Source organism: Telopea speciosissima, chromosome 8, assembly GCF_018873765.1.
Source record: "Telopea speciosissima isolate NSW1024214 ecotype Mountain lineage chromosome 8, Tspe_v1, whole genome shotgun sequence".
NCBI lineage: Eukaryota > Viridiplantae > Streptophyta > Magnoliopsida > Proteales > Proteaceae > Telopea > Telopea speciosissima.
In genome coordinates, this window is record NC_057923.1 from 64,810,549 (window position 1) to 64,882,211 (window position 71,663).

Sequence of the window (71,663 nt, forward strand, 5' to 3'; positions counted from 1 at the left end):
TCCTATGCCTAGACACAGGGCCATGTGAAATGACCACCAAACCCTCGAGAATTTATGCCTTTCTATGGGGGTGGCAGTCATTTGGCACAATCCTGTATCTAGACGTCGGGGCCGCGCGCTGTACACGACCAAGTAGGGTTCTTTTTCCCCATAAAATAGTTAGATATAAAAATAAAAGGGTAATTTACACATACCATCCCTGAGGTTTAACGAAAGTATAATTATACCCCCCAGTTTTGGATAATTCTGTGTACCCCCCTTGAGGTTTACAAATGTTAACACATACACCAATTCCGTCAGTTTATGACTAACAAAGTTAAAAATATGATGTAACTGAAAAATTGCCCTTGCCAATTGGGTTTCGTTTAGGATTTGAAATTGGGGGGAAATCCCAAATCCACTCCTTTGCGCACCTGCAACCCAAAATAATGTAACCCAAGTCCAAGTGCATACACAAGTGTAGCTCTTAAGGAGGTCAACCCATATCCGGGCCCAAGCCCATTTGATCCATTTGAACCAAGGCCAAGAGGGAATCAAGCACCAAGTGGCTATGCCACTTTTCATCCCAACAAGCTATTCTCACTTAAAAGTGGACTAAAGCTTATAGTGGAATCCTAGTCAAAGTCTTTTGGTCTTTTCCATATTGCACTTCATCCTATGAGCACTATCTTGGTCTTCTAAAAACTCTATCTTGGGTCTCCACAAAGGAAGTCTTGAAAAGCTCAACTTTAACACGAAGAATTACTTCAATTTATGAAAAATTACACAAAGACATGAAAATTATAATCTATGTGATGGCATATAATGGTGGTCAACACACTAAATAGTGGATTATCTTTGTATGAAAAGTCATTTTCTTTCTTAGCAAATTATGTAGTGGTTTAATCTCAACCCTTGAATCATATTGTTAATGGATGATCAAGATATTGTAGGAGTTTTTAAGGTTTAACTTTGTTTTGCCTATAAAATGTTTACCTATCTTGTTTGTAATAGCGAAGTTGAATTTTGATTAATGAAAATTATTGTTGCTCCCCTAAGTAGACACTTGAACTATGATGAGTTCTCCATAGAAACCAATAAGAGTTTCACTTCAATCAAGCTAAATTGAAGCTTTCCTTGTAGCCTTAAAGAGTTGCATCAATCAGTCTAGAAGTATTGATGCATCTACCTTCTTTGACAACCTAGAAGAGTTGATTCATTGGGGTTTTTATCCTTCTGCTCTCTCAATCTCTTTATTTCTTCAATTTTTACTATTTTATTATCATTCCAGATTCGTCCTATGTTGTACCCTCTAATTCACAAGCCATTATCACATTCTTCCATTTGGAATTTGTGAACACTTAAAGAACAAAAGTTTTTGCCCTTTCTATTATCTTGAATCTACAACCTGAATCACGCCAAACCGAGTTATATGTTAAAAGTTACATGTATTTTACTGAGATTGCACCAATCTGCTATCTACTCGTGTTCATTGACCTAGTTGAGTGTGGCACCCTATCTCTCTCCTAATTCAAGTTTCTAGCAGCCTATCAAGAGGTTCACCACAAGCAGAAAGTGTGTGCTTCCGAGTCTTCAACCCTGAAACTTGATAGAAGTGATTTAAGTGGCTGAAGTGGAGCATTTTCAAATTCAAAGTTTGAATTTGGAGAATATATAAGGAAAAGGGGATATGAATGTGGTAATAATTTTGATATCTTTTTTTGATGAAAGTGTAATCACACAAGCCACACACCAATCCCAAAAGATAATTTTGATTTCTTGGGAGATATGCATGTGGATTCAAATTTTGAATCCCATGTGGCTCGGACTGAAGCAGAAAGATTGCTATAATTTCTTGGAAAATAGCCTATTTTGGAGGAATTGGTTACTGATTTGGAGTTTTAATCTTATTAAGTAGTTTTAGTGGAGGATCTTCTTTTAAATAAGGATATTAAGCTAAGAAAAAAATAGGGAAATTTACACATACCACCCTTGAGGTTTGACGAAAGGATATTTTCACCCCCCCAGTTTTGGAAAATTTTGCGTACCCCCCTGAGGTTTGCAAACGGTAACAAATAAGCCCATTCCGTCAGTTCATGACTAACACTGTTAAAAATTAGACTTGAATTGATGGAATTGCCCTTCTCTAAGAAGAACCCAAAAAAAAAAGAGGTGAATGGACAAAATTACCCTTACAAAGGAAAAAAAGAAAAAAAAACTGCAACTCGGCCCATTCCGTCAGTTCATGACTAACACTGTTAAAAATTAGACTTGAATTGATGGAATTGCCCTTCTCTAAGAAGAACCCAAAAAAAAAAGAGGTGAATGGACAAAATTACCCTTACAAAGGAAAAAAAGAAAAAAAAACTGCAACTCATCTTCCCCAATCGAATTGGGGAAGATGAGTTGCAGGTTTCAAAACCATAAGGGTTTTTCTTTTGTTTCTGTAACTATGATTAAGAGAAATAAAGGACAAACCCCTTCGATTGAACCCATTTGCACTCTCTCCATTTGCAATCCTCCCTGCAAAACACTTCGATTGAACCCATTTCGGCAATCTCTCAACCGGAAACACATATTTCACCAGAGAATGCCGATCTACAGCAAAAATTGATGAAATCAAAACACCACGTTGATCCTCTTAAAACTGAATATGTTCAAGGAGCAACCACGATTTAGGGCTTTAAACAACCAGAGAAATTTTTCTCTTTTTCAAAACCAACAAAGTGTTCTGAATCAAAGAAGAGAACCCTTCTCAAATTGATAAAAACATCTGGAACCCTAAGTTTCTGATATCACTACTAGTCTTCAAGGTTTTTATTCACAAAACAACAAATAAATTTTAATAAATGAAATAAATAAGCAGTTGAAGACGTTACAACTTGCAAGAACATGGTTTGTAACTAAATGAGTGGAGCATTTGAAGACAGAAGAAGAGAGACCCAGAGAAGGAAACACGATCAAGAAGAAGGATCGGCCCTGGTTTGCGTTGTGCTTGCAACTTGCAAAAACATGTTTGTATTTCGGCTTTTCTTTGTATTAGAGAGGTTGTGACGAAGAAGAAAGAAAGAGTTGCAGAGGCGAAGGAAAAGGAAGGAAATGGTATGAGGAGATTTGATTTTTGTGTGTTTAGTTCATGAAGTGGAATATGCATTTGGGGCAGACCTAAAGTGATTACCACTGATTTCAATTTCAGAAATCTGTAGTCCAAAGACCACTTGATTTTTAGAGCTGTGGTGTTTTGGATCGTTCCAACAGACCTAGGCGACACCAAATCTGTAGATTTCAAGCTGTTTGAGACGGTTCCAGAGGCTGCAATTCGATTTCCCCTCATCTTCCCCAAACTTTTAGAGTTTGAAAAAGGGGAAGATGAGTTGGGCTTTCTTCTTGGGAATCATGAGGAGCATATCCTAGAATTTTCAACAGAAAACAGATTATTTTAGAGCACACTGAGGAATGGTTCTCAAACTTTGTGAAATACAAGTGCCTTTGTGCTCACACTTCGATGGAGAATGAGTAGATTCTTCAAACTTTTCTTTGGGAGTTCTTTTAAGGGTAATTGATGAATCAATGAGGTGCTGGGATGGTTGCAACTCATCTTCCCCAATCGATTTTGGGAAAGATGAGTTGCAGGTTTTGGTGTTTATTTTTTTATTTTTTGGTTTCTTCTTAGAAAGGCAATTTCGTCAGTTCAAGTTTAATTTTTAACAGTGTTAGTCATGAACTGACGGAATGGACTTATTTGTTACCGTTTGCAAATCTCAAGAGGGTACATAGAATTTTCCAAAACTGGGGGTGAAAATATCATTTCGTCAAACCTCAGGGGTGGTATGTGTAGATTTTCCAAAAAATAAAAAAGAAGAAGAGAAGAACCCTCCATCCACGGATGATGGACTCTGACTTGGGGCTTGGATTTCGAAGGGAAAGTGATATTATTTCACTTTGTACCCTCCCTTCGGAGCATGTGATGCATCTCTTGAAGTTGACAGTTCATATGTCGCTTCTTCGGAAGAGATTCTAGAATCTTTGTCCCGTGAAACTAGTGTGGATCAAGGCAAGGAATTTTCCTTCTTCCATATAACTTGGTGACGGTATTCCTCTTCTGTTTCACCATCGTTGGCGCAACTATTCTTGAAGTAGCTGATGTTTCATAGGGCTATAATGTTTTTACTGTGAGACAGAATCATCGTATTAGGTGTTTCTCATACTATCTGCGTGCTATCAGCATTTTGGAAAAGGTGATGTTTGTTTCCCATGGAATTGTTATTCGCCTATGTTATTAGATTTGTTTCTTTAGATGGTTATTTTGTTTGTTTTGATTAGGGTCTTTTGTTTCTTTTGATGGTTATTTGGTGTCTTTTTTTTAACAAAAAAAAAAAAAAAAGAGGCTTTCTTTTTTGTCAGTAACACCATCCCTAAATTATCTGCATGTATGTGTAGGTGAACGTACATCTCAGAGCCAGTCACATGTTTATTTTGTTTTCATAAATACCCCTCCTCCCCATTATAAATGGCAAAAATAGGACAGGTGGTTGCTTCTCACATGTATGTGCACCGACATGTATGTGCAGAGGAATCGAACTTATCAAATACGAAAACCTACGGTAGTATACCTAGACTACTCCCTCACCCTGCCGTATAGTGGGTAGCTTGATGTGGCATTGTGGCTAGCTATTATCCCTGGTGATTTTAGTCACAAGATGACGTGATGATTCTATCAATCTAGTTGATAAAGGACAGTGTGTGTTAAACGTGTACGTATCAACTTTAAAAGCCAAGCTCAATTAAGGGTGTCAATTTTGGGCTGAATTGGGAACCAAACTAAAACCGATCCACTAGGAACCAGAATTGACCCACCATAGCGTATTGGTCTGGTTATGAATCTATCAATAAGACGTTATTGGTCTGGTTCTAAATCTATCAATTAAGTTATTGGTCTTTCAATGGTTCAAGAACCGATAGATTAATTAGGAATCGTTGGAATTGAAACTGATAGAACCAAAACAAATTCACATCCTAACTCTATATATTATATAATTCTAAAGACTCAAGGTCACGAGAGCTAGGGGGTAGCTCTAAAACTGTCCTACCCCCATGAAATTAAAAATGACATCTATGTTGATACCCTTCATGTGATGCAGCAATTTTCATAATTCATTCATTCTAAACCGAAACCGATCGGCTAGATTTCTACATAATGCTAACAATGTTCATAATTCAGTCATTCCACCAATTTGTTTTCTCATATAATTCATTCACTGATGCCACCACATCACATGATCACAGTAACTAGGGAGCATATTACATGCTTTTATGTATGCATGCCTATGGTCGGTATACATATTGGTTATTGTTGCGTGTGAAAACCTCCGGTACTTGGTTCGCCCGCGGATGAGCCTGCAAAAACCAAGCAATGAGCACAAGAGGGCCGGTGTGGCTCCGGCCTAGGACTCTCCGATGCTCAAGTCAGGTCTCCAATGCAACAGCGTAACTGTTAGTCAAAAAGTGAGTTGAGCCATGGTGCTCCATACCTGGGTATTTATAGAGTGAGGAGGAGATGAGGCGGTTGGAAGAGTCCTAGTATGGTAGGAGTCCTTCTTTCGGAAGGTTCTCTCGCGGGGAGCGGAGTGGAGAGTTATTTCCGGGGTCGGACTCTTATTAAGGTAAGAGTCCATGTAGAATGCGATTCCATGTTGCACTGGGATCGTAGTTCGATCCTTATCCCGTGATTCTTGGGATGAGCCGAAGTGGCCCGGAGGTCCCCGGTGGGGTGTTACGGCAGCTTCAGTGGAGGAGGGCTCGGCCTCGAAGGTCGGCCCATGGGGTCGGCAAAGGAGATCGGCAAGGGAGGTCGGCCCGAGAGGTTGGTCTCGGCCGCAAGCTCGGCCAGGAGTCTATGGCTGACCTGTATGAGCTCGGCCCCAGCCACCGGCTAGCTCGCTTGAGTTTGGCTCTGTCAGGTGACTTATCGGAGATGGGGTCGGCCCGCTCTCCTGCTCGGCCCCAACTCGGTTCTCGGACTGAGGTCGGGTCGGCCATGTGGCAGCCTCTGATAGGAGGGGTGTTTTATGCCTCATCTGCTATATCGATTGATATGTATCGATGGTCATGATCAATACCGATATGACACCGATACAAATTGATTAATACCGATAGAACAATAAAACCAATATCAATTGATCAATATTTATTGAAATCAGTACGATATGAACCCACACAATCTATCCCTATTGATACCAATATCGGTATCAATGAGGACCGCCACAGGTGCTGTTATCGTGAACTAAAACCTTTGTCACAAGATTCACAACTCACAATCATGCAAGCAACTCAGAGTACCTCAAGAGTAAGGGTGGTGTCCCATTGATTAATCAAAGATACAAAAACAGGTTAAGAGTTGAAAGACATCAATGGTATTCTGACTACACGAGAGGGATGGGGATTGGGAGCTAGGGACCACACATTTAACCACTCGTGACTCGACAACAAACTATGCATAAAAAGAAAATAGAAAGTTGATCATAGATACTTAAAAAAGAAAAAACAATTAAAACAAGTGGATAGATAAATAAATCATAAATTGATAGAGAGAGCTCATAGCATATGTATATCCCCCCCCCCCCCCCCCAAACTTCTCGAAAATCTTTTTGTCCCTCCAACCTTTTTCTTCCAGGTTTTTTTTTTTAGAAGTTCTCTAAAAATTTTGCAACAGTACTTTTACAACTTTCTTAATCAATTTCAACATTCATTTTTCTGAAACTTAATTTGTATCTCAGATGGAGGGGAAAACAAAGAAGAGACTGAAATTCCTATGCTTCTATCACTTGGGAGTATAGGCTGTACATCTGTAATTTAACAAATTCTTTGCTACTGTTGTTTAATTACAAGTCAAAAATGCAAAGAGAGAGAGAGAGAGAGAGAGATAGGCATGGGTAGGTTAGATTCTAGCATCTGTTAGCTCTGGTGATCTCGAGTCTCTTCACAGTGGTCACGAACATCCTATAAGCACAGAAAAAGTATGGCAAATTTAATACTAGACAAAGCGTTTACATGCGATAACTGATAACCCAAATATATAAAACCAAGGAGGAGAAAAAAGAGCAGATAAATAGTCGTAAAATTAAATAAATTAGTAGGAACTGATTTTGAGGAGGAAGGAGGTGATCAAGCTAATTAGGGCTTACTCCCAAGGAACGTCCCCCACCATCATCCAATCTCCTTCCTTGTCTTCGTACGTTAATACATGATATTGATCTGACTCAGAATGGACTCTATCCCTATCAGGGTGGTCTGTACCTATTGAATTCCCCCAAAAGAAAAAGAAAAAGAAAAAGAAAAAGAAAAAGAGAAAGAGAGAGAGAGAGTTAATCATCATATATGTAGCTGAAATGGTAATTCAGATTAGTGACAGATCGAAACGGCACACTATATATAAGAAGATGAAACAAAAACTGCTAATAGGTTAAGGCCTCAAACCATTATTAATTAATTTATGGTGCAGTGATATGACTGATGAAATGAAATGCTACATGAAGAAGTCCACGGATATATACATGGGGGCGGGGGCAGTAGGCAGTCGTAGTACTAGAGAGCAGTTAATTATTAATTAGTAACTTACAGAGAATGCTGGTCTTGAACATGTGGGCAAGAGTGGTGATTAGGCCGTCATAACCATGGTGAGCAAAGAGGTCCAACTTCCGGCCAATTGGAACCCCTTCCATGTATACCTTCACGAAGAAGGAGGGTCGTCTTTCCCGATTCTTTCCTTTCTGATCTCCAAGTGTACTCCTCAGTAGCGGTTTCAGCGGTGGCCAATCTGATGCTTGCTCCCTAATTTTTGTTTTTGGGAAAAAAAAACAAAAAACAAAAAATAAAAAAGCAGAGAGATAAAATTCAAATTCAGAACAAAAGAATGCAACAGATGTCATCAAGTCCTGTTCTACAAACAAGGAAATTAAGAAGCTTAAAAATCTCAAATGGGCTGAAATCCAAATGAGGATTATTTATGCAATATTAAGAGGGAGCAATTAGTGGGGGGCATAATAAAATTGCAGGTATGCCGTGTGGATCAAAGTTGCAACATAAATATATTTTAGGAAGCTGGGTTTTGATTCTAATTATACCTCTCTTTTTTTCCCTAATCGGGGACACAGGAAAAACCAAAAGGAATCAAAATGGGCCTCGATTCTAAAGTTGAGAAAGGGAGGAAAGGAAGAAGGGGGGGGGGGGGAGGGGGGAAGTTAATATTTCTGATTTCTGAAAAAAAAGGTAATGAAGAGGCCGGAAGAAGGAGGACGTAATAAGGTTGAGTACGTTTTAGTTGAATGTACCTGGAATCAGAATTGGAGAAGGTACCGGGGAATAGAGAGGTGGATCTTGAAAGGGTGAGTCCAAGCCGAAGATCTGTGCTCAAGTCTCTGCTGGCAATACTACTCTTTGGTTGGTGGCAAAGAGAGGAAGACGATGCAGATGAGATAGTTGGGTGTTTGCTGCTGTCAATCGACGACGAAGAAGAATGGTTGGCCTTCCCCATCGTGCTGCAATCTCAATTCTCAAACGAGAGGGGAAAGAGAGAGAGAGAGTGAGTGAGAGCCGCCATCTTAACCTTAAATAGGGAATTACTGACTCAAAAGACAGAGACTCATCAGACAATATGAAAAAAACAGAGAGTGAGAGAATAGAACTGTGGAGGGGGCCGGGAGAGCCGAGAGGGAAGTCGACCTTCTTCAGCAATCAACTGAACAGACTCGTTGGGTCGTTGGTCTGAAAATTTTAAATTGTCGAGAGGGTGGCCGACATTTACACGTGCCATTATTGACCAGGGTATTTTTCATTTTTGTACATGGTGAAACTGTCATTTCTTTGCACGCCCGGCACCGTTCTCTTTTTTCCCAATCATTTATGAGGGGGTTGAACTGAATCAACCGGCTCAACTAACCATTGGTGTTTGGCTTTCCTTTTCTTTTCGTTTCCATCTTTTGGGTTTTTTATTTCCCCTCATTCTGTGTTGTTGTGTTTTCCACAGATTTGTTTGGGCGATCCATCAGAAATCAGGAAAAAATTTTGCTGTTACACTAGTAGCAGGCTACTAGGCTGGCAGCCAAGGAAATTAAATAATTTTCCTCTCCTTTGAGTTCATAAATACCCTCCTAAGTTTTAGTATTTATTAAAATACCCTTTAAGATCTTATTTCCTTGGCTGCCAGCTTTGTAGCAGCAAAATTTCATTCGAAATCAAAGATTAAGATATTGATATCGGTCTCTGACGATACAGATTCAGATTGATCGATATCAACATAGATCGGTCAAACTTATCTCTATTTTTTTTTTTTGACGATTTAATCCTTAATTCAATACTGATAATTGATCCAGGATTGACCACACATCGGTATTTGCTTCGATCGATACTGATACGATCTGGCCAATCCGATACTAATACTTTGATCCATGCCTGGAATATGATCTCTCTAAGGAGTAAGGAGTGGTTTATTTATAACCATATATCTCTGCGTAAGTTTAAATAACCAGAGTCACCAGGAATATGAACCCAGAAGAACCATCAGATGGATGAATCCTCCTATCTCTCTCTCTCCCTTTTTCTTTTGTGAGTGTATTGGATTAAAGACAAAATTTTGTTTGAAGTTTATGGTAGAAAATAGAAACTAAATGCAGGGCATCAAGGGAGAGATTGCCGGATTATTCACAAAGGCTTTAATGGTGTGTTTGTCTGTTTTTTTTTTAATCATGTGAAATAAATAAATAAATAGAAAAGTAGTACTAACAAACATAAATAGGTAGTTGGACCAGTCATTGACAGTTGGGAATTGGGATGCTTCTCTCTTTTTCTCAGAAAAGGCCGGACAGAGTGGCAGAACCACCTTTCATGTTTCAACTAAAATCAGAAAGCAGGGGAAGGGTGACAGGACAGGAGGGTGAGCGGTTAAGGTCCTAAGGACGACATGGGAGACAATCTGAATAAGAAAAAAGAAGTTAAATCCCATTCACACACGTAAACGAATGACTAATGACACCTCCTCATCGATCAGTTCCCTCTCTCTCACGTTTGGTTTGGAGTATTTCCTTTGGCCGGCAGAGAATAATCTACCTCTCTATGTATCATTCCTTGCTTAAATTCCAACCTTTTCCCTTGTTTTATTTACGCTTCACTAATTTTTCAAGTCTACCTACCTTCTTCATAACTCTCTCTCTCTCTCTTACCCAAATACACCAAACATGCAAATTTACATGTAATTCTGATTTTCTGAAAATTAACACTTCCAACTTCTCTTTCCGTTCATTCAACTCTCCTTGGAAAAGCAACCTCCAAATCAGACCAAACATCTACTTAATAACACTTTCTGGTTGCATGCATGGGTCCTCCTCCTCCTCTTTGTCGTCTTCTTCTTCTTTAGCCAATTAGCAGCCACTCGAATCCAATGCCGATAATCCGAACCAACACACCATACATTACAGACACGTGGGCCTATTTGGGCAACAGACGTACACCAGCAACCCGTGTCCTTTGATATCCTAATTAATTCATGCTTTGTAGGTATCTATCCATAATCCTATGCACCAATGCCACCCTCAGAACTTCAAATAGAAAAATAACAATAGGGAAAGAGAATGCTATCTGGGTGCATGCAAGATGCTGGTCCTACGCTTAGCACAAGTGCCCAGATTGATCACCATTCTCTTGAGAATTTGTGTCTTCCAATGGGTATGACAGTCATTCCATACCTCCAGTGTCTGGGCACAGGGCAGCGTACCACACGCTCACAGATAGCATTCTCTTTCCCCACTACTGCTACTACTAATCGATAATAATAACCTTACATTGATATAATACATACACGTACACGTACACGTACACTTTAAAATTCCCAAAGTCCCTTAAAGGATAATTAGTAGTAATTAATTACCATCTCGATCTATGTGTACTCTGTTCTCTGTACTGTGCACAAAAGAGTGGAAGAGAGATGATGTTCCCTTTGTCAGTTTCCATATCTCCTTGAGACACAACTAAAGCACCCAACACCTTCAAAATATAATGTCCCCAGGACCCATGTTCCCTAATTCCGCAATTGATTATGCCTCACGTGCATCCAAGGGTCTTTGTCTGAAATCTGATTCTCTCTCTCTCTCTCTCAATTACTAGTAAACACTAAACAGTTTCAACATTAAAAAAAACAAAAAAAAGTTAAAACACATGGATTTTGTTTAAATTACAGACTTTCACAATTAAAGTGGACTATTCCTAGTCATTGATGTTCGAGATCATTAATGGGTGAGAATCCGCATTAGCTAAGTGTACGTAATATTAGATCTTAATTGATAAGCTAGCTACCGCATATCTCTTTGTAGTTGTAGGAATGTTGAAATGTTCAATGTATGGATTTATCGTGATGCGTGGGACCCCATATTTATAGCATGGCATTATTAAGAGTAGCCTTGGGTGGTTATGGCGAGATTAAATTAAATCAAACATTGCATGAATTAAAAATCCAATATTTATTTTAATTAGTAGATTAAGAATAGCTAGGCTAGCGATAACAAATAGATTTGACAGAGCTGGCTAGGAGGAGCACTAATGAAATTGATTAGGGAATTGTTGTTGTTTATGTTAGTTTTGGTTGTTGAGGAGGGGAGGAATATTGAGGACTGAGCGAAGCGAGGAGACAAGATATGGAGATGTATGGATTGGGGAGGGGAGGCCTTGTTTGAACTTAATTGGGACTTAGAAAAGTCATGTCTTAGGAGGTTCTGGTCCTTCTGGAGTTGATGAAGGAGCTAGCTAGGTTTCTGTTTCTTTCTAATTCTCTATTCAAAGTCACCATGCACCTTTTATTTATAAAATTGTAAACTAATCCAAAACCCGGAAACACATCGCAAAAGAGAAGACATGAAGACGACTCTAGGAGACATGCAATCAACTCATTTATCCCCCCTCCCCGGACACAACTCCATTAGAAATTACAAAAGTTTTCCTTCCTAAATTAATTTGCAACACTTCCCCCCCCACCTCTCTCTCTCTCTGCCCTCATATTTTTAATTCCGTATGTTTTTTTTTTCTTTTTCTCACAAAGCAGCTTACGTGTTCAGCAAGAAAACACCACTAGCTAGTGTAATGACGAAAGGGAAGAAATTTGGCTTGTAACAAACAACAAGCAGCCAGAGAGAGAGAGAGAAAAGGGAAAAAAAAAAAAAAAAAAAAAAAAGAAAAACAAGAGAAGAGGACAGAGAAAAGGTAGTTGCAAATTGCAATTCCCTTGCGTATCTTTCTCTTGGTCCAATGACTTTTTGGTGCATTGCATTACACTTTGTGTAGAAATGAAGCATCTCTTGGGCCACACCGCCACACAACCTCCCGTCCCCACCCTTGCCCCTCCTTCCCTTCCTCTCTCACTCCTTCTATGGTGCCTGGCACCTAAAGCTATGTAACACAAAACGAAGACAAGAGAGACATGGTTTAAGCCTTTGAAGGGGTGGTGGGTGATATTATTAAGAGGTACGGGGGAAGGGCCTCCTATGAGGAGAGCCCAGTTGATCGGTATTAACTTCCATTAATTCTCTTACATTGCCCCCCATTCTCCCTTACATGGGCCCTTCTTTAATTTGCGAACCCCCACTAATACAACACCAAAACAGACACACCCTTTCACTTTCTTCTTTCCCAAGCTGTGGATTCTAATCATCTCTTCTTTCTTCTTTTGTCTCTCTTCTTTTCTTTTTTTTTTTTTTATTTTTTATTTTTTTTTAATTATTTAATTATTTTAATTTTTTATTTTTTATATATATTTTAAAATCCGAATATTCACTGGGACCCGGGCTGGCCCCTAAGATTTTATTGATAGCAAAAAAATATTTCAAAAGTTACAATGGGGGGACATACCCGCCTTACCCCAACCCATCACAAGCAGGACACACACCCACTCAACAATTAATCTCACTCCCATACAAAACCCACTACAATTCAAAGCCTAACAGTTGGAATTCCAAGGGAATCCTCCCAAGCAATGTGATTGAGTCCCTCAGAGAGGGCTGAATCAGGTCCGATCCTGATGTCAATGCATTTAAAGTTTGCAAGCCAATCAGCTACCCTATTTCTTTCCCCCAATCATCTTCATTATGCCTAATCACTCTAATCCTTTGGCTTTGGAGTTGCTTTTTTTTCCTTCTTATCCTTTTCGCTTATTAAGAATGTTCCCTTGATGAGTTCCTAGGAGCCAACATGATCCCGTTTCCAGCCTTACCTTATGGTATCCATTGAACTATGGACTGTACGTATATCTGGACGATGGACTCCCCTCCCCGAAACCTGAACCATTCTCCCAATTATGTTTTGGTTATTTTCAGATACTAATTTGGTCCAGAACAACGTTTTTTGTTTTTTTGTCACATGACGATGGCACATAAAGAACTATGACGATAACATTAATTAGAAAAGAAATTCATTAGGCAAAATGCACCCCAAATTAAGTAACAGATACTAATAGCTAGTAGCCCAAAACAGAGTACAAAGAATTGAACATATGAATTGAAAAAGAGTAAGAGTATGGTATATTAATGGGAGTAAAGTGAAAAATCGTTTACCTGGATACTGATTCTGATATTTATAATGAATAGAGATATAGAACCAGAAAAGAATAAGAAATGACCTAGGAATCCACCTCAAATAACATCAAGAATCCACTTGGTTTATCGCTGATATTCATGGACAATAAAAGGCCTAAAAACATTTAGTTATAGGGGTGAAATAGCCAATCAAATCTCAGGGGGTGGCGCTGAATCGCTGATAATTTGCCTTTTTCCTTGTCTTGGCTCTTGGGAGAAGAAAGAAAAAATAAATAAACGAGAAATATTTCCTGTTGGGGAGTGTAGCGCCCACGCTCAGACACAGAGGAGGTGAAATGACCATCCGCCCCATGAAAGGTGGAAATGACCGCCGATTTGATGTTTCTGTGTGCGTTTCCATTGGCCCCATGCGTATAAGGACCACGCTCCTCCATAGGAAACACTTTCCCATGCAAATGATGCAATTAGCCCTCTAGTTCTCCTCATGTGCACGTACAATTAGTTTTGTACCAAGTTTTCTTTCAACGAAAGTGGTATGGTTGCTCCATTGTAACCAAGTGGTTATGGATTTGAGTCAGGAAATAGTCTCACCGCAAAGCGGCAAAGCGGGGTAGGATTGCACATATTATGACCCTCCCCAGAAGCCGCAGTGGTGAGAACCTTGTCCACTAGGTACCGGTACACCCTTTTTTTTTTTTTTCCTTCTTTCAGCCGAAGCCTTTGATCGGGTGTCCATAGGGGATCTCGCACAGAAGAGAGGGTATATTCAACCATCCGTAAATAGGGGTGGGCCGATTTTTATGGCCATTGATGGGGGTGATGATCCTTTATTGCATGGTGAAGGAAAAAACTTCCACCATTAATTTTAGTTTTAGAAATTTTATGAGAGAAAATTTACGCCATGAGAATGGTCAGGATATGAGAAAACATCAAACCCAAGGAGTTAACTCAGTTGGAAAGGGCAAACATCTCACAATTAAGAGGCTATGAGTTCTACATTGGTTAACTTTCAATCCGAGGAATGTATGAGCTTCATTGGTTTTTTTGGATGGTGGCTGTTGCTACCTACTTTATCTGGATTAATAGGAATTGGTGGGACAAAGGACCAGGAGCGACGAGAACGAGCCATTGAGGTCGCGAGCCCAGGACAGGGGTCACCTCGCCAAGCATGAGCTAGCCCCAGCTCGCGCCTCCACCAAGGTGCAACGCGCTCACCTGTAAACGGTAACGGCCTGGCCACAACCAGATACAGGAGGAACGACCTCCATGCCTTGCGTAAACAACGCAAGGCTTACCCTGGGCCAACATCGTCCGAGATTCTCGCCCACATCGCGCTTAGTTAGACGCGTGGGAAGTTATGGATAAACATTATCCCACAATTCACTCCGAAACGGTCTCACTCCACTCCGAGATTCCAGCTTACCTATTTGGGCACGATTCTATCTCTCAACCACCTTAAGTACGGGAGGTAACGCTAAACCAATCTATTTGAATTCTCGTTGAATTGACTGTTGCGCAGAGATCTAACTTAAGCATCGGAGTGAGATCACCGGCGACGCCCGGTCCTCTCTACTAATTCTCGTCTTGCAGGCAGAGCTTGCTCCAACAGGATTTCTGACGCAACAGGAACCAAGTGTCTTTTTTTTTTTATTTCAAAATATCAAACCCAAATCCAGTGTGATCCTTCAAAATGTATTTTGCTAGATAAGTGAAAATGCATTTACATCGTATCTCTACTCCATCATTAACTTGTGCTCCTATATTTTCTAATATGCTTGACATTACTGACCCACCTTCCTCGAGTTCTCCAGTGGTTAGCTCTGCGATTAGCTTTGATACTTCAAATAATGAGGTTGGATGGGCTACTGTTATCATGTGTCAAAGCGAGTTTATTTTTGTGGGACTTGTCTATGGTTTTTGTGTGGGGCTTGGCTATGGTGTGACAGGAGATGAGATCAAAGTTGAAGCCAAGGCTCTCCTTAAGGGATAGAAGCATGCAGGAAGATGGGATATATATTAGTCAACAGATGTGTGGTCGAGTTCTGAGAAATTGGGTTCAATGGTCATTAGAGCTAGTGGGGTGGCTTTGGCTGTACAATAATTTCACTAACTTTTCTATTGAGTGTTCTACTAGTCCTGTGGTAATTCTTGCAAGAAAATCCTCTCTAGCGCCAGTGAGTGCAAGGTGCATCGGACGGTTGGAGCTGTCCTTGGGGCACGTGTTGAACAGTTCCAACAGTCCAATATGCGCTGCACTCACTGACGTGCTGGAGAGGATCCGGACTCAATAGTTCTTGCTCGTTGCTTCTTAGTTGGAAGAGTGAGGCCGAATAGGTGGAGGTGTGAGATTAGTACACTATTACTGACTTTCTAGTGAACCTTGTTAATTCATTTGTTTTTTTTTTTTTTTTTTCTTTCAAAAAAAAAGGGGAGAGTTTCCTACAAAGGGTTGGAAAATGGTATCATCCATAATATGTGGGGTCCACGTGGGCTCCACCCAGTTAGAATAGAAAAGAATGTTATGTGGGTCACATTATTTATTAAGAGAGAAGGGTATAACAGAATCTGTACAAGGGCAATGTAGCAATAATTTTTCCCAAAAATTAAAAAAGGGGAAAGTTTTCATACACAACACAGTCGTGCATGTGAGAGGGTGGGAGTTTCAAGGCATTAATTAATGGGTGGGGGTTTATGACTTTTCCAATTCTCTGTGAGAGGGGATGCAACCGTGCATGCTTACGCGGCCGTGTATGAAAACTTCCCCCAAATAAAAATAAAAAAATTCCAAACATACTTAACTAATTTTTTTTGATAGACAGTACCAAACATAGTTTACTAATAAAGTGACAAATTTGATTTTGAGGTTTAAAATTTCAGGACTACGAGATGGTCCATAATAGTGGTAGGAAAACTATAAATATGAATGGAAATGCATTAGGAATATATTGGGAGGATATTTGATATAATTAGCCACTATGAAGAATGCTAAGAATAGAGCAGTAGTCAAAATCTCATAGTTTCACTGGGCGGAACAAAGGGATGGAGGGCCTGTTTAAGTTGCTGGAAGAGGGTGAATCGGGGCGATCTGGATTGTCCGATCCACCAGGTGTTAAAATAATCATACGATTGCGATTCAAATCAAGCGGTTCTCCCGTTCCAATTCCTATTAGCTGCGGTTGCGCAATACGCATGCATAATGACGAGCCGTACACTCCAACGAAGAATGAAAAAGAGGTAGGATAAATTTACGTTATTAAAACTCTTTTTACTCTTCTTTCCCGCCCATTCCCTGTTGAGCTGTTTCTGCATTTGCCCGCCTCGCCTCCTTGAAAGGTTCCAAATTCCCAAAACGTTTAGGCCGCTCTCTCTCCTGAGGCAGCCCTAGTTTTCTTCGTATATGTGAAATTCTCCATAACTTCAGTGAAAAGCTCATCGATATTAAAGAACTTCCAGATCGAAAGTCCTAATCCATCTATATGCCTGAAACTGCTGCCGCATGGCTCTGCTGATCACCCACGAAGGTCAGGATTGGGAACAATTTCTTCAATCTCTACTCTCCTTCCTTTGAAATTGGTACATTTTTAATGTTCCTTCTTCTGAGTCCTGCTTTACGTGGAGTCATTTTTGTTCAGTCCAGCTGCCTCGATCTCTCCTCAAACTGTTTCTCTATGATGATTGTCGTTGTTTATTTCATGATATTTTTGGCGTGCTTCCTATGTAGATAACTATCCTACGAAAACGATAGAATTTTAGAGACGCTGGATGATTAGCTTGGAAAACAAAGAAGTAGGTTATGGAAATTGAGCATGAGATTATCAGATCTGCAGAAATAGAGATTTGTAACGTTTGTTGTTTCAGATGCTCGATGTGATTAAGGACAAGAATTTGAGTTTTTCAACCCCACCAAGAATTTGATGGTTGCAGGCTGTTTATTATGTTTGCACGCATCTAGTATCCAGTTCTGTTGGAAAATTGTGCTTGTTTTTGATAATTCGACTTATTCTATCGATACTAGTGAAATCTTTATTTTGTTTTCCAGGTTCCATCTGCTTCTAACACTCATTCCATTGAATTAACTGGAATTACAAAGATGGAGCCCGATAGACGGTCATATTTTCAAGATGTAAGCAGTGACTATCACAATCTATAAGATGCTTTCTAATTGGAAGATTTTGGGCCCAAATGGTGATTGATTGTAGCCAAAATGACCTAACATTTTACGCCCAATCTAGTCTATGACTTGGAGGCCTTGAGAAATTCTGGCATAATAACTGAGGAAAGTGAGCCCCAAAGTAATTGAATAAGACGAGTAGCTGATGTTGCTCAACCAAAGTGTAGAAGTATTGTTCTCATGAAATGTCCAGATGGCTGGAAAATTGGGAACATCAACTACAAAGCCAGACTGACCTGTTTTAACTTCTGATGGGGAACCTGAAAACAAGGACATTGCTGTTTGACTGGTCTGGTCAGTTGGTCAGAAATGTCAGATTGCTGCAACTGACTGTTTTGTTTCTGAAAACAATGCCCAATCTTCCACCCTGTATCCAAATTTCAAATAACACCTCTGTAGATGCATGATACAGTGAATGCACTTTCCTCTTTCACTTTTAAGTATACTTCCAGTCTTTGTTTTATCCTTTTGGGGATGAATCACACTTTTTTCACTAGCTATGAGCAAGTCCCCCCACCCCCCCTTTCTCATATAGCATGTTCCGATAAACCTAAGTAATTAATTCACTGCAACAATTTATAGGATCGAAGGAGCACCTGTCGGAGCTTTGGCAGCAATAATCATCCCTGTAGCCAGTCCAGAAAGATGTCCATTGGAGTTATGGTAGATCAAACTGTGAAACTAAGAACTGGAGATGGTGAGGAGAAAGTGTCTGCGCTGTCGAATACAGAAAAAGTAACTTCAAACAGAGGAAAACTGGCAGAAGACAAAAACAAGTCAGGAATGGTGACTGCCATGGAAAGAAAGCAAGCAGCAGATCCTCTGCAGGAGGTCTCCCCATGGATTAATACAAGATCATTGCATCAAGAAACACCAACTGCTAAGACAGTTAACTTTTATGCTAAACAAACTTCAGTTTTACGGTCTGCCAATGGTACACAGAAAAAGTTCAGCAAAGCAAATGGAGGACAAATGACAGTTCATTTTTATGCAAACCAGACTTCAATTTTACATTCAGTCAACGGAGTGGGGAAGAAACTGGACAGTGTAACTGATGGGAGGGCATTGGGAAATGATGGAACCACAGCAAGGGTGGAAGAATCTGCATTTGCAGCTACACTGGAAGTCTGTGTGCCAGATGGAGGACCGGTGAAGGGAGAAACAGATAAAACAGCAAAGAGAAGCAATGAAGATCTAAGAATGAAGCTTTGGGAGATATTAGGGACTGATCCTTCTCCAAATGAACAAAATCCAGGTACTCCTGCTCAGACTCCTGAGGTGGGTGTGGACAATAAAAAGCCAGTTAGACATTTGAACCAAAAGGGCAATAATGTTGTCAAGCCAGAACACAACTCAGATACAAGGCAGATGTTAGAGTCCATTCTTTTGCCCATTGAGCAGATTCCAGCATCTCAGTCCCAGATTCTTGAAATGGGTGGAAAGAATTCAAAGTCAGTTGGTCATTTGGACGAAAAGGGTAACAAAGCTGTGAAGCTAAGACAGCTGTCAGATACAATAGAAACTGATACTCAAAGCACCAATCAAACTAGCAGGAGACCAGTTACTCGTTCTTCAACTCGAAAAAAAGCTCCAGCTGCGGTGCAACTGAAGTTGCAGCACAAGGTTAACAATGGAGGACATGCACCACCTTCCTTGAGCCATAGGGGTAAATATCAAAAGAACATTTTCTCTTTTGATGATGCAGAAGGATGGTCTACAAGATTGTGCGGGACTGTTGATGGAAGTTCTTCTATGCTTGGGAGGAAGAACAATGAGAGAAAGCATAGCAGACTTGCACCACAGACGATTTACCTCCCCAAAAAGGATAACCCAGATATGGTTCTGCAAGTCATTGATAGGAGAAAAACACCACTGGCAGCAAAGAGGATGATATTGCATGGTAGAATTGAAGGTTCTCATGTTTCCTCTCCGCAGGCTGACAGTAAGGATCTGCGGGCTGCTGACATGAGAAAAACACCACCTCCAGCTGAGAAAGACATGAGTCTGCCAGCCAATGATAGGGAAACACCACCTAGATCAGAGAGGATGATGTCAAATGGTAAGATGGAAGGTTCTGAGGATGATCCCTCCGAGTCTGAGAGAGATATCCTGTGCGGCACTGACAGGAGAAAAACACCACCTCCAGTGAAGAGGACAATGATTCATAGAAATCAAAAGGATGCTTCTCATAATCGTCTTCAGAATAAAACCAAATGTCTGCAAAGCACTGATAGGACAACAACACTCCCAGCTGAGAGGACGCTGCCATGTACTACTGGCATAGAAAGTACTCATGGTTGCCCTCCTCAGAATAACAGAGACTCCCTTCAAACAAAGAGTGGATTCCTAGATGATCATCTCCATTTTCCTCCTATGAGGAAGAAGACAAATCAACAAGAAAAAATTAACAGTCCCCCATCACCAAAGAATGCACAGCATCAAGAAGGTCTACGAAGCCCATCATCAAAGAAGAATATTCTAAAAGATGATTTTCACACTTCAATGTTTGGAATAAAACCATCGTCACCAGCAAGTGAACCGATGAATCAGGATGTCTGCATTTCTGCACAAGCTGAGAGAAGAACTATGGTAGAAGGTTGCTGTAGCCTGAGGACTTTGTGGGCCTCAAAACGAAGTTCTCTTGCATTGAATGAGCAATCAGAATCCTCTGTATCCATAATTTCTTTGCAGGATTCATCATTAATAGCTAAATTGTACTTTGTCTTTTTTATGCTTTTGTTCTTTCTTTATTAATCTTTCAGCATGATACCGGAGAGCTTAAAAAGTCATCTATCAGGGAATCCTTTCCTACCATGGGAGAAAATGGTGCTGAATTTCAGCTTTCTCAGTCATCTGAAGAACAGGATGCTGCAAGCTTGGAAGAAGATTTGCCCATCACTAAAGGTTATAAACCATCCATCCATGTGCAATCATCTATGCAAATACAGTTTTCATACCTGCATAATGGAACTCCATAAAAAGAAGTAGGATATAACAAAATAAGTTGCCTTAGAGAATGTTAGGATTAATTAAGGCTTCTCCCCCCTGCCCACACACCCTTTTATTTGTTCCCAACTTAACATAAACCTAAACAACCAATTGAAGAGTTAGCAACACCATTCCAGGCTTCTAGCACATCCAAATTGTTATTTCTATACTTCATGTCCTTATTTGTCGTCACTTTTTAATCACTTATCCCATCTCAAATTGTTACGGGTACATAGAAATTTAGCCAGCTTCTTTTGGAATTTAAGCATCAATTTTTTTCTGGTCTTACTATGTATTGCTTCATCTAACCAGAGAAAGACCCTATTGTATTTCAAAAGTATCAAAAAGAAGGGAAAAACCTTCCAGTAGATTGCAAGGTTCTTGTTTTTGATAAACATCATGGTGAAATTCATTGGATCAACTGCATTTGTTTTTGTGAATCGTTACTGAGCTTGACTGACAAAGCTAGTCACTGGCTATGGCCAGGCTCCTTAGTCAAATAGGGGCTGCATGCTGGTTATCGTGGTCTGACCAAGCTGGGGTCCACGCCATTGAAATCTCTGGCACTGAGTCTGCAAAACTTGACAACATTTTGATGTTGCTTTTCTTTGGAGATTCACTATGAGCTTCCCATTCACCTCTGGCACCAAGTGTGAATGTTCGCTACTTTTCTACATGCACTTCAATATTTCAACGGCCAATTTGGCTGGATTTTGATCATACTCATGCATTTTGAAATTTCCTAGAGTTGAGATTTCACTAAAATCATGCAGAACCTTTTTCTCTTTTTTTTTTTTCGGGGGGTGGGGGGAATGTAAATCATGGCAGAACTTGAAAAGATTAGAATGGGTCGAGTTTGGATGAATTTAGGCTAGTATTATATTTGGAATGATACAAACTTACATGAAATGGACACGGATCATATTTCGATTTGGTTTTTGTACTATGTTCATCATACTCGTGTGTGTGAAAAGCATGGTACTAACAACCATAGGATCTGCCTGTCTGCATGTATTACACAGCAAATTCAAGGAGTGTCTAAGAAGCCTACATGCTCTCTGAAGAAGCCATGTTCTACCAGCTCTAAGACCAGTGCTGTGCAGTTTGTTTTTGATGCTGCCTCCTGGCTGTGTTATAATCTAGACTGGTCTGATAATCTCACTATCCACCTGATGTCCGACAATATAGCAGTTCAATATTTTAATTTTACTTGCAACACTAATGTCCACTGATTAGTGAATTAGTGAATCATGATAACAACAACAACAACACTTCTAATTATAATAATAACAACAACAACAATTATAATACCCTGCCATAAAAAATTTCATCTAGCTGATACAGTTTTGAGCTATAGGGCTGGTTAACTGAATTGATGTGATTAGTTGGTGGCTACATATTCTGGCTTGTATATGGTAGCACCATCTTATGTTTCTTCCAATAAAAAGGAAACAGGAAAAATGAATGATTATACTTATTCCGTGTTTCTAGTGGTCATGTGCAGGTTGCAGGCCAACAGATAGATGGTCTCCAGGTAGGCCTGAAAAACCACCAGTCATGCTTAATGCAAATAAGAGACGTCGTGACCAGGAAGGTATTAAAATCTGTGAAATCGACCCCACCTCAACACCCCCGGAAGGTACACATTTAGTAGTTTTTTTTTTATCAGTATCTTCCTCTTGCCCTTGCATCGGTACCAGCTGTAGTCTGTTTTCCTTTGTATCAAAGCTCTTCTCTGCATCTCCATAAACTTCACAGGGACTGAAGAGAAAAATAATGGGGTCCAGGGACCTTCTGACCAAAACTATGAGGATGGCTTGGAGAGGTTTTTCCTACCTTGAGCTAAATAAACAACTTTATCATTCAGATAAATCAACCCTACGTGGCTGATTCCAAATTTTTTATACCTTAGTATGGTGTTTGGTTGACTTTAATTGTTTTTCCTTCTTACAATCTATCAGGACTGTTGCTCTTTTTGCTCTATCTTTAGAGAGATTTAAATCCAAAGTGAAGTTGCAGACAAGCAAGAAATGCTCTCAGATACTGGCATCTGTTGCTGAGCGGATACAGTTGCAGCTACAGAACGTCGAGTCTCAGATTCAGGCAGACGTGTATGTGACCCAAGTTCAATGCTTTCTATCAATTCAAGAAACAAATAGATAGGGATGCTCCTTAATTCCATTTTCTTTACTGTATTTGTTCCAGAGGGAAGTTCACAAGCCTTGGTAAGACTAAGAGGAAACGCCTGGAAACGAGATTCCAAGGTATTACTTCAACTTCACCTAGGGCTTTTGACCAAAATATTAAATATGCCATGTGTCCATTGTCCAATTGACTTCGACGGAGAATGCTTTTACTCGACAACGGGTGGGTGTAGATACAGGAGTAGATGGGTGAAAAAGAGGTGGTGTGGGATGAATCTAATTCTGACGCTTTATTAAGTTTTGATTCAGAGCAACAAGAAAGACTGAAGGTTATACAGGACAAGTTCAAGGAAGAGGTTAACCAGCATCTCCAGGACTCCAGGAGCACACTTGAAGAGCTGGAAGCCTATAAGATGGACTTAAAAGGAGCTGCAAAGAAGCAAAGTATGATTATTTCCCCTATCTAGATCGAATTTGAAACCATCGCATCACCGTTTATTAAAAAAAAAAGATAAAATCCAACATTTTCAATCTATTTCAATGGGGGTTCATCAAAAAGAGGTCGTGGTCCAAGGGGTTATCAGTCGTTTTCTTTTTAATTTTTCTCTGGGGAAGGCCGGAAGGGAGGGAGAGAAAGGTTCCCCTTGTTTTTTATCGGAGTGTCAATATCCTAAGTGGGATCTCACAACTCAGACCCTGAATTCCCTTAGCCTGAGGCATACCCCCGAGACTGGGAGGAGATCGGAGAATAAGTTCTGGATTGTCATGATGCCATCATCAGCAGGGTGCGGTGATATTATAATAATTTTGCTGCAATAGATAGATTCCTGGCAATTCGTTGTTTCAGGTCCACGGGGAATGCAGCGTAGTTACTTGTTACTATAATACATATTACAAAATTATTTACTGTATGATTTAAAGATAATTTTGGCAGAGAGGGGAGCTGCAGGAACCAGTGGATCTCACACCCCAAATCCCTTGCTTTGTTTTACCGGCTATTTTCAATTGTGATAAAAGTGGATGTAAACCTTTTCTTTCACCTGACGTAGATCATAATTTGGTCAAAACCATGGCTCTTTTAACACTCTTGCACACTCGATGCATGGCTGCACAAGATCATTGTAGCCATCCATGCTGCCTGACCCCTCTGCCCCCAAATCCTCTCCACTCATTTGTAAGTACTGGTGAAACAAAATGGTGGTGAAGGCAATTGTTAGTGCAGTTGGTTGGTATTCTGTCAACAGAGTGCAGCCGTTCTGTTCACCATATTTTTTAAGGCAACATCTCCCTTCCCTAATTGTAGTTGTTTTTGTTGCCTTCTCTAATTGTAGTTAAAATCCCATGTGGCATTGTTAGTTAGACTGACAAAAAAAAGGTGGGGGGGGGGGGGGTGTGCTGGGATGTGAGACCTGCTAGACCTTGCAGTTCTCCTTATGCTTTGTCATGTGCCATTGTTGTTGGGTACGCTGGCCCCCCCAAAAAAACCAAATGTGTGATGAGATGTGAGACCTGCTAGCCCCTACATCCTACAGCTCCCCCTTCCTAAGGTCCCAAATTTTCTTGGATATTTCCTTAGTTAAGCAAATGGCAGAACTTGGGATGTATGATGCCGATCAAAGGCATGCATCCAACTATGATCTACCTCCATGTCAAAAAAAAAATTAACCCTTTTATTTCCATTCTTTTTCTATTTTTACTGATCTGCTTTATTGATTCAGGGGAATCACATCAAAAGCTTCTCTTGCAAGTGGAAGAAGCAATAGAGGCCCAGCTTGGTGAGGTTGAGAGGAGAATCACTACCATCCACAAGGCAAGTAAATGTTCCTTTTTAATTGATAATTGAGTAGTAACAAAGAAATTTATTGCTGGAAGACTCAAAGAGGAAGCATGCTTTTGGGATGATATATAGTTTATAGTTTACCAGGTGTAATTGCTAACCATCCTGTCGGCTGTCCAGAAACATCATACAAAATACATGGTCATAACAAGTGCCTAATGAAAGTAATATTCAATTAACTGAATGATAACATATCTTCCCCATTTCCTCTCTGGATAATCACAATAACAGAGACTTGCCCTTCTTGAGCAATTCACCGTATCATAACATGCATCCAGATTCTAGAAGATCGAAAGAAATATACTCATTGCAGTGATCATACAGACGTTGAAGTCTGATACAGTGGATCTTCCCACTCGTAAGCCAAGTGGCCTGATTCTTTTTGGCCATTATGTCTTGTAGACCATCGTCTACCTATGATGTCTACACCATCTGAGGTTCTTACAATAAATTTCCTTTGTCAAAATAAAAATAAATAAAAAAAGTCTACACCGTACGCTTAACCTAGGCTAGATAATGGAGAAAGTTCTTTCCTTGGGATGGTTTGTTGAAGATAATGCAAGCGACTATGTTTTCATTCCTTGCATGCAGGTGGCAAAGAATAAGATGCTCCAACTGAAACATGTAATTAACGAGAGTTCGAAAGGTGTTTTCAATTGATGGCGAATTTCAGTTTTACCTTTCAAATCCCTCGACTCGCAGAGGGAAGAGAGAAAACAGGTTCAATTTTGTTTGGGTATTAAAAAGGGGCCTAGAAGGTTTCACTCTAGGAAGTTTGTGTCGGACTTGCATATAGTACTTTTCATTTTGCCAAATATCCGTTTCTTTCTTTTCACGTACTTTAACATGTTAGTCTTTGCTGCTTTTTGGTTGTCTTCTGTGTGATTGGACTGTCTATGGTATGGAGGACTCCGGATTGGATTCTGCTTATAGACTATTAAAAGTTGACTTCTACGAGGCAAGAAATCATATCCAACCAGATTCCTTGGCTTGAAGTCTTCACCGCCTTCAGTGTCAGAGGCCTAGAAGCTCTACTTGCTTATTGGCACCCAAAAACCCTACTTGTATTCATGATTACTACCAGAGCATGCATTGGACAGAACTTTGCAATGTTGGCAGCGAAGATGGCATTTCACAATTGTAATGATTCTTCAGAGTTTCCCTATATCTCTTCCCAGAGTATAAGCACACAACAGTAGACAGCCCAACTCTGCAGCCACAGTTTAGCCTTACAGTTCTCTGAAGACCTTAACCGACTTTGAATACATTCTCCTCCCTCAAGCATTTTGTTCCCTTCCTAATTTCATACAAGTTTAGCATGCCTGTAAATGAGATATTTTCGATTACATGGCCTCCTCTTATGATAAGCAATTAAGCATAAAGTTCCACTATTTTGAGCCATGTGGCATAATTATGTGATGATTCTGATGATTGGATAGATATGTTTCTGTATGGATTTGTTACATGTCATATCATTTACAGTCGTGTTTTTTTTTTTTTAAAACATATCTAATACCCATATAGAGCTGTCCACCAAGACCCAACACAGTGAGTATTGTCCAAACTCATGGTTTATTCTGGAAGAGTTAATGTCTGTGACCATTATATCAGGTTGGTTTTTGGTGCCGGGATATTTGTTGTTGCTCCTTCAAGAATTACACAACCCAATTCATCCCTTACGTGGGGATGTGTAATATCTACGACAAATTCTCCTCAAGAAAAGATGGACATTTGAGCACAAAGAGAAGTGTCCGTAGTTGGGAAACCATGCTACAAATGAACTAACATGGTAAAAGAATAATATCAAATTATTAATCACAACTTCAATACTAAAAACATACATCAATAGATCAGTTGCGAAATATCTGATGCGTCACAAACGCCATAAGTACTGATCAAAACAAAACACCAATGAATACAAGCAATACTTACAGCTACAATAAATAGGAACAGAAAACCATCAAAATCCTCACACACAGACAGAGCTAGTTCAGGGCCCCATACCTTTTATATACACCCACTTGCCATCCCACGGGCACCCGATGGAAGACACAGCAAACTTGACATTTACAGCATCTATGACACTCCAATCACCAGAAGAAAACACATTTGGCAATTCAAATAGAAGCTTCCCTCAGCCCTTGTCCATTATTTAACTTGTATATCACCCTTGGCTTCAGAAGAGAGGGTTTTTGAGCTTGGAGATTTCCCAATGATTGCCTTCTTGACCTTCACAATTGACTGCTTCACCTTTGATATGATGTTATTAGATTGTTTTTGAGAGGGCTTCACTGAAACTTCTTGTTTAGGAGGTTCCTGATCTGTTTTTGAGTTATCCTCAATTTTGGATACTTCCATATTTGGAGCACCAGATTTTGTGGTTTCCTCCGCCACCACTTCTCTTTTATCCACATTATCTACACAGGACTGTATAGCTTCCTCCACCTTCCCTTCAAACTCTAACTCTTTGGACTCTGCAGTGGGTTCATTGACAACATTAGTATCTACCACATCCACTTTTCCATTTAAGTCTGGTGTATCAACTCTGGCATCTTGCTCTTTCTTCTCTTCAATGACCATTTCAACATCTCTAGAAGCACCCTGTTCCTCAGAAGATTTTTCAGCAGCTTCAGTAGCCGCATAGGAGCCATCCACATCCTTGGTTTCTATTGGCTTGGGAAGCATCAAGTCCTCTTTTTTGACATTATTTTCTTCATTCTCGTCAATTTTCATATCCGTTGCTTCCTTTTCTTCAATGGTCTCTGTTTGCTCAGGTTGGGTCAGCTCCTCTATTTTCATATCCTTGTCTTTGCTCTCTTCAATGTTCACAACTTTCTCTTCCTTATTTGCTTCGCAATCCCCCGCTTGCACAGCTGTCTTCTCCTCATCAACCCCAACTTCTTTCTCAGTATCATCAACACAAACATTTTCTACTACATCGGGAGTAACAGATCTCATTCCATCTTTCAGACCAGATTCTGCTTCCTGACCAGCACAAGCAACAGTATCTGATTCAGATGCAGCAAGGTCCTGATCTTTTGTGACCTCTTCTTCCTTCAAGGGCTCAGTAGACTTCTTGACCATATCAATTGAGGTTGCTTCATCTTTTGTTGCGTCACTGTCAATGCACTCCTTAGGCTTAAGCATCTCAGATTTCTTCTCAACTTCTTCAGCCTGTTCATGTGGTTTTCCTCCCATCTCATCAATTGATCCTGACTTTTCTAGTGTTTTCGGTTCTACTACAGAAACTTCTTTCTTCAAGGACTCGTCTGCCTGAGTCTCTTTATCTTTTCCTTTATCATTATCGATACTTTCTTTTGGCTTAAGCATCACAGATTTCTCCTCAGCCTCTCCAGCCTCTTCGGGTTTTCCTACCACCTGAACAACTGATTCTGCCTTTTCTACCATTATAGGTTCCAGAATGGTAACGTCTTCATACAAGGACTCATCAACTTCAGTCCCTCCATCAATGGTGATATCTCTATCCACGCTCTCCTTAGGCTGAAGCATCTGAGACTTTTCCTCAAATTGTTCAGACTGTTCTTGTTGTTTCTTTGTCACTTCCACAACTGATTCTGGTTTTTCTACCATTTTAAGCTCCTCCACAGAAACTTCTTCTGGCTCTTTTCCCACTTCAGAGTCTGAATCTCTTGTAGGAGATTTTTCCAAGTGTTCCACTGGTTTCTCTACGGCTTCAATCGATGATTCAGTAACATCTGGTATCTTTGCTAAATCCTCAGTTTCTTTTTCAACAGCCTCAACAACAGATCCTGGAACAGAGGATATATCTGGTTTTGAATCAGGAGTTACTCCCACTTTTGATTCATCTGTAACTGGAACATCTGAATCAGGGGCTTCATCAAGCTTATCAACTCTTTCAGCATCTGTAAGCACAGGGGGCACAATCTGTGTATTTGCTACTTCTTCCTCTGATTCAATAGGTACCTTGACACTTACAGATTCCTCAGCTTTGGCCTTTTTTTCTCCATCAATCACTTTATTTTCATCGGATGGAGGAATAACCCAGTGTTCAGCAGTCTTTAGTTCTTCATTTTCCTTCTTCTCAATTTGCTGCAATAATTCAAATCAATCAGAAACAACCCAAAAGAAGTCAAGAATAGAACTAATCATACACATTAAAAAGGGAGGAAGAATGGTTTGAAAAAACTGTAAGAACTAAGAAGGTTCTACCAACAATGGAAAATAAATCTCCATTAAATGTGCTACCAACAATGGAAAAAAACAAAAGAGATGCCTAGGTTAGATGAGCACTAAATAAATCTCCAATAGGTTTACAAATAATGATTAACAACGAACTAACTGAAAAACTTAAGTCTTTACAAGTTTTACATTTGAAGCTCATGAACTCCATATTGCAGCTTCATCATGTGTTACTGAGAAAATTAATTAAACAAAAAAAATAATCTCATGTATTAATAGAAAATGAAACTTTTGATCATCCTAGTTTTGGTGTGTTAACTCATGAAACACTACCCTGAAATACAGTAACCAGATCATCCCGAGCCGATTATAAACAAAAAACTTGTAGTGTTACTAATGCCTTATAGAGGTTCTATACAATTGTTAGATGGTCATAGGAGTAAAAACAAACAAAAAAAAACCTTATATTCAGTGCTCTCTTTGGGAACTCCACCAGCCTTTACTGGTAAAAATACTTAAAAAAGGAAAATAGCCGCTGCTCTGTAGGCTCTGCTTGAATCTACTTTTAGTTAACAAAATAGGTATTAATGGATTTAAAAGAATCTTCATACATAGCCACCAGGAAAACTGTTTCTTGAGACACCCAGTGGTTTTTTGACTAAAAAGACCGATCATGATTCATGAGTCCTTTCATGCATATGCCAAGAATTATGAACTCTTGGGGCGATTTTAAATACTACAAGATATTTCACGCATTAATTCTTCCAACGATTACTAAAAAAGACTACGTGTGTTTTGAATGGAAAATTAAGAAGAAGAAAAAAGAAATTAATAAGATCATCAAACATGAATCCATATTGTGTTAACCAATAACTGTAACCACTTCTGATGATTATATATTGCTCTTCACATAACTTCAATACCGGATATCTTCTGAATTAAGATCTATCCCAAAACGCTTCGTTTCGATATTTAAAACAAAAACAAAAACAAAAAAAAGAAAAAAAGAAAAAACAGAGAGCAAATTCGCAGATAACTAAAATTCCTTGTTCGAGACATAGAAAAACATAGAAAAAGAAGAAAGATTAGTCCTAAGAAGAAGACTAAAACACAAAAGAGTAGAATCATAAGCAGTGACAGTGAAACCATCAAGTTTCAGCGTTTTCCTCCTCCATAACCCAAACACGTATTATCTCTCTTGCAGAGATAGACGAGTTTCTAATACCCAATCTTTTTGCTTCAACCAAGCGCAGCGCATAGTAAAGAAATGATAGTTCCTTACCTCATCGGAACTGTGATCTGGGACAACATCCACACTAGCCATGGAGAGAGAGAGAGCTAGCGACCCACTTAATGTTGAGCTGAGGAAGAAAAGAATATGGGATGGAAGGAGAAGCTCAGAAGATTGTGACTACCCAAAAGGCACTTGCAATTTGCAAAAGAGGAGCCTATATGGATGGAATATGAAGAAAAGAGATATCAGAGAAAAACAACTACACATGGTGACATACTCACATGAGCTGTAGTGTGTGTGTGTGTGTGTGTGTGTGTAAGAGTAGAAAGTGGAAACCCATTAAGTCCTCAGTCCCTAACTAAAAAGAAATTCTTGTAAATTGCATTATCTTATCGGGGAGAGAGCTGTGTATGGTATATGATTGATCATATTTCAACCATTGGATGGACATGACCGTATACAATACATGACTTCCTCATCCTCATCCAAGATTGCAAGCACGGTCGTGCACCATTCCCAGCCGCCCTGCATAACACCTTTTGCCTTTTATCTTATGGGATGGGACCATCTTTTTTTTTTACTATTTATTATCAAATGGGACAGCGACACCCTTTACTTTGAGATTAATTAGAAAAAGAGGAAAGTAGCTTCCATTATAACAGTAATCCATGAATAGCATTTCAAAAATGGATTTAGGTAGAATGCCTAGTTGTTTTTAACATAAACTATTAATTAATTTTTATTATTATTGTATAAAATGTAATGAAGCACATAAAGTAAAATCCTTGGTTGCAAGGGGAATAGAAGTGAAAATTTCTAAACCTAATAAAAAAAACATTTGTAATGATTATCTCATGTGATTGTCTAAACTACTTAAATTTTTAACTATAATAATGATATATTTTATATGTAAAATTTATTTTACTTTTTAAACCAAAGGGAATTGGATGCAAGGTAAAGTGAAATTTAATAACCAAATATGGAATGATTTGGAATTAGTGATATAGTCACATGGGGTAATGATTACAAAAATTCCTTTTTTAGGTTTAAAAATTTTACTTCTCTTCCTTTTAATTCCCCTTGCAACAAAACAGATCCTGAGGGTTCGTGGATAAGAATTTGTGAGTTTTTTTAATGTTTTTATTATTATTATTATCAATTAAATTAAAGGCAAAGATACCCGAATCAATCAGAGCCATTTCTTATTAAATCTGATTCTCCGCATAGTAAATCTTAGTTAGGCCAAATCAAGATGAGTCCAGTTGATTCCAATCAATTCTTAAACGATTTAAATCATAATTGAGGGAAAAAAAAACAATCTTACAACTTATTCCGAGTTTTAAACCCTCACTATCCATCGTATTGTCCTCTGTTTGAACTTCACATGTCTCTTGTTACATATGAGTACATAAACAATTCAGATCATGGTTGTCGATATTAATTATGCTTGAGATATTTTACGAAAACCGTTTTGTTGTTTCTCATTGGTGCAATCCTTACGCCGTTTGCTTGAAGAATCGTCTCCCTTTTTTATTTAAAAAATTAACACTATAAAAATTATCATTTCAATTCAGTTTATATGTTTGGATGATAGTCGAGTTTTATTTTCCTTTTAATCTGAAAAGGGTTGGTATCTAAATCAAATTCATTCCACTCAATATAATGTGGCTAGTAAAGTGTGTTTCTAAATTGTAATGTAAAACTGAGAAAAAATAGAAAGAGAGGTTGAGGTGTACATCGAGAAAAGAAGAAATTGGGCCTATGGCCAAGATAATTGTCTGACAACCTACACGATGTGAAGCTCAAGGCTCTCTCCACCTTTTTTCCCCAAAGATCACATGCCCCAGGCCCGCCTCAACAGGTCGGCCACAATCCACTAGAGCAACTCTTAACTCTAGCATCCGTTATTTATATTTTTTGTTGGGGAGGTTTTCTTTTTTTTTTGTACACGGCCCGATCAGGATGGATCTCTCTTGAGAAACAAAAAAATCCTCTGTATTGTCCTAATCTTGCGGTGCACTGTAGTGCGGGTCTGAGAGCTCGACACGTGGAAGTTGCAACACCCAATGGTGTCGAGCTCAAGAAAAAAAAAAAAACCTTGCATCGAGCTCACACCGTTAAATGAAGCTTCTTCTACATGTCGAGCTCTCAAGCCTGCACTGCAGTGCACCACAAGATTAGGGCACTACAGAGTATTTGAATCCCTGCTGATATTAATCTGAATTGCCCTAAATTAAGCTTCATTAGATGGAATTGCCCCTGTCTTTTAATAAAAATCAATCTTTGTTTCCTTTCTATACTTGGATCGTTATCAATGGATCGATATCGGATCGACCAAGAATCTGGATCGCTCTCAACCGATACTGATCAGTGAATCTGAGGCACTGAGACCAATTCCTTGAACAATGTTAGGGGACCTTATAACAAAGCTAGATTGTCATTGTCTTTCAACGGTTAAAAAACTCATATCAGAATTGATAAAATTATCATGGTTGTCCGTATTAATACTGCTAGAGATTCACAAAACATTGAAAATGGATTGCCCAATCTGGTATAATATACAGTGGTTTGTTCAATTCAACCTATTTCTCTATCAGGATTCGGTTTCTGCATATGTGTTATGTTAGAAATCTGATACAAAAAGGAGGAAAGGATGGAGAGGCTGCCTGAGTCAAACGAGAACGCTCTGTCCTTAAGACAGTATTTGCACGCTATTACTGCAATGGGTTACAGCAAATCTGCCTCCCAAGATAAAACAAGCTGGACTGATTACTGATTTGCAGAGACAGTAATCACTTGAAACTATCAGAGAATTGAAAATTTGTTAATGCCTGATTGACTGAAATCGTACCACCAAAATTGAATGATTTGGGCTGTCCATTTCACCTCTATTTATAGTGGTGGATGTATCCCTTCAAGACACCTCATGGAATGGGTGTGTCCATTGACATGAGTGGATAGGATTAAAAGATTCTAATCCAAACACTTATATGTAAGTGTCTCTTGAAGATACCCCATGGTGTAGGTGTGTCTCTTGGTTCAATGGATTAGATTTAAAAGATTTAAATCCAAGTGCTATGAATGCACCTATACTAAATGGATATGTCTCTTAGCCAAAAAATCAGGCCAACATTGAATCAAAGAATGACCCAAAACCGCCAAAAAACCAGGCCAATATTGAACCAAAGAATGACCCGAAACTGTCCACACAATTATTGAAAAAATTCCAACATATTATAAACAAAAAGAAAAATTTCTTTGCGATGTCAGGGTTCAATTTTACTCTCATATGAGATATTTTATTGTGGGCAAGAGAGTGTTACTTGGTCATGTAGTCCCTTGCACTAGCGTGGGGGCCAATGAGAGCATACAGAAGATGATGGTTTTTTTTGTTTCAAGAGGGGTTGGGCGGTAATTCCATCTGCTCATGTGTCTTGGTACAAGAGGCATAAAACCAAACAATGTTCTTTTTCTCTTTTATTTCTCTCTCATGTTCTGAATATGTGGTACCTTTTTAAGAACATCTATTGGTTTTGTGTGCAAATTTCTTCCCACACTAGCACTTTGGAGAGCTCTCCCTACAAATTATGCAATTTCCCACAAGAGGAAGTACATAAAAACAAGAAAACTTTTGGGGGGGGGGGGGGGAGGGGAGGATGAGAATCTACACATTTATTGACTCTAGAGGACCAAAAACATATGTTACAATGTTCATATTTTCAATAAATTTTTCTTAAGTTTAGAATGGGTTAATAATGTTCTCAGTCTAGGAGTGTTGGGAGGAGACTCGACCCCTCTTACGAGCCCAGCGCCCACGGAGTGCTCGAAGAGGCATCCAATATTGGCACTGGGCTGCTGGGCATGCTGGGCCCCATGAAGGCACACATCCCTGTGTGCCAAGCAGCCCAGCGTCATTGGATGCCTAGGCACTCCCTGGGTGCTGGGCTCGTAGGAGAGGAGCCCGATCTGTTGGGAGGAGAGACTTATAAGGGGAGCGTTATAAATGTTTTTTATCTATGAAACCTCTTTCAAATTAAAATTGTAATTTAGGTTGTTAATAAACGTAAAAACCTTGTTGCAGAGAGCTAGTTTGTCCAATCCAATTGTTAGATGTCAGGGATATATGCCACCGTTTTGAAATATATGGAGCCGAGGGCATATGGCAATACGAACCATCCGATAGATAGGAGTTGCGCTCTTAAATGTTTTACTCTATATATCGAATGGTTCGTATTGCCATATGCCCAGCTGGTTAAGAAATACAGCATTTGCGCCGTCTTTTATAGGATCTAGCTAGAGCCCAAACTCCAGGATCCACTCTAGCCAACATGCGTCGCCTCAAGGCTAAGATTCAGTCCCTAGAAGGGCAAAGGGAATTGAAGGTGCTGAATAATGCTTATAACGTTGTTGGTTCCCCATTTTCAGCTAAAGAGGGGCTAGGAGATGAAGCCACGTGGCGGAACATGATGAGATGAGATTGCACCAAGATCAAGGACATGTGGTAGCATTGACCCAGAATTTCATGGGTGCAACGGTTCACGGTTTTAGGTACCTATTTCTCAGCCAAGAGGTGGGTCAGGAAAGGTGGCCCTGTGGAGAAAAGGAGGAAGAACCTGGACAGAATACGAGCTTTCTAAAAGCACACAGTTAGGCTGGGACCCACCATGCTAAGGATTGGTGCAACTGAAGAAACGTGCTTTGTGTTGAGATGCTCCACTAAGAGCCATGTAGGACACGTGGCAGCCTCTATCTATAAAAGGGAAAGAGCTTTCACAACAAAAGACACCACAACCAACAACGCAACACTCTATTGTCTTTATTCCTTTTTTATCTTTCAAGATGTAGTCTTTCATCTTTCCTTGTAATTTTTGCTGGAGTTGGCTTCCAGCCACCAATGTCTTATTGGCTCGTGTTTTAAGGGACATTCAAGTAGGTCTTGCTTGGAGAATAACTCCAGAAATCTTATCTTTTGGCCCGTGTTTCAGAAGGCAACCATCATCATCAAGTTGCAAACTTCATCAGTCCATGGCTGGCCGAATTGTGGAAGCTTCATCAGATTCATTTTTGGGGGATGCTTGGAGAACAACTCCAGCAATCTTGTCTTTTGGCCCGTGTTTCAGAAGACGACCATTAACATCAAGTTGCAAGCTCCATCAATCCATGGCTGGTAGAGTTGTGGAAGCTTCATCGAGTCCGTTATTGGGAGATTATGCGATATGGTCGTAGAATAGTTGTAGTGTAAATATCAAGTTGTAAACCTCATCACAAGTTGTACCGACTCCAATCGGATACAGACTGCAAGTAAGCAACTTTGATTTTTCAATCTTCTTCCTTTGCTTTGTACATCGTAATTTTTTTTCACCCAAAAGACCTTAGAGCTACTCAGGCACGGAAAGATCTCATTTTTCGTCCTGGTTAGAAGTCAGAACAGGCCGTTTTTGGCCTCTTAGAACAGGCCATTTCGCCAGTTAGAACAGTCCGTTTCTGCCTAGCTAAGTAGACCGTTTCATCTTAGAACAGGCCATTTAGTCATTTAGAACATGCTGTTTCGTCCTGGTCGAAAGTTGGAACAGGCCGTTTCCAATTCCGTTTGGGCCTGCGTCAAAGGCTCTGGCACGCCCGCGTTACCTCCACCACGTGCGTTGTGCCTCTATGTGTAAGTGTTGGATTTTTCACCAACACATTTTGGCACGCCCGGTGGGACTCCAGAAAGCAAAATCGTGATGGTTCAAGGAAGAAGAAATGTCGATAAAGGGAATCCTTTCCTAAATCAGGCAGTGAGAGTGTGCTCAACTAGGGGCAATTCTCGCTATCAATGAACACCGAAGGCCGTAGCTCATCGGCAAGGGGCACGGTTTATGTCCAATAGAATTTTGATGGCTCGAGGAGGAGGGTACACCACCAGGCAAGGGGCAAGTCTTTCTTCTGATGCTGTGATAATCCATCATGCCTGTGATTGAGGCCAAGATAATCCAATGGCATCAGGCGACCTGTCATGCCTCATCTACCTTCCCAAACCGAAATTGATTCTCACATTCCTGACGTAAGCAGCAACGGTCTCTCTTATTAAAATTTTGTTTCGCCGATTATGCCATTGGAGAGTCAAATTAAAGCCGGACCGATGTTGTCATTGGGAGTGAAATCAAGAACTCGAGGACTTTCACCTTTTCATGGCACCAAGCCTCGGGGTCATGGTCCCTCATTTCCATTTCTAGCGGCGTAGAACGTGCATTGTATCAATCGACTCGGTATTCAATTTGTTATTGCGGGCAGTTTGAGAGTGCAAAGTGTTGTTTTGGATGGCCGTCATTCTATTTTTCGGCTAAAAGCTATAGACACCAAGCAAGGGGCAAAGGTGGCAAAAATCTGCCACATAGCCACTTTTTCTGCATGAGGGTAGGTTTTAAAAAAAAAAAAAAAAAAAAAAAGAAAGGAAAAATGGGAAATCCGAGGTATACACGAAGCAAGAAGCCAATTTACCCTGCTCGGTGGAGTACAAAACGTGGGTAGTTAAAGATAAGTCAGATTATCTCTCTCTCTCCTCTCACATACTTTCCACAATTCCCATCTTTCTTTCCTAAAATCTCTCATTTATCTCTCATCTCCCCATTATCAGTCTCTCTCTCCTCTCATATGCCACCCACAACTCCAATCTCTCCTAAACTCCCTCTTTCCTAAAAATCTCTCCCAACTTTCCTACGTTTCTCTCTCCCATCTCTCTCCCTAAATTATCTCTCTTTTCTCTCCACATGCCACCCACTACTTCCATCTCTCCTAAATCCTTCCCAATTTTCCTAGAATTCCATCTTTCTCGCATATGGTCATACGGGTGTGGGATCCATCATCTACAAGTGTCCTTAACCGATATGGTTATCAAGGAAAGTGGTTACGGTTAGTCATTTAAAAAAAAAAAAAAATCTAAAACATACTCAGATTTATTCGATGAAGGAGAATCCTTATAAAGCCATGTAATCACGGCTCAGTGGAGAATGAGACACAGGGCAATGAGAATTTGAAGGTTACCACGTTCTTACCGATATTTGGGGAGAACACCAACTCATTGCGTTTTCGCCGAAACATGGCATAATGGATCTAATTGCTGGCATCATGGGGCTCGCAACTTCAAATTTGAAGGGCTGAGTTGTTGCCAATTTATTTGTTTAGCATGACATTGACGGTGATGGGAACGGCATCAAATTAATTTTAATGCTTCGCCATGTTTCTCGATCAATCTAATTCTGATCTTGTCACTATTACCGTTGTGGTTTGTAGTTATGCTATGGTGGAGTGTGATGTCATCAAGTTCTTCTTCTATGAATGATTTGTTGATTAATGGCTCCTAATTACTTGAGAGTGAGAAGAAGTTGTGCTTGGTCACACCTATTTTGATCAAAAGGATGGAGGACCCACATATGGGTTAGCCCTACTCGACATAGACATGGCCTTGGCTTCCCAAGTTGATAAACACAGCCGGTCCAAATGATGAGATGAGATCGCACCAAGATCAAGGACATGTGGCAGCATTGACCCAGAATTTTATGGGTGCAACGGTTTAGGGTTTTAGGTACCTATCTCTCAGCCAAGAGGTGGGCCAGGAAAGGTGGCCATGTGGAGAAAAGGAGGAAGAACCTGGACAGAATACGAGCTTTCTAAAAGCACACAGTTAGGCTGGGACCCACCATACTAAGGATTGGTGCAACTGAAGAAACGTGCTTTGTGTTGAGATGCTCCACTAAGGGCCATGTAGGACACGTGGTGACAGGAGAAGTGGATCAAGGATTGTGGGAAGAGATGACGGTTATGACAACCACGTATAGGAGTCCTTCGTGGGCTCTATCTATAAAAGGGAAAGAACTTTCACAGCAAAAGACACCACAACCAACAACGCAACACTCAATTATCTTTATTCCTTTTTTATCTTTCAAGATGTAGTGTTTCATCTTTCCTTGTAATTTTTGCTAGAGTTGGCTTCCAGCCACCAAGGCCTTATTGGCTCGTGTTTCAAGGGACATTCAAGTAGGTCTTGCTTGGAGAATAACTCCAGCAATCTTGTCTTTTGGCCCATGTTTCAGAAGGCAACCATCATCATCAAGTTGCAAACTTCATCAGTCCGTGGCTGGCCGAATTGTGGAAGCTTCATCAGATCCATTTTTGGGGGATGCTTGGAGAACAACTCCAGCAATCTTGTCTTTTGGCCTGTGTTTCAGAAGACGACCATTAACATCAAGTTGCAAGCTCCATCAATCCATGGCTGGTAGAGTTGTGGAAGCTTCATCGAGTCCATTCTTGGGAGATTATGCGATTTGGTAGTAGAATAGTTGTAGTGTAAATACTAAGTTGTAAACCTCATCAATGTCGGATTTCACAAGTTGTACCGACTCCAATCGGATACAGACTGCAAGTAAGCAACTTTGATTTTTCAATCTTCTTCCTTTGCTTCGTCCATCGCAATTTTTTTTCACCCAAAAGACCTTAGAGCTACTCAGGTACGGAAAGATCCCCTTTTCGTCCTGGTTAGAAGTCAGAACAAGCCGTTTTCGACCTCTTAGAACAGACCGTTTCGCCAATTAGAACATGCCGTTTTGGCCTGGCTGAGCAGGCCGTTTCATCTTAGAACAGGCCGTTTAGTCATTTAGAACAGGCCGTTTCGTCCTGGTCGAAAGTTGGAACAGGCCGTTTCCAGTTCCGTTTGGGCCTGCGTCAAAGGCTCTGGCACGCCCGCGTTACCTCCACCACGTGCGTTGTGCCCCTGTGTGTAGGTGTTGGATTTTCCACCAACAAACGTACAGGTGGTTCTTCAATAACTGGGGAATTCAAACCACTTTTACTACTATGCGTATCAAGCTCCATAAATGGATTACCCCTCCTTCCCGAACTCTAGGAATCAACTGTGATGGCTCCCTTCATGGTGGCCTCGGAGGTTATGGTGCCATTGGTACAACTCACCATTTTTGTAAAAGTTGGAGCGTTCCCCACCTCCACCAGGCAAAGCTTCAAGCTGCTATATTATGTGGCCTTCAATCTACAAGCTAGGGATCTGAGCTTTCAGAATCTAATGGTCTTCTCCAACTCAAATTAAAGAGGCTATTGATGCCCGGGCTTAATGACGTCTCCTCCACTAATTGGCAGAGTTGGGACCAACTGATCTTCCGAATCAAGTCCATTGCAGCTAGCTTAATTTTGGTGTGTTTCCTTCCAATTTTGCTATAGAGAAGGAAACCATTGTGCAAATTGGCATGCAAATACTGTACAGTCCAACACATAGATCAATTTCTATATAGACTCCCTCCCCCCCCCCCCCCCCCTACAGCGTCTCATTTCTAAAAATCTTGCAGATCAATTTTACCACAGGATGTACATTCCATTATTAATATATAATCCTTTCCTTTTCAACCAAAAAAAATAAAAATAAAAGTTAAATTGGTCATTTGTCAAAATTTTGAAATAAAAACTTAATTGTGTGACTCACCATGTATTCCCTTTGTATCATTAGTCGTTCAATTATATTGTAGATTGCGCGACATGGTTAATGGTTTCAAATTTTGAAACTTATCAGATGGATCAAGAATAACTTGTTCATGAATTTTAACACCAACTAATGGTATAGGTATAAAACCACAACACATTGCCACATTGGTCAAAGGAAAACCAAATTTTTTTTTTTTTTGATAAAGAACTTTTATTAACGAGGAAACAAGGTTCCTGTAAGATCAGCATACAACAAAGAAGAAATGAAGGAGGGGGGATGGGAAGAGCAAAAAACACTTCTTTGATCATCAGCACCGAAAGAAAATCAATTCAAAATTGTAACTTTTAAAAAAAATCCTTCCCCCACTAAGTACAATCATTATTTTTTAAAAATATATAAGATTCTATATTTTGAAAATGGATGCAGATTTCAATGGGTCTTACGTTTCGGTTAAAACTTTTTTTTTTTTTTTTTTTTTTTTTTCTGTTCTGATCCGTATACAAATTGTGTATTGATTTTCAATAAATCCTATAAAATATTTAATGTCAAAACAAATGCAACTAAAATATTTATTCTAAGGGAAAGAGAATGCTACCTGGTCGCGTAGTGCACGCCGCCCTTGCACTCAAACACAAGGGTGCTCAAAATGACCATTGTACCCCTAGTCATTTCCAACTTTCTGGAGGATGCGACAACAATCAATACGCAAGCCTCTGTGTTTGGGTGCAAGGGCGGCGTGCACTGTGCGACCGGGTGGCGCTCTTTCTCCCTTATTCTAATGATGAATCCTTTTTATTTGCCCATGTCATTGTCGTCTTTCTCCTCGAACCATCTTCTCTAATGATGGTAATTAGAAATTGGCAAATTTACGAACAATCTCTAGTACTCTCAAATACAAATACATGTATGTGATGCCCATATTATCATCATGAATCTCAAAATGAATGTTGTTGGTGTATTTGACTTCAAGATTTCACTCTTCATGGTGAAGAAAAAGTATAGTCATCAATGGCTGTAAATATCTACTCTATTTATAAAAAATAAAAAATATCTAATTGTTGTGCTATACCTTATGAACACCATTATTTCATCTGGTGAAGGAAAATTTGATCTTTAATTTTTTTTTTTTTCTATCATAATTTGTTATTGCGCTTGGAAAGCAACATAAGATGAATATGCTTATTTTATGTGTTATTATAAAGAAAGTGAAGAAAAGATGAACAAGAACACATGTAGAAAGTCTTTGGAGGGGATAAAACGTTGGGGATCCAATTATATGACAATTTTATTTTATGTTCGTTTTCTTGGTCCTCTCAGAAACGGTGGAGAGCTCTAATATTTAAAAAAAAAGGGTTGGGAGGAGGATGGTAAATCAATCATAAATGGACAAAAAATAATGGGTAGTGGCGGAGGTGGAGCTGAAGAAGCCTCAAGGCCCTAGGGGCAACGGAATCAACCGATACGCATTCCCAATATTTTCCCAAAATAGAAAGAAACGGAGGATTAGGACATTCTCCGGTCAACTATTTTTGTTTTACAGAAAAGCGTCTATGAATCGCCGGCTACCTTACGCCCCTCCAATCTTACGGGGCTACGGCTACCCTCTTCTTTTAAGTTTATTTTGGTCTTCTAAGCTCTAACTTCTTCGCTAATCGAGTCGATTAAACAATGAGACTTGCGGCTCAAAGTACGTCAACGTGTAACAACTGAGGCCAACAGCCAAGGCCAAGCTTTCAGCCTTGAGTTCACTTTCAGGTATCTCTCTCTCTCTGCATCGAGTAGTCTACACTCTACAGTGAATCCATCCATCCATCCATCCAGTTGGAAGTTGGACTTTGGTAAGAAGAAATGAAGGACGCAATGAGACGCCGCCACAAGCCTCATATTTGGGTATTGGGTTTTTATTTGGATTTGGAATTTGGAGTTGGGGGTGTCCTTGTTCTTCAATTCCCTCCCTTCCTCCTCGTGCTCGACGCCTACTCCTCCACCCACCCTGATCCCGATCCTCTCAATTCATGACCCTGTAACTGACTTAGTGCTACTACTCTATACACCATACTTGTCTGAACATGTCAGTTGCTGAAGCTAACAGGCCGTCCCCTTCCAGCTACGACCAGAAGAGCTCTTCTTCTTCATGGAGGAACAGCAGCTCCTCCCTTCCTTCCCACCACGACAAGCATAAATTAGGTTCGTCTTCTTTCTTTCTCTACTCCCACCTCTTGTTAGCAACTTAGGGCTTGGGTTTCCATTTTGCCTGCCTTAACTTTTTTATGTGTTTGTATTGTATATATTCAAGAATGTCTGTCTTTGGCGCTCTTTGATTTCTTGTGCTGGTATTTCAGAGGAAAGTGATGAAGATCTGTTTACGGTTCCCGACGTTGAAGCAGTTCGGCCCAGCGACTCCACCAGGACCACAACTGACGTCCAACATGGTAATAGCTCTACCCCTCTTCCCTCCAAGCGTCGCAGGGGTCGGAATCCCGCTGATCGGGAGCACCGACGCCTAAAGAGGTAATATTGCTTTTCTGTTACATCTATATATTTAAGTGTCTTCTTTTCCTTCCTCCTCCTCCCCCCCCTCTTTCTCGCTCTCTCGCTCGCGCGCTGTGTCCCCTTAGTTTCTAATTCCTCAGGTGCAATGGAGAAGGGACTCGGTCCCCCACTCTCCAACCCCCTCCCCCGGTGTTGGCCTGGGTGGGATGTGAAGTGCGATGAAGATATTGGTGTTTCGTTTCTTGTCATGCTGTGAAATGCTCAGATTAAGTGTGGGTTCAAACAATGGATACGTAGGCATACCCTTTTCCATACATGCAGAAGCATTCTTTCATCTGCATGTATGTCTAGTGATCTTTTTCTTCTTTTTTCCCTCTCCAAAGGCTGATTGCTTTTTCAAGAGGGGAACGGGGGAGTTCCATTGCGTTTGCAACTTCTAATCGAAGCTTTTCAACCAAAATTCTTTCCATTTCCCATTGTAAGACTATACCTTTGGTGGTCAGCTTCCTTCGAATTACATTAGTTCATTGTTTTACCTTCACATCCGTTTTTTCAGAAGCCTTGTTAAATTTCATCTAATTGTTTACTGATCTACGGATCTTTCCATAGAAAACTTTCTTTTTCCCGGACAATTATGAGGTACTTTCCAATGATTAGCTTCTAAATTCTCCATGTTGATATGCATTATCTGATATGTCAGTATTTGATAGGAGTGGCATTGCCCCAAGCTTAGTGGCGACAGGTGCCATATCTGCCACGTGACAGCTTTGATGGCACCTAAACACAGACAGCTGGAGGGCCGGTTAGACGAGAGGGGGAAATCTGAGATGAAACACAGAGTTGCAAGGGAGAGAGGAAATCACATAAGAAGAAGAAGAAGAAGGGAGTTGGGGGGGGGGGGGGAGCTCACACACACCACACAAGTTCACACATACAAATTGAACTTCAATTCATTCTCAAATCGGAAGACTCTATCGTGGTTACATGGTATAAATAAAAGAAATTGTTGAGATAGGCTAAATTATCCGATAGGGGTAATTTAGTCCTTTGGTTTTATTGTTTTTATCTTTTATTTTTATTTCCTTTTCTGTAATTTTTCCCCTTGACCGATCTCTATTTGGGATTCCTAGTTGTAATGGGAATTCCTAATAGGAATAGGCAAGGGGGGCATTCCTATTTTAAGTCATTCCTACTTTGATTAGGAATAAGTTGTATTCCTACTTTGAGTAGGAATAAGTTGTAATTCTGGATTATTATAAATAAAGGTGCTGGGTGATCAATTAAGATACTCAAGCATTCAGTTCTACAAGGCTTCTAACATGGTATTAGAGCAGAATCTGATCTAAGAAGCAGTTCTCAAGTTTTTTCTGGTTTTTTTTTTTTCTCCCCCCTCCCACGGTTTCTGGTTTCTCCATTCTCCACCACTCTCGGCTCCTATCTTTCATTCAGGGCAGCACCTATGAGGTGATCTAATGCAGATTTAGATGCTGCCCTCGCATTCACCTCATTGAAGGTTGCGATTACATGGTGTTGCCCTCTGCCGACGGGATCCCTCCACCATTGGAGATCGAGTTCTTCCCACAAAGCTGAAGATCGATTTCTGTTTTTTCTGGAGATTGGTTCCTACTATCCCTGGCACACACCTCTTCCTGTTTGAAGACTGCAGTATTGAATCAAGCCAAGACAGATTCAGCTCTGCGATTTCTCTCTAAACAGCATTTTTGCCCTAATTTTTGGCTAAAATTAGGGCTTCTTATTTGCTGGTCAGAATGAGCTCCTTTTTGGATGACTTCCTCCCCACTACTAGAGGATCACTCGATCAATCTTTCACCCTATTCTGACAACTGAAAGTGCTGCAACTTCAAGTCACTCGATTCAGTTTTTTTTTGAAAATCTGTGTTTTTCAAATTAGTGGTTCGATTTCTACCTAGTTGAATTATGGGCGACTCAGAGATGACTATTGCTACTTCTGGAGGAGATGGTCAGATTAGGAATGACTTTCTTCCCTATACTGCCGCCATTAAGCTTGATGGTACGAATTATTTGATTTAGGCCAGATCATTATCCTTTACCGTGGCTGGTAGGGGCCTCACTGGCCATCTCATTGGCACCACCAAACAGCCTACTGAAGAAGGTGCTGCCCGTACTAAATGGGCTGCCAACGATGCTATGATAATGTCATTTGTTTTGAATTCTATGACCACTAACCTCTCCAGTCAGTATCTGCTCTTTGACACTGTTACTTAGATATGGATTGCTGTCAAGGGAACTTATGGTCGTTCAGGTAGTGGTGCTCAGGTTTATGAAATCAGGAAGACAGTCCAAAATACTATTTAGAAGGAGATGTTTGTCACTAAATACTATGCTGCCCTCAAGTGTTTATGGTAGCAATTAGATCTCTATGCTCGGTTTCAACCTACTACTACTACTGACATTACTGCCTATCACTCTTATGTTGATCAGTTTCGGGTCTATGATTTCCTGGTTGGCCTTAATGATGTTTATGATCCTATTCGGGTGCAAGTTCTTGGTCGGGTTCCTTTCCCCACTTTAGAGGAGACCTTTTCTTATGTTCACAGTGAAAAGACACGAAGGGCTGCCATGATGATCACTCCCAAAGTTGAGAGATCAGCCTAACAGACTACTGGCTTTCATGGTACTAAATCTCGTTTCGTTTCGTTTCGGTGTTTCGGTCTGACCGAAATTTTCGAGATTCCGAAATTTCGACATCGGTCGAAATATAGTATTTTTCTGTGGGTGTAAAATGCCAAAAATGACCGAGATTTCCGAAATTTTCGAAACGAGATGACTGAAATGACCGAGATTTCCGAAATTTCTGAAACGAGATGATCGAAATTTCCGAAATATTCGAAATATTGCATTTTTTCATATCGGACTTGCGTTTCGTTTCGGACAGGTCAAGATACTTGAAATATTCGATATCTCAACCGAAATTTCGCGAGTTTTAGTACTATGCTGGCTCCACCCCAGATACTTCTTCTGACAGTGTTGCTGCTATTGCTACTGCCAAAGAGCCTGTGAAGTGTGGTCATTGTCACAAACCATATCACACTAAGGCTCAGTGTTGGAAATTACATGGGAAGCCTGCTGATTTTGAGGCCAAACGTGATCGTGCTAAGCCTAAAAATAAAGCCAATCACACTAAAAGTGTAGCTCCAACTCCCACTACTGACATTGGTTTCTACCAGGAAGAACTCCAGACTCTCCGGCGTCTATTGAACACATCCATTGCCTCTACTACATCTGCTGCCAATTCAGGTTCCTTCTTTGCCCGTACAGGTATTTCTTTTGCTGGTCATTGTGCATCAGTAGTCTCCACTCCTTGGATCATAGACTCCGGTGCTACTGATCACATGACAGGTTCTTCCAGCCTCTTTAATACATATTCTCCTGCTTCTGGTAAAGATAAAGTCAAAATTGCTGATGGGTCCCTCTCCTCCATCTCAGGGAAAAGATCCATTGGTTGTTCTCCTTCTTTTACACTGTCATCTGTGTTGCATATTCCCAAGTTTACCACTAATCTTCTTTCCATTAGCAGTATCACCAAATCTTTGAATTGTAAAGTAACCTTTTTTCCCACTCATTGTGTTTTTCAGGAACTGGACTCGGGGAAGACGATTGGATTGGGTAAAGTGCATGGCGGATTGTACCTGCTTGATGGAGACCCTGCATCTACCCAGGCTTTACCTTCTAGGCTCTGTCATGGTACCAAATTTCGAGATATATCGCCGAAATTTTGGTAAATTTCGACACTACAGAGACGAGATGGGCTTTTGAAATGAAAAAGTGCAAATTTTGGTATATTTCGTAGAAATACTGTGTATTGAGTATTGAACGATTGACTATTATGAAGTTTATGAGTTATGACTTATGCACTTATGACTTTATGAGTTTAAACTTCTAAAGGCTACGCTTGACTTTATTTTTGTTTCATTACTTTGTTTAAATTTCTTAATAAGTCTTTTAGTACTTAAACAATATGTATTTAACTATTTTATACAACAGGGTCCGACCGTATATAGTTAATCAAGGGTGCAAACCCAAAACACCAATTTGAGTTCATTTTTTTTGCAATATGAAGGTTTAAATGTGTTTATTTAGCTTAAATAAGGGTGTCCATGAAGTATCAGGCCTAGATATGGCCAAATACCCACCGAGATGGACTCCAGAAATATTGTAGAAAAAATGCAATATTGCGGCGAAATTTTGCCAAATTTCGGATATCTCGGTAGGCCCGAGATACCGATATATCGCGAGATATAGTACTATGGGCTCTGTCACCCGACATCTTTCTCTTCTGAATTACACAAATGGCACTCTAGATTAGGTCATCCCCCTTTAGGTATTTTATCCACTTTATTTCCAGCATTAGTTAAAGATTATAATAAGGAAGATTTCTTTTGTGAGCCTTGTGTCTTGGTTAAACAGACACGTTCAACTTATCCCATTTCTAATAAAAGATCTTCTTCCTTATTTCATGTTGTTTATACTGATGTGTGGGGTCCTAGTAGAAAAGTTTCTCTTTCTGGTCATCGGTGGTATGTAACCTTTATTGACTGCTATTCTAGATTTACTTGGGTCTACCTTATGCACACAAAAAATGAAGTGTTTTCATGTTTTCAGCATTTTCACCAGCTGGTTAAGACCCAATTTAATGCCACTCTTCAAATTTTGAGGAGTGACAATGGGACAGAGTATATGGAAGGTCAGTTCCAAAAATACCTTGCTGCCCATGGAATCCTCCATCAGACCAGCTGTGTTGATACTCCAGCCCAAAATGGGGTGGCTGAGAGGAAAAACCGCCACCTCTTGGAGGTGGCTAGAGCTCTTCTGTTTGCTCGCAATGTCCCTTCCCTTTATTGGGGGGATGCTGTCCTTACTGCAGCCTATTTGATTAATAGACTGCCCAGTCGGGTTCTTAATTCCAGACCCCCTGTTGAGCCATTACTTGGCTCTTCTTCCTTTATCGTTCCCCCTAGGGTTGGTAAACTTGAACCATGTAGTCTCCGCTGCATTTTCTTAGGTTACTCTGCTACACAGAAAGGGTACAAATGCTATTACCCTCCATCCCGTCGGACTTTGGTCAGCATGGATATCGTGTTTCATGAAAATGTTTCCTATTATGTGTCCCCACCTCTTCAGGGGGAGAGTGTTAGTGAAGATGTGCTAACCATAGACTCTCCACCTCCACTCCAGTCTGTTTACAATGAGTCTGAACCAGTTCGGCCTGCTCCTAGTACTTCCCCTGAGTCGGGGGGAGAGATCCTTATACAGGGGGAGACCATCTCTATTCAGGGGGAGCAAACTACCCCAGTCCAGACTCCTGTCCAGAGGACTATTAGTGAATTTCAGAGGAGGATTGATGACAGTACTGTGAAGACCTATGGAAGGAAACATAAGCAGGTTCAATCAACTGTTGCTCCAATACCCATCCAATTGCCGAACCCGGATCCAGAACCTACTTCTCCACTTGGTAATGTTCCTTCTACTGAATTACCTATTGCTCTTCGCAAAGGTGTTAGGACTTGTACTCAACATCCCATATCTCATGTTGTTTCTTATGACTCCCTTTCCCCATCCTTTCGTGCTTTTGTTTCCTCTCTTTCTTCTGTTCGTATTCCTAACAATTGCCAGGAAGCTCTATCAGATGGAAAGTGGAAGGCAGGTATGATGGAAGAAATGGAGGCTTTGAAGAAAAATAACACATGGGAGCTTGTGGTTCTTCCACCTGGGAAGAAAACCGTTGGATGTAAATGGGTGTTTGTGGTGAAACAGAAGGTGGATGGCACTGTGGATAGGTATAAGGCACGACTCGTGGCCAAGGGGTTCACTCAGACATACGGCATTGATTACCAGGAAACCTTTGCATCTGTTGCAAAGTTAAATACTGTTCGTGTGTTATTATCTTGTGCAGTCAACCTTGGATGGGATTTGCAGTAGCTAGATGTAAAAAATGCCTTCCTAAATGGAGCACTGGATGGGGTGTATATGGACATTCCACCAGGGTTCTCTTGTGGCAGAAACCAAGGAAAAGTATGTAGGTTGAAGCGTGCACTATATGGGCTGAAGCAGTCACCATGAGCATGGTTTGGCCGGTTCCACAAGGCCATGATTTCTGTGGGCTATAAGCAAAGTAATGCTGATCACACACTCTTTATAAAGAGGGTTGGTGAAAAACTCACTGTTTTATAGTCTACGTTGATGACATAGTGGTTACTGGCAATGATGGTGATGAGATCAAACGGTTGAAGACCTTCCTTGGACAAGAATTTGAGATTAAAGATCTAGGGAAACTATGATACTTTCTTGGGATTGAAGTGGCCAGATCTTCTAAAGGCATTTTTCTCTCCCAAAGGAAGTATGTCCTAGACTTATTGACTGAAACCGGGTTGTTAGACTGCCATCCTTTAAATACTCCTATGGATTCTACTGTTCGGCTCAAGGAAAAAGTGGGTGAGCCTGTTGATAAAGGCCGGTACCAAAGACTTGTAAGGAAGCTGATTTAGCTCTCACACACTCGTCTTGACATTGCTGTCGCCGTGAGTGCTGTGAGTCAGTTTATGCATGATCCCTACTCTTCTTATATGGAGGCTGTTCTTCGTATCTTGCACTATTTGAAGTCAGCTCCTGGAAAATGAATTCTTCTGTCTGCACATGGTCACCTACGGATAGAAGCATACACTGATGCTGATTGGGCTGGTTCTGCGGATCGCAAGTCTATTTCTGGGTATTGCTCCTTTGTAGGTAGAAATCTTGTCACATGGCGTAGCAAGGAGCAAAATGTAGTTGCTTGTTCTAGTGCCAAAGCTGAGTTTTGGGCTATGGCACAAGGTATTTGTGAGTTACTTTAGCTTAAAGGTTTGCTACAAGATCTTGGTATTCCTATTCGTCTTCCTATGATGCTGTACTGCGACAACAAGGCTGCAATCAACATAGCACACAACCCAGTACAGCATGATCGTACCAAGCATGTTGAGGTGGATAGGTATTTCATCAAGGAGAAGTTAGAAGATGGGCTGATTTGTATTCCCTTTGTGACATCTGCTGATCAACTTGCTGATATCTTCACCAAGGGATTGTCTGGGAAATTGTTTCATCCCAATCTAGTCAAGTTGGGCATGATCGATATCTTTGCTCCAACTTGAGGGGGAGTGTGGGTAATTTAGTCCTTTGGTTTTATTGTTTTTATCTTTTATTTTTATTTCCTTTTCTGTAATTTTTCCCCTTGACCGATCTCTATTTGGGATTCCTAGTTGTAATGGGAATTCCTAATAGGAATAGGCAAGGGGGGCATTCCTATTTTGAGTCATTCTTACTTTGATTAGGAATAAGTTGTATTCCTACTTTGAGTAGGAATAAGTTGTAATTCTGGATTATTATAAATATAGGGGCTGGGTGATCAATTAAGATACTCAAGCATTCAGTTCTACAGGGCTTCTAACAGAAATCAAAACACTCCTATTCCTAACTCTAAAATTGAAATATAATGGAACTCTACTACTAGCTAGCCTATTGAAAGTAAAACAAAAGACTTGAAAATAAATCCAAATAAATAAATAGGCTACTAATATCCTACAAGACCCAAGATTGGACCCGGTTCTCAATCTGGATTCTCAAACGGGTTTGGGTCTGTTAAGATATGTACAACGATAGGGGGAGTGTCCCTATAGTGAGTTCCCTTATTGCTTTGTGTCTTTAATTGTTGATAGAGTTAGAAGGAGTTAGTTGTCGGTTTCCTAGTCTAAGTAACTTCAACCCAGATCATTACAGACTGAATCTATCGTGGTTCAGCACATCAGCTCCCATTGTTCTCTCTTTCTTCTCTTCATAGATTCTGGTTTGCTTCCTATTTGGTTTAGTTACATGGTATCAGAGCTAGAGGCCATCTTAGCCCTTAACTGAACATGATCTTCCCAGCAGCATTTTGTATATTGATGGACCCATGATAGCCTCAGAGTATCAAAGTTAGAGACAGCAGTAATTCATTGAGAACTACATGACTACTACGTAGGCCTTTGAACAGTATCAGGATCTTCATATGTAGATATAGCAAACATGCAATAATGCAACCAAATATCCACGGAATAGGTCACAGCTTCTACTGCCCTCTCATATTCCTCCGACACTTTGTCAATAGAACCCAAACAAGCTTCATGATCTGCATACTTTCCAGTAACCATAGCCCAATGGAAATTCTGCCAAAAAGGTGTAATAACCCTTCCAGATTTTTAATATGAGGTATCCTCTGCAACCGTCTCTGTCTCTTCAATGAGGGCTGTCCATGCATTGAAGTCCAAAGAATTTGCTATCACTATGCTCCACAGTCGTTCTTCTTAGCAGAAAGTACAGAACTCTCTTCAAACGGTTGCTCAGCAGCTTCTCCAGGGAAGCAGACCCATTTTCACCACTTCCTGTATGAGTAAAATTTCTCATTTCATTAACACCATTTCCATTTACATGTACAGAAGAATCTTAACCAACAACGTGAGCTGAATCCGGTACTACAGTCTCCTGGCTGATATGATTCTCAGAAGTATTCGCCACACCAACAGTTGGCTTTGACTCATTTGAGATAACAAGAGGTTCTTGTGTATCATAACTAGGATGTGTATCCTATGCATCTCTATTGGCTAAATTAGGACCATCCGACAAGGGATACACGGTATCTGTTGGAATGGTTGAAGTAGTCGGCTCCACAGCAGTCACAGTGGTTAAAGCAACACCATCTGAAGGAATGTTTGAATTCACAGCAGAGTACTCAGTTGTAGTATAGCCTGAGAATGAGTATTCCATAACAGTTGACGTTTGGGGAACCACAGTTTCACTGTCCCACATTGTAGCTTACCAAAGTAAATCCACACTTGCGTGTCTAAGGGAGATTGAGAGATGAGAGATGACAAAGTGGTGAGGTTACGAAGCGAATATGATAGAGATTCTCAGGTTTTTCGTTCCTCAATCAAACCAAAGCTATTGATTTTGGCCTTTTTTTGGTGGGCAAATTAGAGAGCAGCGATGAGGGTCGATCCAAGGTAGTACTCCTGCATCAATTCCCTCGGTGTTGAGAAAAACTTGGCCATGAGTTTTGTAGAAGGGAAGAAATAAAAACACGAGTGGGGGTTTAATTGCTCATTGTCTGCAACTTGGAGAAAATCCAAAATAAGAAGTTTTGGGGTTGCATCCATGGCTGGAAAATCGTGGGTAAAAACAAACTCAATGTGAACACCTGTTGTTGCAGTATAGTCTGTTGTATCTTCCACCCATAAGAACCGTCTCATCTTCCTTAATTGTTGTTGGTTGTCCCACATCCAAACTGTCTTCCTCTTGTGTGATCTTTCAACTTGTCCTGTGGATGCAGTGTCAGTATCACTTTCTTTGACTCCAGGGATATTTTGTCAACCAATCCTTGAAGAACGAACGTATGACGTATGTGATATGGTTGTAGGGTACATAAATTTCTATCACTACCAATAATGCCTTTTCGTTCTTCCAACCACTCTCGACCCAATTTAATATTGTGCTGAGAAGATTCAAACACTTCATAATAAGTACCATCACAATACTGAGAAACGAAAAATTTGACCCTTCTAAAAAGACTTCGCACGATCTGGACTATGGCCCCACATAATCTTCTAACAAACAATATTCTCACCAAGGCAAAATAAGGGGCTGTGACACTGTTCACGTGAATAGTGTTTTGGCCTCTTTTTTTTTCATGTTTCAATCTACATCAACTCTCCCCCTCTTAGAAAAAATTCGACCTCGAATTTTGAAGAGAGTAGGAAGGAGTGTTGTGTTGTGCACATCCATCTTCAAGCCATAGTAGAACTCTGGCAGTTCTGTGATGCCTGGAATGAAATCTTGTTGACGTGGCTCTCGTTCTTGGAAGAATTCAGGTGGAAGGATGAACTCTACGTTATCTGATTTATAATCAGAGAGATCCTTGATTATCATATCAGCAAAATTGTCTTCCGTTGCGAGATTGAACTCCTCCTTTTTAGACTTCTGTGCACTGGAGATCTCGACGGGTTCTTGTCGGGGGACCATAATCACCTCGGCTTACTCTTTAGTATCATAATCCAAGAGGTTGTCATCATTGTTACAATCAAGGGCTGCATTGACTGCCCAATTGATTCAGATTCATCACCAAATAGGGCTTGTTTCATTGGGAATAAGTCTAGGGTTGGGTTACATACATGTTGGGCCTTTGATCCCTTGGGTTTCTAATGTAATAGGCCACTTTTATGGGTATATAGGTTGCATACGGGATTAGCCCAATACTTAGTTTATTTTTATGTTTTTTAATTGAACCGGTTCAAATTGGTTGCATCCAATTGGTTCAATTTAAGTGATCATGTGACTTGGTTAAGTGGTCATGTGATGTAAGTTGGGGTGGATTAGGACTCTATATGTCCAGCCATGTTTTGAGTCTATTTCCTTTAGTATTCTAGTTTCCTAGTCAGTTTAAGTTGCCTAATAGGTTAGGGATAGGATTAGGCCATTCCTTTTTAGTGTCTAAGTCTATTTTTGAGTCTTCTATATAAGTTTGTAAGGGAGGCCAGCATTACATACGAATTTGATTAATAAAAATGAGCTTTATGCTTGCTGCCATTGCTGCTGTTCTTTGTGAATGTATATCCTTGTGGATCTCAAGGTGGTGAAGGGTAGGTGGACTCCTGCGACTCCTTGCATTGTGAAGATCGGGAGGTTTCTTCAAGTTATCAAGCTGTTGCCATTGTTCTTTACAATCCAGTAAGTTTGAACCTGCTATTTGTTTTTAAACCTTCTTCTACCAGCCTTTATCTTCCCTTAGACCTATTCCACATTCCCCTCCATCCATCAAGCCCTAATCTCCATTAAATCTGCAACTCCTACCTCAACTAGGACTCCCTCATAACTCCAGATTTAACCATCAATTTCGAACCCTACTTCCAGCCTATATCCCCCACACCTCTCCCTACATTCAACCTTAAACCTAGCCCTTAGTGTCCACTACAACCCCTCCATTCCCCCACTCCTTTAAAACCCAAAACCTGCAACTTAGTTCTGCCCCCTACAGCAGAATTTGAAAACCTATACAAACCCTAACTTCTTTTCATCATTAGGATCCCTTAAACTTGCATATTAAAACCCTATAAGCCCCTTTCCTAAAATCTGCCCCTAAACCCTAGATCTCACAAACAGTCCATTTTCATAAGGCATCCTACCCGAAACCCTAGTTTTCCAACCTCAACCAAATTCGATCCAACTTATACCATTAGACTCATAAAAACCTGCACTTCAATACCAAATAAACCCTAGTTCGAAACCCTAACCCTAACCCTAGTTTCTGACCTAATTACCTAAAACTGTCCATTCGGCCAGCCCTACTACGTAACCTTGTTCCCCTGGTTCCTAGTGGGCTTTGTCCTACCTAGGCTACATTACCAATCATCATCGAACTGAGGCTCTCAAATTTGTACATCGGGGTTAGCTTCCATACCCGCAATGATTGAATTTACTGTCTCTGATACCTTGATGACTTCGACATAGACCTCCTTGCTAGGATTATTGAACCGTTGATCTAACATCTGCAGAATTTCTTTCAATGTCATAGTAGCATTCGTAGGAGGTGGTTGGTAGCCGGGACAAAAACCAGCTTTAAGCTCTTGGACTTCTCTCTCCAAAGAAGCAACTCCTTCAACCAACTGCCGTACAGCTAATATAAGATCATCACTAGCATTTAACGGAGCATGGTTAGGATTGTTAGAACTACCCTCATCAGCCATAGCTCTGATACCAAATAATGTAAGACTAAATTAGGGTTATTTTAGCCCCAAGTATACCCACAAATCCAAAATAGAAACAAAAGCAGAATTAGAAGGTTTAGGAAATTAAGTCAAACCAGCCATGGAAATGCAACCCAACTTGGATCGAGTTTAGTAGTAAGTGAGGGGAGCCTATGCTCCAAATTTCGTCCAATTCTGATGGTTGGATGCTAAGATGTGAAGAGAACTCCAAAATAGAAGGTTATGGAATATCTCACAAACCAGCACTGTATTTGGCTCCCAATGAAGATCGAGTGTAGACCTTGATAGTAAGAAGCTTTGCTGCAAGTTTGGTTCAGTTCTGATGGACAAAATTGGAGATGGAAGTTGAGAATGAAAATAGAAGGTTAGTGGTGTAGGACAACCCAGCCAGCAGAATAGGCCAGAATTGGGATCGAGTGGAGGGGTAGGTGGTGTGGTTCTGTGCTCCAAAACTCAGCAGGTTCTGTTGGTGGGATGTGGAGTTATGGAACTCAGGAGTGGCAGCAACTATTCAACTTGCAGGAGCAGCAGCAGCCTCAATTGAATGGGAGAAACAGCAGCAGCAACTTTGGTTGTGTTTGGAGATTGGTAGCAGCCTTCATTTGATCTTCACAGCAATGGTATTAAGCAGCAGAGAACAGCAACACAAAGGATTGATTGCAATAGAAGAGGAGATATGAGAAGAAGGGCGATAATGGGATTCGGCTCTCACATGCTGGCTCCTAACAGCCCTTCATGGCACAGCCATTGGACAAGAGAATCTTTTGCTTGGAAGCAATTTTTTCATTCAACTATTCAAATCATGGGGAGGCTTCTAAAAGCCTTTACAATATATAGAGGGCCATACCTGCACCTCAAGTAATAAAAGAAATAGAAACTTAACATAATTAGAAACTAATATTGCATTAGAATAGAAACTAAACTAAACTCCCAACTCCCCCATACATAAACAAAATTGACTCTTCTAAAAAGTCCACACGATCTGGTCTTGTGCCTCACAGAATCTTCTTACAATATTCTCACCAAGGCAATATAAGGGGCTGTGACACTGTTCACGTGAACAGTGTTTTGACCTCTTTTTCTTCATATTTCTATCTTCATCAGGTTTAGGTTGAGGGAATTGGAACCAGGTTTGGATCGAGTGTTACCTAGGGGGAATAGTGTCCTTGGCCACCTTTGGGTGAAGTTCTGATGGTTAGGATGGGCTGGGCAGAAACTAGGGTTTTGGGTTTAGATTTGAGAAGGTGAGAGATGGTGGCTGGACTTTGGATCGAATATTCCAATGGGGTAGGGGAGTAATCGATCCAAGTATGGGCGGATTGTGATGGTGGGTTTGGTCTGTGCAGGTTTTCAGGTTATGGGAAAATTTAAAAAAGGGGGGAAAGTTAGGGTTGGGGTTGTAGAAGATTAGAAGAAGAATAAGGGGTGGGGAGGGTAATGTTTCAAACTCACTGGAGTTGCAAAATTATCCTGGCAGCAGCTTGTTTGAAGGTAGAAATTGAATAAAAATTTAGTCTTGAACTTGAACTTGAAGAAGAACTTCACTAGAACCATCCGGTCTTCACACCGCAAGGTGTCAATTGGATCACACACCAATCCCACCAGCCTTGATCAGACACAAAGCAATTCCCAAAGGAGAGAACAAGGTTGCAGAGCAGCTGGAGCAATATTTTTAATAATTCAGATGTGAACAAAAGCCCCACCAAATCACTTTATTTATTGGGGCATTGGCCACACTCCTATTCAGCCTAGGAGTATAAATACTCCTAGCCGGCTAACTCTAAACATCACCTCCCTTTTCTAAATTCGTGGGAGGTGTGGACCCAAAGAAAAATAAAACTAAAATAACATTAAATAAAAAGGTGACTTAAGTCACTTAAAGTGAACCACTGGTTCAACCAGGTTGGGCCAGTTCAATTTAAAAGACAAAATACTAAAAATAAAACTAAGTATAGAAGTACTTCTACTACTACTTGGACAGCAGCTTCTTGCAGATGTAGTGCTTCAGCTCTGCATCAGGCGATATCTTCACTAAGGTGTTGTTTAGGTCTGCATTTCTTAGTGGTTGTTGCAAGTTGGGTATGGCCGCATGGGAGATATCTATGCTCCAGCTTGAGGGGTATGTTGAAAGGATGCTACCGCCATTTTAGGGGTGTTTTGGGTAGTTCTGTAGTTAGTTACGGGGTAGTTTTGTACTGTTTAATTTTATTTATGCTTTTTCTTGTAATTTCACAGTTTTATAAATATATATTGATGGTTTGGGGTCTCGGTATTAAGTCAAATCGTGATCTCTCTATTCTTTTCTATCGTTCCATCGTATCTTTCTCTTCTTTCCTTCCTCTCTCTCGCCACGGAGTGACTGGTTTTCTAGATTCTACTTTGTTTCAGGAGGAAGAGAGGGATTCAAGTAGAAAGCCTGGAACGACTTATAGTTTTGATACCGTTTCGATCCCAATGACCGGCAATGCCTCTGTTTTGTTTACTCTACTCCGTGAATCCATCACACCCGAAATATGTCTGTTTCTTTTTCTCTTCACCAGCAGAACTCAACTGTGTGTGTCCCCTCCAATTGCTATATATACTTCGAGATGGTGTCTGTCGACTTGGCTGAGACGCAGTGGAGGAACAGTAGCGAAGTTGGAGGGTTGACATGGCCGAACAACCCAGCAACTTCCTCCCTTTTCTCTCTCTAAAAAAAAAAGGATATACCCAGTGCACGAGGCTCACGCCACTTTGGGATCTGGGGAGGGTCATAATGTACGCAGCCTTACCCTCGCTTTGCAGAGAGGCTGTTTCTAGACTTGAACCCGCGACCAATAGGTTGCAATGGAGCAACCTTTACTGTTGCACCATGGCCTGCCGTCTCTCTCTCTCTTTCTATATATATATATATATATATATATGTATGTATGTATATGGGATTTTCGTATTGACATCCATCAAGGTGTCAAATAATTTGTAACCTTAATTTTTCCCCTTCTAGTATGGTACACAATTTTTGTCCAATGGGTAATAGTATTATTTCACATGTATACTCAAAAAATGTGCATGACAATGACACTGTTAGAATAATGTACTCCAGAATACCGTGGGGGTATTCTGATCCTTTTGGGGGTATTTTTATGTTATTAAGTGTTATTAGCTTATGTCGGTTATGTGGGTTTTAGTCCCACATCGCCTAGCTTCTATTATTTGTAACTTCCCCTCTATTATAAATAGAGGGGCCTTTCTATCATTAATACAAGCCATTCCATTATTTTATTCCCTCTCTCTGATCCACCGTTCAACCAACATGGTATCAGAGTTGGTCTGATCTAGGTTAGAGAGAAAAAAAACCCTATTTCTCCCTTCTCCTCCTCCAATCGATCTTTCCCTTCTTCTCCCTTTTCTCGGTTTTCTCCTACTCCTGTTCTTCTTCTTTTCAGCCCAACAAAAGGGGCAGCACTAATGAGGTAAACATAATATCGATGATTTAGTTGCTGCCCCCCCTTCTCTTCTATCGTTTTTATTAAAAAAAAAAAACCTGCTGGAGCCTCATCTGCGATTTGGAGTTTCCCTTCTTTGAGATCAGATCTCTATGAATTTGATCCTCTAATTTAGGAACACCCTATGCAGCCTTTTTCCAGCCATATTCTACCCTATTCCTAAACCTAACTTCCCTTTTTCTTTATCTCCATCTTTTATTATTTGTTTTCCAGCCTAAATCCCCAAATAGATTTCACCTTGTCAGGATTTTTCAAAACCCTGACTCCAATCGATTTTGGGGTTTCCCTTGTCAGATGCAGCCAATATTTCAGGGATAATTCCCAACTAATCCAAGCCCTAATTGACCTCAGTTTGGTCACTATCTGATGGCTGGATTTGTACCTATAGCAAAACCTTCTCAACCTGCTATTTTTGGTTACCTGTCAAAATCCTGACTCAAATCGACATTAGGGTTACAGGTTTCAGTTTTTGCTGCCTTTTGGAGGGATGCTTACTCCACCTACAAGGATCACTCGACCTCAGTTTCAGCCTCTTTCCAAGTGTTTGAAGATCCCTAACCCCAATCGATCCTTCTTTTCAGGGTTTTTTCAAAATCCTGACAAATATCGATTTTAGGGTTAGGGTTGATTGCTGCTATTGGAGTTTTTTGGAGGTGTTTCTACCATCAAGGACATTCTACTTCAAATATTCCTGGCTTGAAGGTCTATTGCACATGATAGCTGCTGTCCTATTTTTCTGTAATTTTTTGGTGATTCTCTCACGTGAAGATCAAGTCTCAATTACTAAGGAGATTGGTTATTCGAATTGGAGATCCATTCCAGCAGTGGTGGTCAACATCTATTACCAGAAGACATCACCTTTGACAAGTCATCATCACTTTGTTGAAGCCCCCTTCCCTACAATCGATCTTCCCTTTCAGGGTTTGTTACAAAACCCTAACTATAATCGATCTAAGGGTTAGGGCAGTCCACTATTGCTGATTTTTTGAGGAGAGTTTTATAAACATCATAGGAGTATTCAGCCCCTATTTCAGCATCATTCATTAGTTCTTTTTGGAAAAATTCAGGTTCATTCTTATGGCTCGGTTTCTCCAATTATCAACCTATGTTTCTTACTTATTCCTATATGGCTGGCTGCTTCAACTACCTATGGATCTGTCTGGTTATTTATCTTATATTTGCTGGTTATTTTGAGCTTTCATACCTACCTGGCTAGTGTTATTGATTGGCTTCTGTAAGCATGACTGGTTGATGTGTTACTGCTGCCTTCATGTGGAATACTGCTGCCCTATGATTGTGACTGATTTTGCTATTATTGGAGATCGAATTTCTTTCGTTATGGAAGACTCGAATCTACTACCCTGGAGATTAGCTTATTTGGGACTACAACAGTGTGTTCCACGGTCATTGGCTGCACCTACGAACTTATTCAGTTATGTGAAGCTTTTCTGGTTCATTTCTGGCTCACCTTGGAGCTTGAATCATAGCATTGTTACTAATTCAGATCTGATCAAATTTTTGTTGAAGCTTCTACAATCCATTGCTGTCCAGATATCTTCGTTTGTTCTTTTAAGCATGTGGGAGTTTATACATTGGGGTTTTTGCACACTTGTTCCTTCTTGTTTGAAGATTGATCAAGCCTTAAAGAATGGAGCCTTTCCTTACTTCAAATCAGATCTGTATATTTGTCAGATTTGAATATTAGAGTTAGGAGTTTCTCCCCTGCAGGAGTTTCCATCAAAGGTGTTTGTTTGATCATTTGACGATGGTTGAAGATTTATATGTTGCATTACTTACTCCGTACTTCATTATCCCACTGCCTTTTCCTTCACCACCTCCCAAACAATACCTTTGGCATTCCCCATAACCACCTTGGAAGTTAATGGTACTCTCTTCTTTACCATTTCTTCTTTTTTCCATTACACTTGGCAGCCATTGAAAAATTCTGGAATGTTGTGTTTTGCCCTTTCTCTTACATCATCTCTCTTATGTCTACGTGCACTACACGCGAGGGGGGGATTATATACAGTATACCTGCAGCCATTGCAGAGAGCAGAACATGCAGGGACACTTGGTGCAAAGCATAGAAGGTCAGAGGTTTCACCATTGCTAATGGGTATCTACTTTGTTATTGGGTTAAAGTTTGTCATAAGGGGGAGGTTGGCTTTAAAGTTTTGAAGATGTTTGGTTATTGCCTGCCCATATGGGATCCTACAGTTTGGTTGTTTTTTTCCGCTGCTTGATCTTTACTGCTGCTTGACTCTTTTGCCGGCTACCCTAGTTACTTCTCTTCAAGATTATAATTCAAAGATTCATTATTGGACAAAGATTGGTGAGAGATGCTTTTTTGCTGATCAAGTCTGTCCAAGTTTAAAGGTCTATTTTTTTCAAGTTCTTGAAGATCTATTTGGGAGCTGCATTCATTTTGGAGCTGGATTCTGCTACAACTTATTTTTTCCCATTTTATTCAAGTTGGGCATTAGTACCTTGTATGCGCCAACTTGAGGGGGAGTGTTAGCATTGTTATGGAGAGTTTTTTTCTTAAGTCCAAGCTGGATCTTCTTTCTTTAGTATTTGTATAATCCAGCTTGAGGGGGAGTATTAGAATAATGTACTCCAGAATACCGTGGGGGTATTCTGGTCCTTTTGGGGGTATTTTTATGTTATTAAGTGTTATTAGCTTATGTCGGCTATGTGGGTTTCTATTATTTGTAACTTTCCCTCTATTATAAATAGAGGGGCCTTTCTATCATTAATACAAGCCATTCCATTATTTTATTCCCTCTCTCTGACCCACGGTTCAACCAACAGACACCTTTTGATAATAACACAATTATGTCACTTTCAAATTATTTTTGAAAACCCTTTTATACCCCTATCTTAAAGAACTTTTGAGAATAAGACAAGGGGCAATTAAAAGAAGGTGCCAAGTTCTACATACACCTGTAGAGGTGTCACTTAAACACTCCCTCTATATATATTGGGAGTGTATTATTGACATTGTTGAGATGCAGGGAAGGAATGGTATGGAGGTGGAGGGTTGATGTAGTTAGATTGGCCGAACAAAAAAGATCAAGGACTGTATGACTTTGGAGAGGAGTTACGGGCTGTTTAAGCCCAATGGGATGCTCACGTATGAGCTTGGACTTGCTAGTACTAATTGAAGTGGTAGCAGTAGTAGCATAGGTGGCACTGGTGGTGGTGTTGGGATGGGGTTAATGCATAATGGGACTGAGTTGAAAATTGAAACAAAATGACAGGTAATTTTGGAAATGAAAATTTTCACCATGTCAGGATCAAATTTATCGTAGTAATTCTTGGAGGTGGAGAAACCCAACTTAATATGAATTTACCACATATGCCTCTCCATCCAAGTGACTACAAGTTATGTTAAGCGGGAATTGATGTAGGGTTTCAAGCAGACAAACCCCTATATATATATATATATATATGTGGTGATTAATATGGCTTATTACTATATGGACACATGCCCTTTTTATTTATAATAAGATGGAGAACATTCCAGAATAGGTACAAGGACAAAACTACCCCTAGGACAAAACTACCCTTGAATCCACATTATAACACTCCCCCCTCAAGTTGGTGCATAAATATGAAACACACCCATCTTGTTGACTAGAGAATTAAAACTCTTAATACTAATTCCCTTAGTGAGAATATCAGCTAATTGCTTACTAGATTGAACAAAAGGGACATAGACAACTTCCTCGATTCAATGCAGAAGCAGAGTTCTGCTTCTTGGAGATGACTTTAAGTACCTCAAGATTCTATATGCTGCCTCTAGATGGGTTGAATGAGGATCATGCATATATTGGCTAACTACACTCACTGCAAAGGCTATATCTGGCTGGGTGTGTGAAAGATATATTAGGCGTCCCACTAACCTTAGGTACCTACCCTTATCCACTGGCTCTCCATCCTTATTCTTTAGATGAGTGTGAAGCTCCAATGGGTTTCAATAGACTTACACCCCAGCATTCCTGAGTCTGACGGAAGATCAAGCGTATACTTCTATTGAGAAAAGAAGATACTTTGAGCAAAATAGGCAACCTCGATCTCAAGAAAATACCACAGCTTTCCCAGGTCCTTAATTTCAAACTCTGTCTCCAAGTAGGTCTTCAGCTTGGTTATTTCATCAGCATCACTTCCAGTAACAACTATGTCATCTACATAGACAATCAAAACTGTGATATGTTGATCAGTCTTCTTGATAAACAACGTATGATCAACATTACTTTGTTTATACCCAATGGACACCATGACTATGAAAACGACCAAACCAAGCTCTTGGGGATTGTTTTAGACCATATAAAGCTCTCTTCAAACAACACGCCTTGCCCTGAGTTTCTGGGCCAGCAAATCCAGGAGGGATATCCATATACACCTCTTCTTCGAGCTCCCCGTGGAGAAAGGCATTCTTCACATCAAGTTGCTAGAGATCCCATCCTTGGTTAACAACACATGAGATAATTACCCTGGCAGTGTTCATCTTAGCAATTGGGGGCAAATGTTTCCTGATAATCGATCCCATGAGTTTGGGTAAAACCTCTGGCAACCAGCTTTGCCTTGTATCTTTCTATAGATCCATCAACATTCTGTTTAACTGCAAAAACCCACTTGCAGCGTCTGGGTTTCTCTCCTAGAGGAAGAGGCACCAAGTCCCAAGTGTCATTTTTCCCCAGGGCACTCATTTCTTCATTCATTGCTTTTTTCCACCTTGAGTTCTTTAGTACTTCCTACCAGTTGTTAGGGATGGAAACAGAGGACAAGGAAGAAACAAAAGCATAGAATGATGGAGAAAGAGAGTTGTATGAAACAACATTAGAAATGGGGATGTTGAGTACAACTTCTACGTGGCTTACAGATAGCAATGAGTAAGTCATGACTAGGATCTAAAGGAGACTCACCAGAAGGAACCGGAGGACCAAAAGGACTTGAGACTGGTAATGCCAATTGGTTAGGAGCAGTGGTGGTGGTATTGTCAACTAGATTTCTTTTATGCCACGTTCCTCTAGTGAATGTCTTCAAGGTAGGCTCACCATGCTCCCCCTGAATTAAAGGCCATTTCTGCTCCCCCTTTATTAAAGGCTGATCCTGCTCTTGTCCGGTTATACCATCCTCAAGCTCAATGGACGGAGTTTCTATAGTAGGCACATCCACCTCCAATGGAGCAATTAAATGCATCTCTTCACTTGTAGGTTTCCCCTGAAGAGCTGTATGAGAAGGAAAATAAGCCTCTGTTTCCCGAAAGATAACATCCATAGTGACAAACAATTTTTGGGAAGGAGGATGGTAACACTTATACCCCTTCTGGATAACAAAATATCCCAAAAAAATAGAGCAGAAACCCTTTGGATCAAATTGGCCACTGACATGATGATTGCGAGCAAAAATTACAGAACCAAAAACTTTAGGAGGCACCACAAAGGAAGAGGAATCCAATAACACTACAAGACGGCAGCGAGAGGCCAACACACAAGAAGGGAGCCGATTGATAAGGTAGGAAACCAAGAGAACTGCATCACCCCATAAACGAGGAGGAACATTTATAGCAAACATCAATGATCGGGCAACTTCCAAGAGGTGACGATTCTTTCGTTCAACCACACCATTTTGGGCAAGGGTGTCGACACAGGAGGTCTGATGTATAATCCCATGAGCAGACCAATAGGCCTGAAGAGAACCATCGGTGTATTCTTTTCCGTTGTCAGTCAGAAGGATTTCTCTTTGGCATCAAATTGCGTCTGGATCATTTTGTGGAACAACTGAAAATAGGAGAATACATTGCTCTTTTGTCGCATAAGATACAAAATGTACGGCTGAAACAGTCAATGAACGTGACAAACCAGCAATAACCAGATGTAGAAATACAACGGGCAGGTCCCCATACATCAGAATGAGTTGAACCAAAGGGATTAAACTTCTATTATCTGAAATAGGGTAAACAGCTCTAGTTTGCTTTGCAAAAATGCAAGCATCACAATGAAAATTGTTCGGATTACAATGCTTTACTAAACTAGGAAATAAATTAGATAAAACACCCAGAGGAGGGTGGCCCAGGCGACGATGCCACCTATGTAGATCATCCAAAGCAGACGCCGAAGAGTCAGAAGTAGACGCCAAAGCGGATGGAGAATTGTCAAGCAAGTATAGACCACCAACCACTTTACCACTGTCAATCGTACGACCCATCATCAAGTCCCAGAACAGCCAATGAGTAGGAAAAAATATTACTTTGCAGTTTAAATCCCGTGTAAGACTACTAATGGAGTAAATTAGTAGAAAATTTGGGAACATGCAAAACAGATGAAAGAGATATGGAAGGAGTGCACTTGATGACTCCCTTCCTAGAAACATGAGAAAGGGAACCATCAGCCACACGAACTTTACTATTACCTAACAAAGGAGAATAATGACAAAAGTGAGTAGGAGAACCAGTCATATGGTCAGTTGTACCCGAGTCAATTATCCAGGAAGTGGATATGACGGAGGTGCTATGGTCACAAAAAGGAATACTAGATGGGAAGAGGAAGGCGAAGAGGGCGGATTAGAGAGGTCCGGCAGGGAGGTGCCCAAAGCTGCTGATGGTGCTGATGAAGAAGACGAGTCTAGCCGGGTCATTAGACGACGTAAGTGTTGGAGTTTCTCCTGAGAAAGGGACTGAACAGAAACTGTGTCCTCAGATGAAGTCTGATTTGCTTTGGCTGAAGAGGAAGAACAACTCTGCCCACGTCCCCGAGTATCATTGGGATGTCCATGTAATTTCCAGAACCTGTCCTTGATAGGTCGCATCTTCCCACAAAAATCGCACTTCACTGGAACTCGATCAGACGTGGAACGATTAGTAGTACCACGAGAGAACCCACCTCGAGATGAACTCTGTGGGCTAGAAAAGAGGGCTGATTATTCTTGGGTAACTGGATGAACCATAGCATTAGGACGACTGTCTTCTAATTGCACCATGGCATAAGCCTGCTCGAGTGTGGGAAATGGATCACGATTCAGGACATGAGCCCGAATCTGATCAAATTTAATATAGTCAGCAAGGAAATCAAAGACACGGAGACCATCTTCCCATTTTTTGCAGGTAGTAGCATCAACATCATAGGTAGCGGTAAAGGACCCATAAAAATCTAACTGTTGCCACATGCTACGGAGCTTTGAATAATATTGGGAAAGAGATAACTCTTGTTGTTTGGTAGCATGAACTTATTGGTGGAGTTCATAACATTGGGCAGCATTACCGACCTGTGAATAGGTGTCCTTTGCAGTCTTCCAAATTTTGGAAGAAATATTGAGAAGGAGATAATTGGCGGCTATTTCAGGATCCATGGAGTTGATGAGATAGGACATCGCAAGAAAAATTGATGTCACCCACTTGGCTTGAGAAGGACCAGCATCGATGGGCTTAACAGATGTCCTTGTAATGTAGCCTGAAAGACCACGAGAACCAATGGCAAGGAAGCTGGATCGCGACCACATCAAGTAATTGCTCCCATTTAATTTAATGGAGCTGGTAGGGAACAGAAGGAAATCACGTTGATTAACTCCTTGTCCAGTACATGCGGTGGAGATCTCAGAGTCGCCCATTGTTGCTGATCATGTTAGAATCACAAATTCATCAATAACAAAGGGATCCCGAAAGAAACATTAAACACCTGTAACCAACAGAGATGATTTAGACCATGGATTGGTCAAATAATCCCTTGGTGGGAGAAAAACTCACCACCAAGGGTGAACAGAGAGAGAGACGAGAGCGGAAGTTCGGCTAGAAGGTGACGGACGTGGTTGTTGGTGTAGAAGGCGGCGGCAGCGGCTGGTGAAGGTGGCGGTGGTTGTGGTTGGTACCAAGAAGAAGAGAGGAGACGGAGGAGGGCGGTGGTGCTTGTGGCGCAAGAAACGAGAAAGGGAAAGAGAGAGAGAAACGGTAGAGACGGCTAAGGCTTCACGAAGGGAACCATTAGGGTTCGGATCGCGATATGAATCCTTGCTCTGATACCATGTGGTGATTTTAGAAATATAGCTTAAGACTATATGGTCACAGTCCCTCTTTATTTATAATAAGATGGAGAACATTCCAGAATAGGTACACGGACAGAAATACCCCTAGGACCAAACTACCCTTGAACACACATTGCAACAATATATATATATATATATATATATATATATATATATATATATATATATTGTTGTTGCATGTATGATTTCAACATGACTGGTGTATAGGGAAAAGTAATCTTTAGAAGTACTGAATTCTCTAATCATACTACTGCCATTGCAATCCAAATCTCATAAGAGTTTAGCAACAAACTCTATCCCTTATTATTTAACAATGGTTGTGAATAACGTTTGGGGGGAATTGAACTAGTTTGGACTTTCAAGTCTTGTGGAGGCGGTTACCCTCGACGTAGCTAAATTTTCTCTTCTTCAACTTGCATTTCTCAATTTTCGTTTGCCTTTTTTTAGCATCGGGATATTTAGAGCCAACGGATGTATTACATATAGGTACACATCCAAATCTCAGAAGGGGGAGCAAAGTTATGATTGGTTAATTATCTAGGGAAACCTGGAGAGAAAACAAGTGATTAATGTTTTTCACCTCATTGTTTCCTCCCCCCCCCCCCAAAAAAAAAAAAAAAAAAAAAAGCTTAGAGAATAGGGAGATGTAGTGGGGGGATTGTTCTATAACCTCTCCTCTGAATCTTTTCCTAATATCTTAGGAGGCCAGAGATTGAAAGTTCATATGAAATCTTTGCCTTTGTTTGTTCAGTCAGTCAGAAGCTAGAATTGTGAAAATCCAATTGCAGTTATGTTTGAGCCTCAAATCTTGGAATTAACGTTCCAGCAGTCTTAATTGGTTATGAAATGGGATTGATGGTTTTTTTTTTTTTTTTTTTGGGGGTGGGGGGTGGGGGTGGGGAATGGGTGGGGTTCAGGCCTTTTCCCTGGCCTTGTGACTTAAGGGGTCTGGATTTCAATTTCTGAAAATTTTCTTGTAGACCTGTGTTGGATTCTTGGAACCTAGACCACCCCATAAATTGCATGGTTTATGTTGATCAGGTGTGTACTTGTGCCCATCAGTGGGTTTACCTGCTCTTTGACCCCAGACACTTGGAAAAACTCTTCAACACGAGACAATGAGCTGGACCCTCATTGGTCTTAAGTGGACTCAGCAGGTTCGGTTCTTGGAGTCATGTCCTGCATTTGCATGGGACTTGCTTTGACAATTATATTCAGGTTTATGTATTCTTTTTCTCTCCAAGACATCCTTACAAAGCTTCTAGGAAGTCTTGAATAACCTTAAGTGGACAGTTTTCATACACGGCTGTGCAAGCTGTGCATGTGAGAGGGGACATGACTTTCGAGGCTTTAATAGGGTTGGAGGGTTTATGACTTTTCCAACTCCATGTGAGAAGGGATATGTACGTGCAATGCTTACACAGCCGTGCATGAAATCTTTGGCCTAACCTTAATTTGTCAAATTAATACAAACTGCCAGAAGTTTTGAGTTTTAAGAAACTCCTGGACCTGACGTGTGTTCTGCCCCAATCATATTAGATTTATAGCTGCTCACTTGGGTTACAGATTGTTTATTTGAATAACTATAGGTTGTTAAAACTGTTCTGTACTTGTCTCTAGACTTATATTTTCTCATGATGATCTACTGTCCTTTGTGGGCCAATTACAATTTCATAGCTTGATCTATCTTTAAACTATTAAAAAATTGTGTTTTCCTTGGTTTGCATATAAAGGTTGTTGAGGAACAGGGTCTCAGCTCAGCAAGCCCGAGAAAGAAAGAAAATATATGTCAATGATCTAGAATCAAAAGCCAAAGAGCTCCAGGACATGAATTCTGAAATGGAGGAGAAGATTTCAACTCTGACCAATGAAAATGCCATGCTTCGGAAGGTGACTTCTCTATGATGTCAATTTGTTTTGTGGACTTGTTGTCTATAACCCCCTTTTGGAAATCTCTACCACATTATGGCATGCTGATTGCAGAATTTGAATACTTTTTTTCTGCCAGGTCCTCATGAACACCAGGCCAAAAGTTGATGAAAGTATTGAGCCGAAACATGATCAGGTGGGGAAGAGCTGACTAGCATTCTTCATGTTTATATTAAAGTTTATGGAGTTATCTTTTGTGGCAGACCTCTATGGTTAAAATGTTCTTAATGGACTGCCAGTCCCTATCATACATGTCATATGCTTGAATACGACTCAGATAATTTGATTTGGCATCAAAAGTAATGTTATAAAATTTATGGTAATAGCATTAGGTTTTGCAGTTGCTACCGTATATTTATATTTGTCAGTCTTAAAAGGCCTTGATGCACCATCATCCCTTTATTTGCCCCCGTCATCTTTTTCCTGTTTGGTTATATAGGGTTTTTTTCCCCAGTGTTTAAAGACTCGGAATTGGGATCCTGATTGGTCATAACCGATTCTGATCGGGATCCAATCTGTCCAGAATCGGTTGAAATTGGCTAAAAACAGCCCAACCCTAGTTCCCTTACAGGTTCGGTCTGATCTTAGATCGTCCAGAAGGACCGATTCCAATCCGATTTTTCAAATCCTGGTTTTTCTCCTTGTTGCTTGGTTTTGGGTTACGATTTGATTGGAGATGGACCAAGCAACAAGAGTGAATAATTTCCAACAGTAGCATTCTTCTGGTGATGTGCCAATACCTTTTTTAATTCGATTTGGCAGTCACTTGGGAATTAAATTTTTATATAGGTTCTGTTTGTTTCGGTGTAAAATTTTCGTAAAATTGACTTTGTAATATAAAATTTTACATGTAAAATTTCAGATATCGGTTGGAAAAAGAAATTCTGTACTAAACTGTTGGGTGGCTATTGATTAAAGAGGTGGGTAAAGGGCTCATAGGCAGTGAGTCATGCAGTTCAAAATTTGATGTGTACATGTTATTCCTTGAATCTAGTGGTATAATGTGTTGGGGAAAAAATGGGTGGGCACTCGGGGCTGTAAACGGGTCGAATAGTGAAGCAGTTATGTGTGATATATATATATATATCAATTTAATATTTGACTATCGCATTGGATTGTTTACCAAAAAAAAAAAAAAAATTTTGAATTTCCTATTACACATAAGGGAAAAGAACTCTGTCTGGATGTGTGGCTCCTGTGCCTAGACACATGATGGGACAAAATGATTGTTCTGCCCTCCATGAAAGCTGGAAATCTTACCCATGTTGATGCTTCCTCGTGCACTCCCACTGGTCCTCACATAGGCGCAACCGCATAGGGGCCATACTCTTGAACAGATACTGCGTTCTTTATAACCTAAATAGCAAAAATACAAAATGACAAGTCAAAACCCGCGTGAATTAGCCAGTTGAATCTGCCATAGTAGCACGTTAAGATCTTATAGTTTATATCTTAGAATGGTTTAATTAAGCACATGTCAAATTCAGACTCAAATTCAAAAAATATATCATCCTCTGTGTTGGCATCTTCATTGTATTTTTCAGTGTTTCATGTATTGGGATGTGTTATAACCAGACTATGGGTAGAACAATATAAGAATACAAACAGTAATAAAAGCATAAACAGTAGTACGAAACAAGAGTATAAATAATCAAATAAATATACGTACTTGGTAGTTGTAGGATATCGCCAAAGGAGACAGTAGGTTGGATCGAGTCGTATCTAAAAGACACTCTCCTTAAGGTCTTTAATCGCCCCTTATTAGTGCAGACCGGGAACAGTGCGATTATACCTCCAAGATGAAACGATCCACTAATCACTAAAGACAGCACTCCCAAAGTGATTACAGAAGGGGTCCGAAAGCTATACTCAACACACAGAGACAGTAAGGACGGACAGAAACACTCTCTGATGAAAACAGAGAAGAACCACGCCTTGAGAAGCAACAAAACAGGAAGAAAACGAAGTAAAGTTACCCGTGCCAATACCCTTGTATATATAGAATACGTAGAGGCAGGTTGTAAGGTACTGTATGTATACAGGCGTCCCTGTATACCGTACAGGTACTTAAGTGTCTCCTTATGTGTGTACAGGTACCACTACACACTCGTATGGGTACTGTGGGTGCATGTATAAAAACAAAATTAAGATATTTATATACACCCACACCCACACCCGGACTGGGCTTGGCTCGGTTCGGTTCGGCGCGCGCGTGCGATTTAAAAGCACCTCAGACCAACCCCCCACACAAGTGAGAGGACACACTTCTCTCTAAGGAACCCATGTCCCTTAAGGACCCATGAATACTTATAAGCAAGCTCACATCCTTGAAGCTAACCAATGTGGGACTAAACAACATTGGTTCTTTTACAAATGCAACTCAAAATCTAGAGGGAAATGAAAACTCAAATTTGAATAAGATTGGTGAAAATACCTTTTAGACAAAAGACAAAAGACAAAGACCACATGTGACAAAGACCTTTTGAATCTTTAGTATGATGAGATGGAATGAAATTGAATATAATTTCATTACATATAATTTTTATCCAACAGGATGCAATGGAGCCTTTATCATCCTATGTTTAGAGTGGCTCAGAAGTTTTGGGAAGTTTGAAAAACGTTTAAATTGTGGAGCAAATGCAATACTCGCAAAAATTCATAGATTTAAGGTTGAACTTGATTAAAAAATATCATATAGAGAAGATATATGTTATAGAGATGAGGATGTTAAGATGGATGTGTGGCAAAACTAGGAAGGATAAAGTGAGGAACAAACTTATTAGAGCTAATGTGGGAGTTGGCCCGATTAACAACAAGCTCCGAAAATGTCGTTTGAGGTGGTATGACCATGTGCAACGGAGGCTTGGGGACGCCCTAGTAAGGAAGAGTGATCGGATACCGATTGAGGGAGCTAAAAGAGCTAGGGTTAGGTCTAAAATGACCATAGGAGAGGTTGTGAAGAATGACATGCTTAGTCTTGGTCTTGTGCCAAGTATGACCTCAGATAGAGCTTATTGGACGACAATGATCCACATTGTCGACACCATGTAACTGAGATTTTCTTGTTTCCCTGAGCTATCTTCTTTCCTCTTACTTTCATTTTCCATTTCACACTTCTATTCTCTGAATTCTTCATTTTCACCCTTCATTCCTTACTTTCTTCTACTTTTGTGATGACCTCAGTTTTTTCCTATTTTGTTTTGAAATGATCTATGTAGCCGACCCCATTTAGTTGGGATAAGGCTGAATTGTTGTTGTTGTTGTCTAAGTTCAAGAAGCAATGCAATTAAACCCAACAAATATCAATCTTCAAGACAAGGAGAAGGAACTAGCAGTATATTCAGTTGCATAGGGAAATGGAAGAAGCAGAATTAAGACAAAGGTCTTGAGACAGCATAATCAAGTTAGATAGGTTGGACTTGGTGGCAAAGGAAGGGAAGATTAAAACACATCAATATTGCAACTCTCCCATTATTACTCATTTTTTTTAGTGCATACATTTGTTAAGAAAACAATGTCCAGAAGTGGCGATTTGCAGAAGAAAACGAAAAAGATAGAAGACACACAACGCACAACACAAAGGATTTACGTGGTTCACCCCCAAGGTGGGAAGCTACGTCTACATAAGGCTGTAAACGGATCAGATTCGGCTCGGATAGTGCTATATCCGCATCCACATCCGATTAGCTATCGGACGGATTCGGATCGGATATTTTATCCGTTTACATGTAAATATAGCTTTTCGGATAGTTATAGCTTATCCGTATCCGCATCCGTTTAACTTTCGGACGGATTCGGATAGTGCTAAACAAATGCGAACACGGATATAAAAACGGATTTCGGCTATTCATTTACACCCCTAGGTCTATGATCGAGCAACAAAACAAATTTCATTATCTTTGAACAAAACCTCTCATCATACAGCCCTCCTAGAGAGAAGAACATTATATAGAGAAGCTCTAATTCAGAAAGTACAGAAATGCCCCTGGACCCAAAAAAATTGTCAAATCGGACAGGATCGGACCAAAACATAACATATGTCGAAATATATCATTTCAAAGGTCTCAACGAGCCCAACACAACACGCAACCTCCAACGGTGATGTATCCGCTTTTTAGGCCATCTGAAATCATTTCAAGGCACCTCCAAAGATCTTCCGAACCACTTTCTGGACCGAAATCAAGCTTCACCAATAACAACATTGATATTGTAATCAACATCATGAAAATATTTAAAAAATTGTACACGGTGGCCGGCAGGGCTACATTAAATCCGGCCAAGTTTAAGGTGTTCTTCTCCAATACAGATCAACAATTATATGTAACATACTCGGGATTATATATGTATAT

The 71,663-nt window shown here is 40.3% G+C and overlaps 4 protein-coding genes across 5 annotated transcripts; 2 read left to right on the forward strand and 2 right to left on the reverse strand.

Moving 5' to 3' along the window:
- Positions 1 to 6,754: 6,754 nt before the first annotated feature.
- On the reverse strand, positions 6,755 to 8,656 carry LOC122671849 (auxin-responsive protein IAA31). The gene is made up of 5 exons (XM_043869299.1): positions 8,559 to 8,656; positions 8,310 to 8,527; positions 7,598 to 7,809; positions 7,164 to 7,266; positions 6,755 to 6,978 (listed from the first exon to the last, which is right to left on the reverse strand). Exons 2-5 carry the CDS (start codon positions 8,510 to 8,512, stop codon positions 6,924 to 6,926), a joined length of 573 nt encoding a protein of 190 aa, XP_043725234.1. The 5' UTR covers positions 8,513 to 8,527; positions 8,559 to 8,656; the 3' UTR covers positions 6,755 to 6,923.
- An 8,227-nt stretch (positions 8,657 to 16,883) lies between these two features.
- LOC122670549 (meiosis-specific protein ASY3) lies at positions 16,884 to 25,432 on the forward strand. 2 transcript variants are annotated; one of them, XM_043867475.1, is made up of 11 exons: positions 16,884 to 17,126; positions 17,593 to 17,676; positions 18,307 to 20,394; positions 20,487 to 20,628; positions 22,217 to 22,351; positions 22,471 to 22,537; positions 22,674 to 22,823; positions 22,918 to 22,976; positions 23,166 to 23,300; positions 24,575 to 24,666; positions 25,285 to 25,432. In XM_043867475.1, exons 2-11 carry the CDS (start codon positions 17,644 to 17,646, stop codon positions 25,351 to 25,353), a joined length of 2,970 nt encoding a protein of 989 aa, XP_043723410.1. In that variant the 5' UTR covers positions 16,884 to 17,126; positions 17,593 to 17,643; the 3' UTR covers positions 25,354 to 25,432. The 2 variants fall into 2 exon arrangements, with proteins under 2 accessions (XP_043723410.1, XP_043723411.1); XM_043867476.1 differs by lacking the exons at positions 24,575 to 24,666; positions 25,285 to 25,432 and having other exon boundaries at positions 23,155 to 23,294.
- Positions 25,433 to 26,477: 1,045 nt separating this feature from the next.
- On the reverse strand, positions 26,478 to 30,200 carry LOC122671204 (neurobeachin-like). The gene is made up of 2 exons (XM_043868310.1): positions 30,137 to 30,200; positions 26,478 to 28,764 (listed from the first exon to the last, which is right to left on the reverse strand). Exons 1-2 carry the CDS (start codon positions 30,176 to 30,178, stop codon positions 26,842 to 26,844), a joined length of 1,965 nt encoding a protein of 654 aa, XP_043724245.1. The 5' UTR covers positions 30,179 to 30,200; the 3' UTR covers positions 26,478 to 26,841.
- Positions 30,201 to 41,601: 11,401 nt separating this feature from the next.
- On the forward strand, positions 41,602 to 67,666 carry LOC122670442 (transcription factor HY5-like). Its single transcript, XM_043867317.1, has 4 exons — positions 41,602 to 41,744; positions 41,900 to 42,068; positions 67,119 to 67,275; positions 67,394 to 67,666. The coding sequence occupies exons 1-4, from the start codon at positions 41,627 to 41,629 to the stop codon at positions 67,463 to 67,465; spliced, it is 516 nt and encodes a 171-aa protein (XP_043723252.1). The 5' UTR covers positions 41,602 to 41,626; the 3' UTR covers positions 67,466 to 67,666.
- The last annotated feature ends 3,997 nt before the right edge of the window (positions 67,667 to 71,663 follow it).

Bases quoted from the DNA above. Each gene is read 5' to 3' on its own strand.
- LOC122671849 (XM_043869299.1), bottom strand. From the start codon at position 8,512: ATGGGGAAGGCCAACCATTCTTCTTCGTCGTCGATTGACAGCAGCAAA. The intron at 7,810-8,309 runs GTACATTCAACT...AACAAAAATTAG, and splicing joins TTCTCCAATTCTGATTCCAG to GGAGCAAGCATCAGATTGGC. The intron at 7,267-7,597 runs GTAAGTTACTAA...TAGGTACAGACC, and splicing joins GTTCAAGACCAGCATTCTCT to ACCCTGATAGGGATAGAGTC.
- LOC122670549 (XM_043867475.1), top strand. From the start codon at position 17,644: ATGGAGCCCGATAGACGGTCATATTTTCAAGAT. The intron at 17,677-18,306 runs GTAAGCAGTGAC...AACAATTTATAG, and splicing joins GACGGTCATATTTTCAAGAT to GATCGAAGGAGCACCTGTCG. The intron at 22,538-22,673 runs GTTTTTCCTACC...ACAATCTATCAG, and splicing joins TATGAGGATGGCTTGGAGAG to GACTGTTGCTCTTTTTGCTC.
- LOC122671204 (XM_043868310.1), bottom strand. From the start codon at position 30,178: ATGGCTAGTGTGGATGTTGTCCCAGATCACAGTTCCGATGAG. The intron at 28,765-30,136 runs GTAAGGAACTAT...GAATTATTGCAG, and splicing joins CAGATCACAGTTCCGATGAG to CAAATTGAGAAGAAGGAAAA.
- LOC122670442 (XM_043867317.1), top strand. From the start codon at position 41,627: ATGTCAGTTGCTGAAGCTAACAGGCCGTCCCCTTCCAGCTACGACCAG. The intron at 42,069-67,118 runs GTAATATTGCTT...TTGCATATAAAG, and splicing joins GAGCACCGACGCCTAAAGAG to GTTGTTGAGGAACAGGGTCT. The intron at 67,276-67,393 runs GTGACTTCTCTA...TTTTTCTGCCAG, and splicing joins AAAATGCCATGCTTCGGAAG to GTCCTCATGAACACCAGGCC.